At 40.5% G+C, this 72,089-nt stretch overlaps 4 protein-coding genes and 1 long non-coding RNA gene across 8 annotated transcripts in view; 4 read left to right on the top strand and 1 right to left on the bottom strand.

Moving 5' to 3' along the window:
- Positions 1–3,509, top strand: part of chst11 (carbohydrate (chondroitin 4) sulfotransferase 11) — a 68,475-nt gene extending 64,966 nt beyond the window's left edge. For all 3 annotated transcript variants that reach the window (XM_034578568.1, XM_034578567.1, XM_034578569.1), the window contains exons 3-4: positions 1–123; positions 1,023–3,509. The exon at positions 1–123 is cut by the window's left edge and continues 107 nt beyond it. In XM_034578568.1, coding sequence (XP_034434459.1) covers positions 1–123; positions 1,023–1,647 — 748 coding nt within the window. In that variant the 3' untranslated portion in view covers positions 1,648–3,509. The remainder of the gene's footprint in view (positions 124–1,022) is intronic.
- Positions 3,510–28,643: 25,134 nt separating this feature from the next.
- Positions 28,644–30,289, top strand: LOC117757417. The gene is made up of 2 exons (XR_004613109.1): positions 28,644–29,799; positions 29,833–30,289. It is a non-coding gene; the product is annotated as an uncharacterized LOC117757417 (long non-coding RNA).
- On the bottom strand, positions 29,057–61,035 carry slc41a2b (solute carrier family 41 member 2b). 2 transcript variants are annotated; one of them, XM_034578559.1, is made up of 11 exons: positions 60,926–61,035; positions 59,539–60,206; positions 58,495–58,602; positions 56,145–56,216; positions 54,923–55,067; positions 54,591–54,737; positions 49,684–49,831; positions 49,034–49,113; positions 41,486–41,617; positions 39,420–39,568; positions 29,057–30,651 (listed from the first exon to the last, which is right to left on the bottom strand). In XM_034578559.1, exons 2-11 carry the CDS (start codon positions 60,070–60,072, stop codon positions 30,466–30,468), a joined length of 1,701 nt encoding a protein of 566 aa, XP_034434450.1. In that variant the 5' UTR covers positions 60,073–60,206; positions 60,926–61,035; the 3' UTR covers positions 29,057–30,465. The 2 variants fall into 2 exon arrangements, with proteins under 2 accessions (XP_034434450.1, XP_034434449.1); XM_034578558.1 differs by lacking the exon at positions 60,926–61,035 and adding an exon at positions 60,594–60,785.
- Positions 61,036–61,390: 355 nt separating this feature from the next.
- c23h12orf45 (chromosome 23 C12orf45 homolog) lies at positions 61,391–65,000 on the top strand. Its single transcript, XM_034578570.1, has 4 exons — positions 61,391–61,546; positions 62,368–62,442; positions 62,580–62,713; positions 63,626–65,000. Exons 1-4 carry the CDS (start codon positions 61,486–61,488, stop codon positions 63,812–63,814), a joined length of 459 nt encoding a protein of 152 aa, XP_034434461.1. The 5' UTR covers positions 61,391–61,485; the 3' UTR covers positions 63,815–65,000.
- Positions 65,001–66,123: 1,123 nt separating this feature from the next.
- LOC117757718 lies at positions 66,124–69,716 on the top strand. Its single transcript, XM_034579097.1, has 3 exons — positions 66,124–66,295; positions 68,557–68,952; positions 69,664–69,716. Exons 1-3 carry the CDS (start codon positions 66,124–66,126, stop codon positions 69,714–69,716), a joined length of 621 nt encoding a protein of 206 aa, XP_034434988.1.
- The last annotated feature ends 2,373 nt before the right edge of the window (positions 69,717–72,089 follow it).

Genomic DNA, 72,089 nt, shown 5'->3' with positions numbered 1-72,089 from the left:
TGGAGACCTAAAACACCTTGTGGTGGATGAGGACCATGAGCTCATCTATTGCTATGTCCCCAAGGTGGCCTGTACCAACTGGAAACGGGTCATGATGGTGCTCACAGGTCGGGGCAAATACAGGTGAGTCTGGCACCTGTCACTCAGAGTAGCCTACTCGGGGCCATTTATTGAGCTTTTACTTTTACTGCTCTGTGATTGAAAATAATAATTTAAATAGCACTTCAAAACCAGAGATTCCAGAGGATATAGGAATATTCATCAAAAGTGAGGGAATAAGAGAAAGAAAAATGGCCCCAGAAATAAAACAATAAAAACGAAAACACAAATAAGCATTGTAAAAATATATTCAAAAGCCTTCAAACAGAACTGTGTTTCCAGAAGATATTTAAAAGAAGATATTGATTTGCAAGTATGGGTTAATCGGGCTCTAACACTAACAGCTCTGTCCCTTTTAGTCTGATATCCTGACATGTGAAGAGCAGGTTCCTGTTGAGGACCTCAGACTTACATGCAGGTTGATAAGAGGAAAGTATTTCAGAAACATAGATTGGGACCATGAAGTTCTTTAAAAGTCATTTGTAGAATCCTATAATGGATTCTGTGATAAACTGGTTGCCAATGTCGAGACATTAAGAGAAATGTAGCATGATCTTTTTTGGTAGTATAGTTTGGCTGCTGCAGTTTGAACTATTTGAAGTCTATGGATAGTTTACTGTAGATACATTACAGTAAACTAAAGATGAGGAAATGAAAGCATGTGTGATGGTTTCTCTATGTGAAGCTCAGACATGAAAAGATTTTAGCAATGAACCTTAAATGATGGAAATTGGACTGAGACAAAGACAAAAGACTTAGTGTCATTAGTAAAGGATTTTAATTCAATGTCCACATTGTTATGATCAAAGATAAGGATCTCATTTGTATCTGGATTTAACTATATATTAGTAATACAAGGACATGAATGCTTGTTTTTTGGTTTTGCCATTGTTCCTGACAGTATCCTGTGCCTCCTTCCACAGTGACCCAATGGATATCCCTTCAAACGAAGCTCATGTTCCATCCAACCTGAAGACACTGAACCAGTACAGCATTGCAGAGATCAACCACCGCCTCAAGAACTACCTGAAGTTCCTCTTCGTCCGCGAACCCTTTGAGAGGCTGGTCTCCGCATACCGTAACAAGTTCACCCTCAAGTACAACTCGTCCTTCCACAAGCGCTTTGGCACCCGTATAGTCCGTCGCTACCGAAAGAATGCCACACAGGAAGCCCTGCTCAACGGTGCTGATGTCAAGTTCAAAGAATTCACCGAGTACCTGGTGGACCCAGCCACGCAGCGTGATGGCCCACTCAACGAACACTGGCAGACGGTCTACCAGCTTTGCCACCCATGTCACATCCACTACGACTTGGTGGGCAAGTACGAGACACTGGAGGAAGATGCAAACTATGTGTTACGGTTGGTGGGTGTCAGCGACTCCCTCCACTTTCCAAGTTATGCCAAGTCCACCCGCACCACAGATGCCATGACGGCCCAGTTCTTCAGCAATATCAGCACTCAACAGCAGATCCAACTCAACCAGCTTTACAAGTTGGACTTCCTCATGTTCAACTACTCCACACCCAGCTACCTCCGGCTGGACTAACAGAGGACAGAGCTGGTACTCTGAGAATTGTTGCCTTGTTTAAGGAGAGGCAACACCATGAGGGAAGGGCAGAATTTTTTGGAAGCAACCTTGATTTTAAAAACTGTTGTTGTACCTTGCGGGTGTGGGGTCTGAAATGAACAAAGAAGGAAAAGAAGGAATTCATGCTCGTCTGGGCATAGGTTGGATGATGTCACTCTGGGTGATACAGAGAACACTGACTGGATTAGAATGTGGTCCAAATGGAGCAGACACATGAAAAGACTAAAATGAGAGGGTGAAGCAGGTCTTCAAGATGTTTTAAAGGGGGAACTTATCCTCAGAGGACAGACTTGAAGAGGGACTCCCCTGATGAAGGTCCCTACACATTTATATAAACTGCTGACAAATTAGGCTGCTTTCGATTGTGCAAAGTAAACAGCAGCCTTGCACGTGCCCCGACCCCAATGCATCGCAGGAGCTAAGCTTATCTCCCCCTCCTCTGATCAATAGAGCAACTCCGCCAAATTGTAAAAGACAATTCATGTCCTTTGCTGCGCTGCCAGCATGGTGTGTTAGCACCCATCACCCTTGCCCTCATTAAATTCATACATTTCAGAGGGAAACTGGCTCATCACCACCCCAAGGACGCCTTGTGATGGATGGCTACTGACTTAATTATCATGACCTCTACAACTGTAACTATGGTGGCATGGCTTTCAGCCATCAGTTTTGACCAATCAAGTTCTGTCACTGGTCTCTATCATTAAGATGTTGGCAAAAGGGACCCCTTGTGTTATGACGTCTGCTGCAACAGTGAAGTATGGCATTGTTTAATAAAACATTGCCTGAAACGACCCTGAACACTTTGAGCTACAGAATGTGGTTGGAAAGGGACAGGATGCGCTCACAGGACTGGATGGTCAAAGACACTCTGCGTGGGTGTAAAAGGGTTAAAGGTGCTGAATCTTCTAACCCCGCCCTCCCGCATCCCATCCAGGGTCAACACATCCAGAGCCACATCCACAAACCCCCTGTTCCAATGACCGAACATGTCTTTCTTTAAATTAAGATGATCCTTTTGTCTATATGCTTAGTTTTGTTTATATTGGAGCATTGCTGCGAGCAGCAATTACAAAAGATTATTTAATTTGCTTCGTTCATTTAAACTAAAAGAAAGAAATAATGTTTTGTTTTCCTGAGCTAATGAACATTGTAAAGTATTTTTAAAAGTTGAACTGTTATTAAGAGTTCTGTCATGTTAATTTCTTTTTTCACAACTTGCCTCTGGTGCCATTACGTTATCAGTGCATCACAGCACTTTCATCTCTGAAGGGTGGTGCGTTTTGACCAGTGGCTTTGTCTTTCTGTGTCTGAGATCATCAGAGATTCGTGGGTGATTTTCAATTTCCTGTTCGGCGCCATAATGGCTGTGAAAGCTTCAAAGATCCACACTCAGTTTTCAGTGCACATCATTGCCACCCAGCAAACCCATGGGACGATTACCCCATCCCCAACAAGACCAAGAGAGGTAGCTGCTGTTCTCAGTGTCCATATCAGTAATCTCCTGGCCACATCACCGAATCAGATAGTATCTCATACTGTAATGTGATTGATGTAAGCAATGCTAAGCAATGTCAAGGTTAATAACTGCACTCTCCATCATGCTGTGAATTGGATTAGGGCTGTTGTGTAAGCATTATACAGGAGGGAGCATGAGAGAGGAGCAGGGGAAACAGAGAACAGGTGACCTGTCTCACTCACAATGACAAGAGCAAAAGAGAGTCTTTTTGTTTTTTGCAAATGTTTTGTGAATTCTAAATCACTTCTCCTTCAAAGCAAAAGTAACATGTTTGAAAAAGCTGCATCACTTTGTTGTATTTGATGGAACCAGAGATTTTCTCTCCCTCTGTTTGTTGGACTGAGTTTAACCAAGCCCTAGTTTTAAAGGAATCTGAAGGGTATTTTTTATTAATTTATGTGTTATCCATCACTCCTGCTGGTAAATAACTTAAATAACAGTAAATAGCTCACAGAGTCAGTGTCGAGAAGTTGCTGATGAGCACAAGACCAAGAAGCCCCCCCCCCCCCAAAAAAAGCCCCAGGTTCCCTTAGTGAAAATTGGTTTATGGTAATCTGATTAATTGTAACTTTGTTTAGGAATATGGGCATATGCACTACTAAAGCCCAACATCAGTCGCTGTGATTTACACATCACATCTGAATGTGTGTCATACCCCCACTGCAGAGTTGACAGTAACTAGCACCTTCGCCTGTGGATTTTACCAATGAATCAGAAAGCCTATAGGTCCCTGTGCACTGGTCACTAACTGGCAGAGTTTATAGTCATGGAGAGGGAGGTCAAAATTCCAGAAAGCATTTTCATTGGACACAGAATGAGTAAATTCACCTGAGTGCAGGGTGAGTCATCAAACATTTAAACAAAGAGAAAAGGCAGATTTAGATGTAAAACATACAAGGATATTGGTTTTATAATAATACGATACTTATTAACTGTAGTATCATCTTCAGTGCAGCTTTGCAGTGTATTAACACAGTTTATACACTGTCAAGACCAAGAACATTTTACTTCTACTAAACTGATTGATTACTTAATAACCCATAATGCAATTCAAGGACAGATTAGCTCCCCAATAAGGTTTTATTTTGTGGTGACCCCAGGTTTTTAAGATTCAGTTGGTGGGTGAAATATCAGCATAACTCACACTTATTGTGGTGGATGCTTTAGCTTCAGACCTCCTCATGTAGTCATTAGTGTACATGTGTACATGCCTGTGTGTGGCTGGTGATGTGTCCTATTTTCCTGTTTTTACCCTCACCCCGACATCTGGCTCTTATAAAGTAGAAATGCTCCTGGCCTTGCCTGTAGCCCTGGGCCTGCAGAAACAAAGGCTGTATTCTCAGCACAGCTTCGTCACATTAGCACTTCTGCTGATGCTGATGCCACTCAGCATCTTACCCAGCAGTTGCAGGCAGAGGCAACACCTCTCCACTTTAACAAACCAAGTGAGCGCGAGCATAAACTGCTCATTTAGCCCCAGAATGGGAGACAAACGATACAAACGAAGGACCTCTTAACCTACAAACAAGTCACCACAGGGGCCTCTAATTTCTCCTCTTCAACCTCCCTTCAAAAGTGGCCTCCTGTATTTGAAAAAACAGAAGCAAGTCAGTGTCAATGATCCGTGGCGTCCCTGTGGGAAAAGGTCAGCCTGTTTAAACAAACCGAGGTGGTCTAAAATCCCCACAGAGAACTAAGTGAGCACTGAGGCCATGGCTGATTTCCTGCCTCAGATAGAGACACGCCAGCCCAGTTGGAGTGCTTTTGTCCTCATTCTTTACCCCAGTCTGCATAAATCCAATCATTTTCACTGCCCAGCTGTCTCATTCTGTTGGGAGTTATTATATTCAAGTCAAGCTGACAGCTTTATTTATGTTGTTTTTAAACGACGTCTATTATTAGACTGAAATATTAATTTGCTATTTTGCCGAGGACACAGGACATCCTCAAAAGACATCTGATTATGTTTTTCTCAAGGACGACTGGAAGATGTGTGCTTGTGTCTTTTTTTACAATTATCACAAATTGATCCATCTTTAGATAGACTAAAGCCTTGGGTCATACACGGTAGTTGTCAACAGCAGTTAAAGGAAAACTTATATGATGCTATCAAGCTATAGCCAGGAGCCACTGAAGCTAAACTGAATGCCTGTTAGCGGTAGCGTCATGTTTGTCATACAGACATCGGCGTGATATAAATCTGCTCTTCTCCCTCTCAGCAAGAAAGTACAAAATTGTACTCCCCCTGTCTTTATCGAGAAAAGGCTATTAAGAGTAAAAATGAGTAAATAAAGTTTCTCTAGTTTTTCAGGTTTCATTCTGGATCTTGTTTGGCACCAAAAACAGTATATACGAAAAGAAATATTATCGTGGTTCATATCATCGACACAGAAGGACAAAGCAGGAACTTCTGATCAGCTTCTCTCCGTCTGTTTCAGTTCTGACATATCTACAGTCGAAAAACAGTTTTTTGTACAGTCTAGACATAATGTTATTTACGCCGCTACTGTTTTTCAGCTGGTAGGTTTGGATATTATATAAATGAATTACTCTGGTTGCCTCAGACACGCACACACACACACACACACACACATTCACACTCTTGTCACTTACTTTATGAATGACAAAAATAAAAAGAATCGTCAGTGAATTTAGCTTGAAGGATAATTCTACTATATTACAATGTTAGTTGCTGAGGTCTGAGAGAACATCAGAAAATATCAGTGGAATAAATTTCAGTGAACCAGTGGAACAATGAGCAGTCTGAAAATCACACAGGTTATAAACAAGCCAATGGTTCATCCACTTTGTTTGGAGGAGGATACTCCAGAGGGGAGTGCGTCTGAAACATCAGTCATCCCAACATTCAAATTCAAATCAGTGTTTCCACAACTCAGCAACTACTGCAGTAGGCCAAAGGCTGAACCACAAAGTTAGTAACTTTACTAAAACTCTGAATCAATGACCACATGTCTGATACAACAACAAATCCAATGGATCCTTGTCTGATTCAGCCAGCTGGTAAAATAGCTGACCATACCAGTCTTTGCCTGCAGGATAAAGAATGGGGATGTCATATTTCTACCTAGTAAAATTCACGGGACTTGGTGACACACGACATACACCAGTGATTCAGTGACAGCAGTAAAAACACTACTTTGATATGAGTCTTCCTGAAGAACAATAACTGTGGCACATCCACCCATGAGGACCATGTGAGGCTGGATGAGGATTATCCTGCTGCGTCTGCAAACTGAACGAGCAACGTTTTTTGGAAACATCTGTCACTGTTTATAGACAGACCCCTGGCTTTTGACTTTAACCTTCCATATTATAGAAGCTTCTTCTAATGAACTGAGCCTTTTGAGACGATGGGATGTCGTCCACCTTTCGGTTTTTCTGACCACCTCTGTTTCCTGCCCCTTTTTTATTCTGTTGTTGCACTATTGCAACTTCTCCTGATCCCAACAATAAATTTACAAAGTACAATTATATTATTAATAGAAAGTACAATCAAAACAACAAATGTCAATCTAAGCAGTAAATCAGTAGAATTGTCCTTTAATCAAGCTGCTTTATCTGATTTCTACCAAGATGCTACAAGTTTATTGTTTACAGAGCAACTGTAAAGAACATGTCATGTCCTGCATATGCCCAGTGAAGGACGCTGATAAATCAGTGTGAGTGGAAGGCTCACAACGTGTTGAAAAATGAATACGTTGTCACATGTTAACAGAAGTTGTCGGACGAGTCCACATTAGCGTGGCCTCAGTGAGCCTGCCACGTTTCGTCTGGTACATCCTCTTTCACTGAGCAGAGGTCACACACCTCCAGATGGTGTGGATGTCGCACTGTAACTTGTGCAGTGTGTGCGTGACCTTATGAGAAAGGTGTTCAGGATCATTAGTGTCTGTTATTGAATTAATACCACAACAGCAGCATTTTTTCACCATTGTGTCTATCGGAGTTCCTTGTGTTGTACAATTGGAGCTCTGTGTGTGTGCGTCTGTGCTGTCCCCGCTCTGCCTTAGAGCAGTATTTATTTATTTATTCCACCCACACTCCTTCTTCGCTATCACCATGGCAACACACCTAAACTCTTTGTTTCCCCTTATTTCCTCCCGGGACAGTCGCCCATTTTCTCGCTGTCCCGGGAGCTGGTTGTGCTCAGTTCATTTTCAGGCCTACTCTCTGAAATCCTGAATAATTGAGTGTGTTCTGTGCGGGAGAGTGGTGTCGTCCCTGCAGCAGCACGTTCATCCTGTCTGATATTTTCACAATAAAATAACACTGAAACTCAACGGTGTCTCCCACTGCTTATTTCACGTGAGGACGTTAAAATGTGACCCAGACACAGAGATATCCATGCAGCCGTCACGCTTCTGTCAGAACACAAGATACTTTTGATGGATATTTACTGTGTACACGTACTAGAAAACATTACGTTAGTGTAAGCTAAGGCTGGAGAACAACTACTTTCCATATCTCAGTTATAATCCAGTGATTTGCTCACAGGCTATTCTGCCAGATGTTTCAATAGGACAGTCCATCTCTCTGCTGTCATCACTGTTTGTGCTGCTTCACTCCACTGCAGCACCGTCACAAGTTAAAGCCCGACCTACAGATATTTGGGAGAATCAGTGACTATTTGTAGAGTTTAACCCACATAAATTAACAGTGTCTGTTGATTTCTTGAATTAAAGTTAACTATGCTCACTTTTGTTTCATCTAAAGTGCCTAGGGTATATGTTTCCTAATTCACCCACCATACACCCTGGAGACAAGGACACCTCGAGACCAGACTCCGGGCAGTTCTAGGAAGAGCAGGGCAGAGACTTTGCTTCCCAGCTGCGTCATAGAAATGAAGCTAGCGTAAGTTCAGTCAGGAAGACCTAACCTGCATATTAATCAGCTGAAGTGGGTGTTCCTAAATATCCAATCAGGTCTGCCGCGGTCTCTTTCAGCCAATCATTCAGCACCTGTCAAACTTTAAAAATCCCTTCCCCTCTCTTCCGCAGTCAGCCGTCTTTCAGTGACGCGCATAACCCCTCCTCCACCCCAATCTCCTCCAGTCTCCAGTGGATCATGACAATGGATCGTGGATTACGGCGGCACCCGATCATGGTGGGAGCTGATCGCGGACTAAAAAAATCAACAAGACTGCCTGACAATATACTTATTACTCGTGGCATCCATTGCACTTCTGTCCGTCCTGGAAGAGGGATCCCTCGCATGCGGCTCTTCCTGAGGTTTCTATGTTTTTCCTGTCAAAAAGGTTTTTGTAGTTTTTCCTTACTCTTGTTGAGGGTTAAGGGCAGAGGATGTCACAATTGGCGAAGTCCAATAGGACAATTCTCACGAATATGGGCCATCCAAAACAATCGATTGACTGATGAACCACCACCAGTGTCTAGACCCCGGGGGGGTATTCCTGTTCAATGCTCTGCTCCACCCCCTTCTAATCCTGATGACATCTCACAGGGGTCTAAAATGCCAAAGACTGTAAACATTCACATTACTTCTGTGCGTTTGTCAAAATAAACATTGTTAAATTGAGAATCAAGTCTCTCCTGATTGAACCTACTTTACCCTGAGACGATGCAGTGGAGAAGGCCTACGAGAGCAAGATGCTGAGGGACGCTGAGCTCGCGGCTGATGTACAACAACGAGGCCTGGAAAGCAATAGTTCGACCGGTTGAAGTAACCTGCAGAGGGTTTGTATTCACATTAACATCAAGGCTACTCCGGGAGATGAGAGTGCGAGGAAAGTTCCACTGGCAAGCAGTTAAAGATCTCTCCAGAGCTGCTGAAAAGGGCAGTTAGTGGCTCTAAAAGAAGAAAAAAAGACTCCACCTGTGTCTAAACTGAGTAGATGGCACCTAGGGGGTCAGTCCTGGATGCCGGGGTTCACTGCTGGACCATCTGGAGTCGTTGTGGGCCTATCAGCGAAAGGTTGAGGAAAGACGGCACCCACTTGATAACCCGGAAAGGCACCATAACTCACTGTGTTTTGTCCAAAGGTTTGATGACTGCGCTATAAAATGTCCGGGTCTCATTTCCCAAAAGTATCTTATAGCGAAGATGATGGTTATGTCCTTCCTGTGTGTTTCCCCAAAGCACTGTAACTGAAGAGGGATGATTAATGTGTCCAGGCTGAGTCCCTGCTGCAGTGCAAGGTCCAGGTTTGAATCTAGCCCGGGCCATCCCTTCTCTCCCCTGCCTCTTCTGTCTATCTGTATCTATACAAATAAATCTAGAAACTATTTAAAAATCAAATCAATCAAAATCTGCAAGCATAACTATAAACCATTATAATTTTTGACTGTTGTATTTTTCATTTTTTATATTTTTGTAGTGTTATTTTTCATTTATAAAACTAGTAAAACTAGTAAAATTCAAATTATGAATCAAAACTGCAGCGACACACTGATTTGAGGACATGTTCTTTCAATTTTGAAACCAGCTGCTAGGATAATTTAAGTGTACCATGCTCAACTGACTTCCTTCACAATAATCATAAAGGGTAGCAAGCTAAACTTCTACCTTTAAACTAAGCTTTGTCTTTATGAACAATTCTAAATATAAAAATAATTCCATCTGTTGTTTACAACACTTCTGTGATTTCAATATTTCTAACGTACAAACCGTGCAGACAGGTAAATACATGCTTCCTTTTCCTCTTTCTTCAGCACCAAAAGCTCTTAACAGCATGTACATGCACATAGTCTTAATTGCTGTTTTGGGAAAGGTGTGTAGAAATATAAGAGTGTTCATAAAAATAATCATAAAAACCCCTTAACTTTTAAGATAGAACATTATTAGGAGGCAGGGACCAGGTTCTAACTACAACTCTCAGTTTAGTTAAAAAGAGAGAGCTAATGGTGATAGTGTTGAAAAAGCTGAATGTATTATAGGCTTGACAGAAAGCCAGCCCTCACCTAAACACTCTTGAGATTTTCCTGTTGTTGTAAACATGTCTGACCTGGACAATCTCCTGCTGTGTTCTTCATATGTGAAAGACAAAGTCCGGAAAATGTCCATAGTAAATAGTCTGTATTTATATAGCACTTTTCAAGTCTTGATGACCACTCAAATTCTATGTGCAGCACTTTCTCATAGAGAAAGTGTAATTTCGGGGGTTCAGTATCTTGCCCAAGGATACTTCAGCATGTGGAAGGGGAAGGCTTGAATGGAAATGTTGACCTTCTGGTCAGAGGACGACTGCTCTACCCCCTCAGCTTCAGTTCATGTCTGAAATAGGCTCTAGTTTGTTCACTATTAGCACATTTTTTATCAAGTTTAGCAGAGGGATAGTATCTTAGAATCTATCATTGCTCAGTACATATTGTTGTGCCACACTGCCAGCCCTTTGTTAGCAGGTTGAATTCTCCCTCTATTTTGTCCCTGAGCCTATTCTTCTCCCTGTGCCCGTCCCCACCATCATTGGCAGTAGGTATTTTGTAGGGGGATAATATCCCCTTTAAACCAAAATAAGAAAAATGCCATCCCCCAACTGCATAAATTACTAAATTACAACCTGCCGATTCTGACACCCCCCACTCAGCCATCCCCCATTCCCAAGGACAGAGAGTCCTGTGTGCAGGTGAGTGTCCTTTACTTGATGCTGCTAACTAAATCATGGGATCCGCAGATTATTTTTAAAAGATGAAACCAAGGATCATCGAGAAAAAAACACGAGGACATCGCTCTTTGGCTCACTCTCTCACCTCTCTCCCACACAAACTCACTGATCATCTGTTACAATCAGACTTACTGTCAGGGCAGGATTCAGCATGAACTAGATAAAGCTTTCACTGTGCGTATAAATGCAAACACACACACGGTTTGAAGATGAAATGAATAATGAATCATGAATGAGAACCATTAACATTCAATAAACAATTCTCCCTGTTTAAAAATGTATCTAAACACAGCACTAATCTAGAGATATCTCATTACAATGACAAAATATGACAACTTAAACCGACTATTCTCCGCTGACCGGTTATTGTCCCCCCTGGTAAAAATCAACAAATCAAAACTGGCTACAAGTCCCGAAGAGGGACCTGCAACAAAGGCAGCATCTGCCTGAAGGGCCTTTCTTCTTTTGGTCTTTCTTCACACCAGCTTGTGTTTTGGCACAGTGTTCTTGCTGATGCTGTTTGATTACAAAATAATTACACAAAATTCATTGTATGAACAGAGCCACACGCGTGTCAGTACGACCAGAGAAAAGTCTGCAGCTGTCCATGGACAAGACTGTGGAGACTGTCTGAACCTTTACTTCTACTCTATTTTTCTTTGTACTAATTTGACCCACTCTGCATATAATCTGATACGAAATGAAGCAAAGTATTCATGATAAACAGTCTATTGCTTTGTCCTGGAGCAGGAACTGGATCCATATGCAAAACTCAGTGCCACATAGTGGGACTGTATAATCTGAGGACAAGCAGGATGAAGACCAGAGTTCTTATATTGCACCGGGTGAAACCACACCCATGACCAAACCTGCTATACTAACTCACTTACGAGGTGAAGGAGACCAAAAACAGAGCAAAAAGAGATGGAGAGAGAGGAATAAACAAAGGGTTATATGATATACTTAAATTTTGTCTGGCTGGTGGTGTTCATCTTCACCTAATTAGAAATAACCATAATCACTGTACAACATTCATCTGAGTCAGACCTGATTCTTCTTCTTCTTTGTCTGGTTTATTTTGCAGGCGGCAACCAACACTGAAACTCACACACACTCATTCATCCCTGACATGGCTCACCAATGAGAATTAATTCAATCATTCATTTATTTATTCACACGCACACAGAGGGGGGAGGGGCGTCCAAGGTGCAGACCATGGCAGTAGATAAATGTAAGAGAAGGTGAAGGAGAATCCACATTTGAGAACAATATATGGTCAATGCACTGTTAGCTGTTTTCTAGTCTTGGTGATCACTCATAGCACTTCACAGTACATTCTTGGCTTCCACCCATTCACACATCCATTCATGCAGTGGATCTATGTGGAGCACTTCCTCTAGCTTGAACAGCTGTCAGGGGCAATTTGGGGTTCAGTATCTAAATCATTGTGGAGTCTTCATTACTTTCTCACCTGGTTCTCTTTCTGCCGACTCCATCCTGTCATCTCTCCCTCCTCCTCTCCCTGTCTATCATCCTCTATCCTTCTTTGTGCCGTCAACGAAACGGAGACAGTATAGTCAATAAGAGCTGTGGGCAAAACAGTCATGTAACATCATTTTGATCTGATTCTCATTTCCAGTGAGTGAGAGTTTATTCAAATGTTTCAATGCTTTGTCCAATAATTGTACTGTAAATATACCACAAGGCCCAACTCTATTAGAAAGAGAAACGTTGTGAGAACTGAAATAATAGTGTTCAGTTGATGATCAACCAATGATGACCCATTATTCTCTGTTGGATCAAATTCAGCAATTTTATTTGCCAACGTTCCAACTTACTTTGTTGTTACAACCTACTGTAGCGGAATGTATAACATAATTACCTTCATTCATAATGTTTTTTTCGAGGAGCTGAGATCAAATATAGGTGAGTATAAAATTGCATTGTATAAAATATTAATATTAACAAAATTTTGCCAACTAATAAGTAAGAGTGTTGATGAGTTTTTATTTATATTTAAGTATTTCCAACTGCAATTAGCCCTTGTGCTCTGCTGCTGGCTGTAGCTTCATGTTAGTATACGTATTGTGGTGTTTAAAGCGTCTGTAAACCCCAGCGCAGAGACAGAACACAAGGCGTCACACAGTACGAACAGTTCAAGGTGTTTATTGTCTGATCAAAGGTGACACGAGGATGAGAGGAGGAAGTGGAGAGCGAATGTTTCGCTCGCAGAGTCCAGGCAGCGAGGAGGGATGGCAGGAGAACCGGAGAGTGAATCCTGGAGGCACAAAGAGAAACACTGTGACTGAACACGAGTAAAGGGGAGAAACTCTAAATCCACTATTTAGAGTGGCCAAGAATGGGCGACTACCACTGTAGTCAAGCCAAGCCAAGTTGATGCCTTGAAATCATTGTAATTATTATTATTATATAATAACAATTATAATTCACTAATAGTCACTTGTTACGATGAACAGACAGAGAATTACCAGCTGAAGCAGACCAGAGCTTCACAGTAAGTTTCATCTCAGTGTCCTCTCTGCTGTAAACAGGAAATGAAACGACAGGGAGTGGTGTTGTTTTGAAGGGCTACTGAGAGCAACCACTTGCCTGTTCCCCCTCAACGCACACAAATTCAGATGCACACATAGCAAGCAGGGTTCCTCCTCCTGGCTGACCTTGTGGTCTAGACTGAAATGCACACTGCCCTTTCTACGGTCTACAACCACACACCCTGTCATTAGAGGGTAGCCAACAGCAACTAGTGTACGTGTGTGTGTGTGTGTGTGTGTGTGTGTGTGTGTGTGTGTGTGTGTGTGTGTGTGTGTGTGTGTGTGTGTGTGTGTGTGTGTGTGTGTGTGTTTCAGTGGAGGGCAAAAACAGCTTCATATTTAAACCAAGAAAGAGCTAAAAAAGAGGGAGGAATGTTGTCGCACGTCTCTTCTGAAAGTCCATACATAACATGTTTCTTTCTTCACAACACACCTAAAATAGATTAAGACAAGGCAGGCAAGACACATAAGCTGCCTCATATCCGTCATCTTCATTAAAGCTTTGTTTTTTTCCCATGAATATACAAAAGCCCTGATTCTATGTCATCCAATTTTAAGCTACATGTTGTTTTCGCCATCAGGCTTCGTCAAACTAGTGGCTCTATCAAAAATGCCATCCCACTGTGGTTCAATCTAAGCCTGAAGGGAAGAATTGAGCAGACTTATCTTAAAACTCCAGGACAAGGATTACAGGATAACTTCAGAAGTATTCAAATCTCTATTAAAACCTAGCCTGTCAGTGCTCACATTGGACTCCCACTGACCTTTCAGAATTCCATTCCTAATGTGCTTAAACAAAATTCAAACGACCTCTGTGCAAAAATGTATTCAAACGTTTATCTCAGCATTATGTGAGGTGCCAGCAGTGCAAGTCAAACCAAGTGGTGATCTGCAGTTAAGGGCTCTGTAGCATATCAATCCTCATCCTCAATTACTCATTAAGAGCAGTGAAGCTTCATATTTACTTCATAAACATTTTTCAATATAATTGTACACAGAATGAGGACTGCAGATTTTGCCTCTTATCACTTACATTGAAAGCACTTAAAGAAGGGTTCTCCTAACAAGAAGAAGAAACCAGAGTGATCATTTGAACCAGAATAACTTAAAAGACTTACAGGGCACACATTGATGTTGGTTACCACCCGCAAATAAACCAGACAAAGAAGAAGAAGAATCCGGTTTGACTCAGATAAATGTTGTACAGTCATTATGGTTATTTCTAAGTAGGTGAAGATGAACACCACCAGCCAGACAAAATTTAAGTATATCATATAACCCTTTGTTTATTCCTCTCTTTCCATTTCTTTTTGCTCTGTGTTTGGTCTCCTTCACCTCCTATTTGAAATATATCTCTATCTATTTAGCTGCCAAATGCTCCACTATGTTCGCCAGCTGCTCTCTGACTCTGTCTGTTGGCTGGAGGGTTAAGGAAATAGGTTCTCTTAAATCCAGAATAAAGAAATAAACCAACTAGAGGAATTCCAGGCTGCAACTCAGCCTAATCCCTATCCACAACCTGTTTGCAGCTTTGTCGTCTACTCCTTTCATCTCTGTTGGTCACATAACTTTAAAATTGCAAAGTGTAAAGATCAGATAAGGTTAACTCAAAATCGGACTGTTATCCTGTGTCCTCACGTACTCCTGCCATAACACTGACTGTATTGGGATGAGAAAAATTCTTCTGAACTGTGTAGGGGAATTTGAACACCAGTGTGAAGCATGAGCTGACGCGCTGTGGTAGAAAAAACACGATAAGATGATTTTAGTGTCTCTTTACAGATAACATAGCATTTAGTGAGGCTTCCAATTTAAGTTTCCCATGACTGGGATAAACAGCCTTTAGATCTGAATGTCAAAGGTCCAGGCTACTACTTTGCTCTCGAAATATGTAGCAATAGAAAAAATGATCAGTACTCAAGTGTGAGAAACCATATGCATATTTAGTCTATTTCTTGTTCATAAAGATCACACGTGTTGGCAGTAGTGAGTGGATCATCGGATGTGATGTCAATTCAACTGCTGATTTATGCAAATGATGACATTTAGCCCTGAGGACTAAATGAACAGAATCACGGTGGATCACTCTGCTCAGTTCAGAGGCATTTTAAATACTGTGGGTTAATGTTGCTGAGAGAATGTCATCTGTCAGCAAGCGGGAGAATTTATTGTGAAAAGTGGTTTTGTGGTGAGCGCGATTGGGCTTTAACGGGAGGATGCCCGTGTGCTTTAAGCAGAGTAAAGACGCTAAATCTCTACCAAACAGTACAACAGGTGAAGGTCAAAGGCGATGGTGTAACACGAGCAAAGTATTGTAACTAAAATGACTTCAAGTCATTTCAGTGGATTCACAGAGGTAAAATAAATCCAAGCAGATAATTAGGTGAACTTTGATATGCAAATGTGTGCCGCTGATCAGAAATAAACTACCATGACAGAGCTGACCTTTGAGGGAATAGTGGAAGGAGCTATCTGTAAACCATTTTTTATGCTCTGTTGGATTAACTGTTCGTCACGAGAAAGGAGTGGATGGAATTAACACTTTCCCTTGACTATGTGCTTTGTTTTCTTCTGACAGTGCATGTTGTCACTATACCACCAAGCTTCTGGCACCTCCTATTTCAACAGGTCTTACAAAAGATTCTGGTGTCCCACTTTTTGGTACTTTCCTTCAACTAGCAGTAGCTGGTGACAAAACTGCAAAAGTCCCACAGTACTGATATAAAGTTAGAACTCCCATAAACTCTTTACCGACAAACACAGCATTCAATGTGTACCTGTCCTGTGTACCTCACTCCCTGTTTCTGTCGACCAACTCACCTGGTTGGAGTGATGTAGAGGTTTAAACCAGGACCCCATCACATCACTGTTGATTGTGGTTACAAGTTCAAAGATACATAATTAGTTCAAACCATTGTTTTCCTGTTCTGAATTATTATTATTATTATGTATTTTTTTCAGTTACTAATTACTTCTACAAATTTCAAATATTCAAACAGAACTTTCAGCTCATTCAGGACATTTCAGCTTAAAGTTCTTTCAACTATTTATACTGAAATATACTTTTTCTGCTATTTTTGGATTTTATAATGGGTGTCTATGCAAGGCTTCTAGAGTGGCGACATCCAGGGTGTGATTTGTGAAAAAATTTGTGAGGGCATTCTTTATTCTCGAAAATGAATACTTGACCACAGTGGGCCTATGGTCTAAATTAAGACTCTTAACCGGTGTAATTAGTTTACTTTAAAGTTAACAATGTATTTCCAGGAATATATATATATTTTAATTGATTCATCAAATAATCACTATTTTCAGATTAACATGCCAGAATTAAGTCCTGCTTTCAGTAACGTGATATCATCAACATTTGATAGAACATATTCAAATTAAAACAGCACAACGAGCCAACACAAACTAGAGAGAAAGAGAGCAAGCTGAGTTAGGAGGGGCTGAATGACTGCGCATAGCGATTGGATAGAAAGTCAATCATCAATCAATCAAATTTTATTTATATAGCCCATATTCACAAATCACAATTTATCTCATAGGGCTTTAACAAGGTGGTAAATCATCTGCCCTTAACCTCAGAGAGAGCCACATGGGAGGGATCCCTCTCCCAGGACGGACAGAAGTGCAATAGATGTCACGTGTAAATGGAGAAAATCTAAAAGATAAGGGTATTTGCAGCATTGATTAGAATAAACACTTTGTAGCATAACTGAAGGTTAATGAATTGATGGATTATTGTCAGTAATGGTATCTGTGTGATATGTTATATGCTTATGTATGTAACATTATGTATGGTACATGGCACTGAATCCTCTTTCACACTCAATTAATATTCGATAGCGTCTCCCTCCTCCCTGCTCGGCCCAGTGGCAGTGTTGCCAATTTAGCGACTTTGTCACTAGATTTACCAACTTTTCACCTTCCCTAGCGACAAGCGTCAAATCTGGCGACTTTACTCTACTTTGGCATTCTACGTTATCGTTGTTGAGCAACAGCAAAATCACGTTCACTGATTTGTGAATGATGTCACGTTTCATGAATTTAATTGGACTTCCGTGTTGTCACAGCGGCTCACCTATGTAGAATGAGCCACTATGACTAGACGGACGTACATCTACAGATACCCCTTCAAAAAACACCCCTTCATCATCTCACCCGTTTTCCCCACCCACACTTCACAAGAAAAATAATCAACTAATACAGGTGAATCAAATTACCCGAACATGTTGGGCTTTCCCTCCGTACTCTGGCAATAAGGGCAATGACATTTGTCATTCATTCAATGGAAATTTAAAAGCTTGGATGAGAAAATTGTTGCATTTGTGGGTCTCTCTTCCATCTTGACAGTGATTCGCAAAGCAATCTGAGAAATTTTCAAAGCCCTTGGTTTGAAGTGTGGGTTTGAAAAAACTAAGTTTCAAGGGCTATATAGCCCTAACACTTGGCCCTTCCCCTTCATCTCATCAAGGATTGGGACATACAAGTATTCACAATATTCATATTTTGAAATTTTTACAGCTCACACTGTGAGAATTCCTTTGATCTTGGCATGTGACATCACATTCCTGTCTTGGCATTATAATTTCTGTTGATCTTGGCATGTCTTTATAGTTTTCCTTTGATTATGTTTACATTTCAGCTTAATTCAAGAAGCCACCCACCAGCTTGTCATTCACATTGTATTTTCTGCATGCAAAGCATTTTTCCAGTTATCTAAAAGAAATATCAGCTCCACTATTGTTTAACCATGTCTTATCATAACCTTACAAAAACACTCTTTGGGGACCCTTTCAATCCAAAGAAGGCTATTCCTTGTAGATCTTCCTCATCAAGCCGTTTTATGGTGAGTTTAGAAAACTCATGTTCCTTGGACACTGTTTTAACTGGGATAAATGATGAGAAAGTCCAAACTAACCCATCTGGAAGGCAGTCAACAGTTTCGATTAAATGTCAGGCATGAGTTGTACTCACAGAAAGCAAATGTTAGCCACCTAGCATTAGCTTAGTAGTGTATTGTGATTAACAATAGAGATGTACTGTGACTATTTGATGTTATCTTAAAATAACCATTCTGCAATTTTTGCACCGTCTTTTATACAGGACCTTAAAAAATCACTGAAGCAGCTGTTGTTTCCGAACTCATTCAGACCAAAGAAGACACCTCCACGCAGATATGCTTCCTTGTCCAGCCTTCATTTGGTGAGTTTAAAGGCCATAAGTTCTTCGGCAAACAGATACTATTTTAATTAGGAGCATCAATGAACAAATGAAGATCACATTCTTACATCTTGTTATTAGATCTGCACTGATCACTTAAAGAGTATAAGGGGGCGGCTGTGGCTGAGGGGTAGAGTGGTTGTCCTCCAACCAGAAGGTCGGCAGTTCGATTTCAGTCTTCCCCATCTGCATGCTGAAGTGTCCTTGGGCAAGATGCTGAACCCTGAATTGGCCTTCATAGAAAGAAAAAAAAGTGCTGCTAATAGATGCACTGTATGAATGTGTGTGTGTGTGTGAATGGGTGAATGGCAAACTGTAAAGTACTAAACTGTAAAGCGCTTTGAGTGGTCATCAAGACTAGAAAAGCGCTACACAAACCGCATTTTATATACATAGAGAAAACTAATTGGTTAAATGACTTGTGAGACAGCAGAGATGTAGATTGTGCAAAGGTGGTCAGATTGTGTTAGCTAATTTTCATTAGGTGCACATGCAGGCTTGCAAGATGAACTGTTGTATGTTGCCTTCTCATCTCTTTCAGTTGGATCAATCTATAATAGAAGCAGAGCTTGGCCTTGAATATGAACCTCTTGTGTTGAACATTGGAGTTCAGCGCTGGGAATTCAAAGAGGGAGAGTGGATAACAGGTACAAACTTTGATGACCCGATTTTAGACTTATGCAGACTCATTGTCTGTTTCTGATTGGCCAACGTTGTTTTTATTCTTTTTTCGTTTACTGAAAACAGAATCTCATATTCTGGCCGAGGAACAGCAGCTTCACAGAAGACATGTCCAACTGAAGAAGAGAAATATTGCCCTGGTACTCAAAGGTGAAATCCTCTTGGATCAGGTAAGCGTGAAGTAAGCTTTTACGTTACACTGATGCACTGAGCCGTTTTTCATTAGTAACAATGTCCCAGGGCTGATAGATATCACCCTCTAGTTCCAAGACAATGCTTGCATAGGTTTAGTACAGGTCTAACACTAAATGGCTTTCTTATAAATATTTTTGCTTACTACATTTGCAATTATTCACTTGGTTATCATTACATTTGTGGATGATGGTGGAAAGTAATTGTGTCATTGTAATTGTTGATGGTTGGTGTCTAAGTGAAGCAATGTAAAAAAAATGTCATCTATATTTTCGCTTCCAGTTGAGAGAGAAGACTCTAGAATACCACCTGATGACAAAAGGAGTGGTAGAGGTTCCACATATGAAGGTAAATATAGTGGCTATATAGTTTCAGTAACTCAAGAACTTCTAATCCACCTGCTAGGCAAGTATGAGTAGTACTCACAGCTAGCGAATGTTAGCCACCTAGCAATAGCTTAGTAGTGTTCTGTGAGTAACAATAAAAATATTCTGTGACTATGTGATGTTGTTATCTAAAAAATACTAATTCTACAATTGTTGAACCATCTTGTCTACAGAACCTTAACCAATCAGGAAAGAAGCCACTGTTTAGGAAGTCAGTCAGACCAAAGACGCTATCTGATCACAAATATTCTTCCCTTTCCTGCCTTCTTGAGGTGAGTTAAGAGAACTTAAGTTCTTTGCAGCGTTGCCAGATGGGAAATGTTATCAAATTATCATATTCTGAGGAAGATTATCGTACACGACCAGAATAGGGATGGGATCACAAGCATGATTTGTTTGAAAGACATCACGTGAGAAGAGATACGTAAACACAGACGTGATCCATATTTTGCTATCCAGATTACAACTGACAATACTCAAGCTGTCCTCTGGGTAAAGTAGAATTGGCTACAGTGTTTAACTGGAGTTTGCCTTTCACTCATGCACAAGACAGCAGGAGGTTCTCTGCACAGATGCTTTCACAACAGCAACAAATCCTCCGCATTATTCAGGCAAGAGGTGGGGCATCCGGGTGCAGCAGACAGAGACATCCTTATTTCTCGTTATTAGATCAACACTGATCACTCAAAGAATACATACCTGGTGAAAGCAAATTGGTTAAATAACAAAAGAGGTTGTGATTGCGCAAAAGTGGTTGGGCATTGTGTCAGCTGTTTTTCTTAAGGCGGCACACGCAGACTGAACTGTTGTTGATTGCCTTCTCATCTCTTTCAGTTGAATCGATCTGAAAGAGAAACAGAGGTGGGCCTTGAATGTGAACATCCTGTGCTGAACATTGGAGGTGAGATCTGGACATTTGAAGGACAGTGGAGAACAGGTAATACCTTTGACGACCTGACAACAGACTTATACAGAGTCAGTGTATGTTCCAAATTGGCCAATGTTGTATTAATTATATTTTCAATTTATAAAGCAGAATGTGACTGCAACTTGAAAGAAGAAATGCCCAACTGAATGAAGACAACAACCTCATGGTGAATGTCAATGAGCTTCAACTATGCTTTTACTTGACATTGATATGGCGATAGTTACAATTGCACAATTGTAATTGTTGGATTGTTGTTAAAGCTAGAAATAACTGATATCTAATCTTTTCCTTCCAGTTGACAGACACAACTCTAAAATACAACCTGATGGCGAAAGGAGTGGAAGAGGAACAATAGCACTCGGCTAAAATAATATTCTTACAAATTTTATTATCATTATTATTATTATTATTATATTATATGTTTAAATTGTGTTGCAAAGTGTAGGGCTGCAAAGATTACTCAACTCAAAGAACTTTATTGCAAAAAATCCTTGATTAAAAATATTTGCATTGAAGCTTTGTGTAATGGACCTGCTCTGTGGTCACTGTGTTTCCAATGGAACTTTATTACTGTCACACACTGTGCTTACCACACTTGCATATGTGGCATAATGAGACCTGAGTAGATGGCAGAGAAACAGAGAAACTAATGAGGAGCAGAGCCAAGAGACGAGCCACAGAAAGACACTGAACATGTTCAAAGTTTGGGACCATTTCAAATGAACAAAGGCAGAACATATTGTCTAGGAATCATTACTAAGTGACAGAGACATTACAGTATGCAGTATTGCAAACCTTTGGATTAAAACACAATTTATGTTTAGACAAGAGTAAAGGTAAGATTTATAATAGGGCTGTTTTGTTTTTCTTTGGCTGCTGGTTCAGTGAGTTTTGGTTGTAGCGAGATACCAAGAAAGATACCATTGGAATCTGTGGAGTCTGTCATATGATAGCTTGTGTTGTAGCATGGTCATAAATACCGGCTTTGTGTACATGTGTAGTTTGTGTGTTTGTTCGACAAAATGCCAGAATCTCGTACTATTTATCATCAGTAGAAGAAAATAAGAACAACCCCAGGTTCCCCTTCAGCACTGTAGCCAGGGTGATGGAGAGTTGTAGCTCGAATGAACCATTTATTCATTTAACTCTAAGCAGTAATGAAATCATGAGCTTCTTTACAAATAGAATTGTAACCATAGGGGGAAAAATTCACCACATTTTCTGCAACGAATTCTACAGATACACTGTCAGTTAGCCCTGTCGCACCAGATTTATATTTAAACCACGTTAATTCTACAGATCTTTCAGAACTGAATTAACTAATCTCTTGTTCTAAACTATCAACTTGTCTAGTAGACCCTATTTCAACTTTTATATCTATTTATATCTCTTTTAATTAGCTATTTACCATATATACATACATTTTATCTGCTCACCCCAACCAGTCGAGGCAGATGCCTGCCCATATTGAGTCTGGTTCCGTATAAGCTTTCATGTAATTATTGAGGGAGTTATTTTTTCTCTCCACAGTTGCTGAAGTGCTTGCTCAGTGTGGGAACTACTGGGTTTCTCTAGAATGTTTAAGGTCTCGACCTCACAATGTGCCTTGAGATAGTGTTTGTTATTATTTGGCACTATACAAATAAAACTGAATTGAAAAGTTGTTATTGGGAGCAGGGTCTGAAATGAATGCAAGTACCTTTCATTTCTTGGGATGTGCTCGAAGGTCGTGCCAAATACACACAAATAGGTAAAATGCACAACTAGTGTAGATATGTTCGGGAGCATGTTTGGTTTGCCTTGATAGACAGTTTTCTGGGAGACCTATTAATGGATTAAAAATGTGGCATTGTCCTTTAAGGTTCAGTGTGTAGAATTTAGTGACATCTAGTGGTGAAGTTGCATGTCACAGCTGAATACCCCCCACCTCACCCTCCCCTTCCAAACATGAAAGAGAACCCGTGGACGCCTTCAGTTGACATAAAAACTCAAAAGGTATTTTATTTGTCCAGTCTGGGCTACTGTAAAAAACATGGTGGCATCTGTATCGTGGACCCACTGCCGATGTAAATATAAAGTATTTAAATATAAAGGGTCCATTCTAGAGTAAAGAAAACAACAATTGCTACAATTTAGGTGATCACACACTAGTAAAATACATCTCTAGGATTATTTTATATTCCTAGAGATGAAGAGATGACCTCTGACCTCCCTGGAGGAAGGATGCCATTGCGCAATTCCTCCTTGGGGTTTAGCAAAAGGCATTATATAACCACTATTACCAATTATGTACTTCAATGTCGTGAAATGACACAAAAATCTTTTATTCATTGAATTCAATATTTGACCAAATGGCTACCATGTGCAACAAAGTCAGTGCAGCCACAGGATTCCTTGGTTATGATACTTGAATTTCTTTGTACAAATCACATTGCCAGACGGATGGCAGATGGATGCATGGATGGTTTAATACATGGATGTGCAGATATGTGAGAAGAACTGCTTCAGGAGCACACTGTGGGATATACATGCATGCACACATTCAGACACACATGCACATTACCTTGTTAACAAACTCTTGTTCTCTCATTATTCCTTTAATTTCCCCAAAGATTCTTTTCATGTTTTGTTATCAATTGATATTCCTACACTTGTGTATACTGTGTGATTTAGTTTCTCTTGGTTTAAGTAGCATTATTCTATAATATGTTACATTTAAAATGGAAGTGCTGCAGTTCCTACATTTCTCCAGTGAACTAAAATAATTCATTCTATATGAGAAAAGGACGTAATCAGAATTTTGCATTTTGTAAGAAATTTGAATTTGAAACTTTTCTAATCTTGCACGTTGTTGCCATATAGCAAAATACCCAAAAGTACCCAACTAAAAGCATTACTTGTACACTGTAACATTTGTTACACTGATGGACTAATATAGGAAACAGGCACACACCCAATACACTACAGCAACATATCTGCAATTATAAGCTGTTTGCTCGACTGTATATGAAGACTGAAGGTGGACAGCTACATTTCCAGCATGTATAATTACTCTGCAAGATATAATATTCAACATTTCACCTTAAGGCTGCACTGTTAATGCCACTTTTCCTGATGTGCTGGCTGGACTGAGGCAGTTTCCAGCTTGAGGCTGAGCCAGGGACACCACAAGCGCTGGATCTCATTGAACTTGTCATATGGATGGAGCCATGAAGTTTGGCTTCACCGTTAGTTTCTTCGGTTGCTGATGCACTGTGGCTCCTACATATCATAAAAACAGATTTTATTTGCGGATTATTGTGTGTGGAAGTATGACAACATGAATCTCTTCAAAAGTGGCCTACTTGAACTGCAACTAGAAGTTTGAAAAGTAATATAATATCTGCTACAGGAAGAGGGTCCAGGCCTCAATGGCTGCTACTTGCATTACATACTTGAATTTCCAACTGGCAGTGTCCCAGTTGTATAGTGGGTTATGTAAACACCAGATGTTTGAGAGGAAGAATCGTGGGATGGTACTGCTGCATCAATTTGGATTCATTGATGGTTCAGTTGTTTTCAGAGCAACAACAGTGCAGCCTTAAAGGGATAGTTCGCAGAAAAATGTAAATTTATTCATTATCCACCCACCACTTTGCTGATGGAGGGGTGGGTGAAGTGTTTGAGTCCACAACACACTTCTGTAGTCTCAGGGGGGAACAGCATGGCAGCCGAATTGAAGTCAAGGGTGGCCTCTCCTTCAGACGTAATAAAACAACAGAAAAAAACACGACATGCCTCCATACTGCTCTTGTGGTGTCATCCAAGAGCAAGCCACAGCGGATCACCATCTGCATGTCTGATTTGGCATAGGGTTTTTACACCAGATAAACAGCCACAGCTCTAAAGCCACTCTGAAGGATTTCTTTCATCCAGTGTCTCGCTGTCGTAGTGTCTAGACCTAGCAACTTTTCATGTTTTCGTATTTGGTTATTTGTTAAAAAGACGTTTGTGGTGTATTTTAAAGAATTAGCTGTTAGACGGAAATAGATTGCCTGAGAGAACAAGTCGACACTAACTATCTGTTTGTTTTGAAATCAAGCGATGACATGCTAGCTAGTCTTTGTCCCTCTGTGGTAATGGGCAATTAGTGTGTCTGCAGTGTTCACGGGGTGGCACACATGCAATTGTGAATGGCTTTCAGCATCATCCCACTGTTTCTGTCTGGATTTGGTGCCAAATAAGATTGATAACTGCCTAAATAAAGACAGACCGACCAGCGTTTCACTCCAGAGCCCTGAGCGCCCGCAACACGCTGAGTCATTCAACCTCAGCAACAGCACTATCGATCTTCCAGTGTTGAGAGAACAGTTACTGTCAGTGCAAATGACAGAGGACACTGTGGTGGGCGTGCAGAGGTCACCGTGTCGAAGCCAGGCCAGTTACCTGCGGTCTCTGGGCTTTTATGAGAAATTACAACATTTGGCTCAGTGAGATGTTGCCTGTGTGAGTGTGGTTTGTGTCTTGTTCAATCTCACAGAACAAATTGAACAGGACCGTTCAGTTTTTACCTGGCGAGTCATGAATGCATAAGTCCTTTGAGCTGAAACGTTTTCCCGTACAACAAGTTCCATTCTTGCTGTTTGCTTCCTTGTTGATACGAGTGAGGAGTCCAACCATCATTCCTTCTACAATTCGTAAGGCTTTTGCTCGTTCATTCACTCTCTTTCTTTGCCAGATTAAATTTGTGTTAAGATTATTTTAATAATTATAACATGCCTAAATCAGCCCAAATATTTTCAGGCTAACCATTCTCTTTAGCTGTGTTCAACTGTTTGGATCATGTGTGCACATATTGGATATACTTAGATAATTGGATAATTGGAAGTTTTTGTTTTTAATGAATAATCTGTGTTAAGAGACAAACTATACTTTGCTCACTACTTACAAACGCTTGGCTCTCCCTTATCAGCTTACTCATTCACTTGGTAACTACATTACTTCAGCCCCTGCTGTGTATGCAATTAACTTGAGTCGTATGGCTCACTTACCTCTGTGCAGGAAGACTTTCTGACAAAGGAGTTTATGAATTCTTTAGGCAAGGCACTTGTATTTATAAAGCACTTTATAAAGTTGTACTTACGCTTTCAAGCCAAACTTTCCAACATCTTGCAACTCAAGCCAAAATAAATACACAAATAAAGATCCTAATGCTTTGTTATAGTCCGGTAGATATAATATGTAATGTCTTCCAACCTATATTTAAAATAGTTATAGTCTAATGTAAAATCTTTTCAGTAACGTGAGTGAAATACTTAAGAGCAACCCCAGCTGCTCTTCTGAGTCATCTGGTCCTTTAACTCTTGGCAATAATGGCTTCATGAGCTTCTTCACCCACCTCCACCAGATTGAAGTTTGAGAAGATGCACACTGAGGCATAGAACCGAGAGCCTACACTGGCAGCAGGGGTGTAGAAGTCACCATGTTATGTGAAATCTACCATTCATCAGTAAAACCATATATATAACAACATAATGATTTGATTGTTGCCAGGGTCACGACCACAAACCTTTGCTTCATAGTTCCAATGAATGTGCTTGTTTTCAATGTGGCCCACTGTTCGACAGCACCTTACCTTGACTGTTAACACCCACAGGCCTCTGGAGAAATCTGTTTCCAATTATGCCGTGTGTGAAGCATCTATTGTTTTCATGAAAAGTCTAGGGAGCTGCCGGGGGGGAATCATAATCTGGCTGCGAGCTACTGCCAGACCTCCCAGTGGCCCCCTCTGTCTGGAGGCTCCACATTAACACACAGCTAACAGAAGGATGACTGACGGAAGGGGGGGGGGGGGTTTAGGTTTCACAGGTGCTCTGCTCCCGTCTGGGTCGCTGCTGCAGAGACGAACCCTGAAACTTCCCAGCTCGATTTATCCAGCTAGTACTGCCTCCTACTGAACGAGTTAAAACCGAACTGTCTGAACTCAGAGAGAGGCATGTTGAGAACCACAGCACATTCGCACACACCAACTGAATTTTTATCAATCATAGCTTCTCCCTTTAATAATAGAAGAGTGCAGTCTGATGGGAGTCTGGCATGTGTTGTTCGGCTCTGTGATAACGAGGAGGTTTAGATGTTTTTATTTGATACAAAGAACACAACTGCTTCTCTCAGCCAGTGAGAAACTCTATTCGCTTGAATAATGTATAGTCGAGCGGCTGCCTTCAGCCTTGATCACATGAAAGGTGAGAAAATCCATTTGACAATGCTGAAGTCCTGAGGAGTGTTGGAATGCACAGTGTTCAAAGAATCCAGAAATCCATCACTTATACATCCCAGGAAGTGAGACCACTTTCTTCTGTCCCTTTTGCCTCTAAAACTGTGTCTTCCTCTTTCCAAGAAAAACACACCTTGTGACATCTGCCTTTAAAGTTGCTTCTCATTCTCCTGCTATTGTGGCTGTTTCCACGAGAACCCACACAACAGCAGAGCGTGTCTGTGCTTTTATCAGTTTGTGCCTGTTTCTTAATCAGCTCATAGAGGGTGGAGGAAGAGTGTCAGCATAAGGAAGACTGAATGAGTTCCTCCAATGCACCTCAACATTTTTACATCCTTAGAATTGCATTTTCCTTCTTCTTTTTTTTTTACAGTTAACCCATCTGTTATATTTCCTGTCATTTGTTTTTTAGTCTGTAGTCTAAATGATGCTATGTGTCTGCTGTTGTGGAAAGACACTGATGCATGATGGAGCTAGTCCTGGGTATTGGACTTCCTGGAGACCCCAAAGGTCTAAAAGATTATATTTTTAATCCTTGGGTGAACAAGATATACTGGGACAAAGAATATTTTTGTTAATCATCTTTTCGAACTTAAAGTGACAGTTCACCAAGAAAATGACAATTCACTCATTATCTACTCACCACTATGCTAATGGAGGGGGGGTCACTCTGTGGATTTTTATTGGGTAGAATTAATTTAACAGAGTTTGGTCTGCAATTGTTGTGTGCTGTTCCACGCAAATGTAATTAAAGATTTTTTGAGTAGACAAATTGATCAAATCATTTTATAACACAACTGAGAGAGGTCGTCGGGGGGTTTAAACTCCCCTGTCTCAGTTTGAGCCAAACTGGCTTTAGAATTTATTTTTAGAAACTTGTCTGTTTGTATTATGAATGCATAGCTTGAGTTGATATGCTTCAGCAACATTGTATTGGAATGCAGTCAAACCAATGAAGCTACTCGGATTGTGAACAGTGATATAGTGTCTGTGTGTCGATGCTAGACAATAGGTTGCTTTCATTGAAAGTCTGACAGCAGAATATCCCTCTTGTGAATTTGTAACCATAGTAATAACATGGTGTTCACATAGTTATACTTGATAGAAAATTATGCTTTCAAGGGGGAGATCATCTTAATTTCCTCTAGGGGACTGACTTGGATTTCATTTTTGTTTGCATGTGTGCAACAAGAGGTCTTGTCCTTGATTGAGTATTTTTCGTTGCTTAAAGATGGTCTTATTGAAGTATATCAATCCCCAACATACAGGTATCAGCCAATGAAATATCCCTAATATGTGACTGCTGCGCAGAATTGCATGTTTTCCAAGCTCTGAGGTTAAGTGAAGCCGATGAGCATTCCCATCATGTTGTCATGGAGACCATCTGAGGACATAAATAATTTTAGATCATAGAGAACAGGCTTTCTTGCACAGAGGGGAATGAAGGTTTTGACTTCCCTCTTGGCTCAATATTTAAGCTTTCATCTGCTGGACTCAGGGGGTGGGCGCCTTTCTCTTTCGATTCAGCATCAGCTCAACCCTCCAAGAAAAATAACCTGAAATGAGTTGCTTTTCAATTGAAGGATATTTATTTTTGACATTGGCTCATGTGAGCAAAAAAAACAAAACAAAACAAAGATTCATTCCCAAGGGAAAAAAACATCAACTTTAAACAAATGTCTATTGCCCAAGAGAATGTAGACACTTAAATTTATATATGTACTTTCAAGCCAGAAATTAAAATGGAATGAAATCCGTTAAAAATAGGATAGTCATTGTCATACAAGTGGAAGTGAGTACAAAAGGATCATATTGTCATTTCACTGTATTACAATGTTTTAGAAAGAAAATTACAATAAAGACAGAGAGAAATACTTTGTCCATCAGTGAATCTGAAGAGGCACGTATTGGAGTTAAACAGCGCCACTGACCATGTTCACACACACACACACGTGGGCTGCTGAATTACCACAATATGAATGTGGTTTGATTTTAAGAGTTTATATTCAAGTCAGAAGATTACTGAAGTCATTCCTCCTGTAGCTTCAGGGAGTAATTTAATAATCAGGCTGCTTCATCCAGATCAAATTCTGAAATAAACCCCATTCTGAAATAAGTCGGAATTGTGTTGTTTCATCAGCTTATGTGTATAACATTAAGCTGTTATAAATAGAAATTAGATTCAACTGACTAAAATCTCTTAATTACTTGTGTAAACACATGTAGACACTACACACACATTTAAATAGCATGTGACTTGTGTACGAACATGTTTTACATGAGTCAGACAGGTGTGTTAACATTTACAGAATATGACAGGGAGCTGAGAATGCAAAGAATAAACGCTGTAAAAGACACACATAACGCACATGTCTCTGAATGATTGATTGATCATTTGAGTTATTGATTCATTCTTGGATCATTAACCAAGACCTCATCCCCTTAGTACTTATCGTAAACCTTGTTCGGAAGCTTGTATAGCGGTCTGTGGAGAAAGGTTTCTTTTTGGGAAGAGAGAACTATATGGAATGTAAACATCTTTAAATCAAATCTTCCATGACTGGCTTTCACAGTGACTACAGCTTTGCTGTGAGGATGTGCAAGGCTTTTGTTAATATCATCTTTAACGTCACCCCACAGACACCTAACTACAGCTGCTAAGATATGATTGGACAACTATTGTTTGGGGGAGAATTTTAGCTAATTCACAACAACTGGCTGCCATCTGGTTTGGTGTACTGTTGGCTGTCAGGCTGCAAAGATTCTTTTGAACTTCAACTTAATGAGATTTCCCTCGTTTTAATTTTATCTTTAAGATGTATTTTATTCGGTGCCTGTTCCCATGTAAACACTATTTACTAGATTGAAACTGAAATTAAGTCATTTTACTTGATGGTCCCCAGAGGCAGGTTAGAAATGTGGGGAAAAAATGTAAAGAAAACATCTGCAAATAAATAAGAACAGACTCTACTTCTCTTCTCTTAAACTCCACACATTCTGTGACACTGTGGTAGTCCATCCAAATATTTTTAGAAAAAGACCTCTGGCTTATACTTACACATCAACTAGGTTTCCTCAGCTGGTGTCCGCCTGGTCCTCTAAACAAAACCAGCAATATAATATGCATGTGCTTTGGTGCAAATGACAAAGATCTGAATTGCTACAGAAAAAAGTCTATACTTTTGAAATTTAACATCTTTAGGGTGTAGAAAAAAAAAGCCAGGAGCAGAAAATAGTTTCTGAACCATTGTGTGGTTTAAGTGAAGTTTCATCCATTATGGGAAGCGGAGGAATGTGCTGGCCAGTGACAGAGAGCACCCACATTCCCACAAGGCTTAAAAGGCATGAGAGGTCAGCTGGCAGGTGGTAGGGTTTCTGTCATGTCGCTGTTGCCTCAGTCGCCCACGTCGCTGTCCTGGTCTCCTATGAGCCACAGGAAGTGGAAGCTGAGCGCCAGCAGGGCAGTGCCCAACAGGTCACCAAGAGCGGTCAGGTAAGGGATGGAAAAACTGTCTGGGTCTTTGCCATTCCGCCACATGGAGTGCACCATCCAGTCTGAAATACACAACAACAGCAACACCTGAAAGAGAGAGAAGGAAGCATGGGTCAACACAAAGCAGGAACAAAAATATCCATTTAAAGCTTTTGATTATCTGAGCTTAAGGACCAGTTTGACATAGTTAGTGCTCACATTTAGATGACGCTCTCTTGTCTGTATGGTAAATATAATGGAGCAAAAAATCTGTATGAAGGGGGGGTCGTTCAGCAGTGCAAGCATAGAGTTGCTGCGTAATGACTCGTGCACTGTATTTCTCAGAGGAAGAGTGCATATTGATTGAGTGGATACAAAGAGCTTTAAGAAACTTAAACTGTGAAATGTAAAACTGAGGCAGCCAACAAAGCGAGGGAGTCTTTTGGGTAAAGCATTGATGACCAAGTAAATGAATAAGAAGTACAAGCACTCACAAGTTCTCTAGAATCTTAATTTGTAATATGATTGACACGTATGTGAATGTAAAACATGTCAAAACAACGAGTTTAATAGAATTTACACATGCAAAGAATTTCTGAAACTGGCTCTCGTTACTATATTGAATCAAAAACTTTGCGCTAAAGCACAGGGGCACTTAGATTGTACATACGTGATGCTGTTGTAACTCGATTGTATGTGTATGATGCTGTTGTGTTTGGTACTCGCTTCATTCTAACAATCATTTCAGCTGCAACCACAATGGAAAGTTCACCTGCAGTGTATCAGGATGAAATATGAAAACATTCATTCAAGTGATAGGCCTATGTGTTAATAGTTATTAACATCACAGTGTTTCTCAATTGTTAGATCACACTTAATAAAACTGGATCCACTTGATCTTCATCACAGCAGAAGTTTTCTCTCACAAATGTTCTCACACGTTTTCATTGGGTTCACACATTTTTTAGACCCCTTTCAAAACAGTTAACGGATCTCATACAAACTTCTCGCTTCCATATGGATCTGTAATTCTCCTGTGTGAAGCTACTTTGCACAAATCTTCACTCCGTGATCAGTCTTTTTCTAAAAAGTGTCACCTCTGTGCTGCTCTTTGCAAACATGGAACAAAGGGGCCAGAGGCCTGTCAGTTGTACAAAAAGTACAAAATCCATATTAATTTTCCATACATGTCTGATGCTTACTGTAGGTCTTACATCTCAAAGACAGTTCATAGGCCTAAATACGATAATGTGAACTTTATAATAAAATGTAGTGTTCTGACTGTATTTCAACAGAGCATCTATACCCCTGTAATTGGACAGGATTCATTCACAAGGCAAACATGTGCTTTGTTAGGTCACAGTGACCTTGAGGTTTGACCACCAAATCCTATTCAGGTCATCCTTGATAGACTCAACTGATCAGTGAATGATTGTGCTAGATGTGATGAAATTCCCTTTTGGACATTCCTGATATATTGTGTTCAAAACAACGCAAGTTCATGCGACCTTGGCCTTTTGACCTTTAACCACCAAAATGTTCTCAGTTCATCCTTCAGTCAAAGTTAAGGTTTGTACCAAATTTGAAGACATCCCGTCAAGCTGATCTTAAAATATCACGTTTAAGAAAAACATAAATGTACTTTGTGAGGCCACCATGACCTTGACTTTCGGCTACTAGAATCAAGTGAGTTAATCCTTGTGCCAAATGTGAAAGGATTCCTTGATGGTGTTCCAGAGATATCGCCTTCACAAGGTTAAAATGTGCTTTGTGAGGTCAGCAGGACCTTTGACGACCAAAACCTAGCCAGGTTATCGAGTACAAGTGAAAATTCCATCAAGGCTTTCGTCAGATATCGCCTTCAAGGGAATGGGACGTACGTAAACATAATTCCCTCGGCCACTGGCTATCGCCCGCATTGGAGGCATAAAAATATATGTCCATCCTTCATCTACAAGGTATTATCATATCAATTATTTCGATTGCCGAGTTTAAAATACTGTATGCGGTTCACATGCCTGTCTTAAGTATAGTTCCCTATCATCTTAACAACTTAAGCAGATGATATGATGTTACAGCTTGAACTCTAGTGTGATGTTTTTGGCAAAATGTCTTCAACTATACTATATAAAAGCAAGATGGAGAAAGTAAAAAGATTGTATTATCAAATGCCACATAGAATGGTATCAACACTGGAAGTTAAGTGGATACAGAGAGGAGAAGGAGTAATGGAGCAGCAAACCAACAGACGAGTTCAGATAATGTTATTCATGATTCAACTTTCCACGCACGGAATGAACATGGGAAGAAGAGAGGTCTATTAACTGATAAGGATGAGTGTAATTTAAGGGGAAATGAGTTATCCAGAGTTGGGATGCAAACATTATAAAAACAAAAAAAGTGTTGCATTCAGAAGATTCTGACAGGCTGAGAATACAGGCAAGGATGATGGTATCAAGGAGAAGTGATTATGACAATATATCATTTGCTGTGGAGAAAAGCACACTGACAGAAACACACTAACTTGTGATAGACCTGTCTTTGAATTTGAGTTATTGCTCTGTGGTGGATTTTCTCTGCCGGATGCAATCCAGTTAACAGCACATCCTCCTTTCCTCTCCAATAATGTAGCGTCATCACACCATCACACATTGGTAAAAAACAAGCTGTCGAACTCGACTATTCATGTGTCTTCTTCACCTTGTCTGTGATTCACGATGACAGAGTGGCAATTGTTGCTTTTGTATCATCACCTGCATCATAACTGTCAACTGCAATCATCATGTTACAGTACACACGTTTGCTTTTTCCTCAGATAAAACACACAGGAAGGGAAAAAGAGACTTGTGTGCAACGTTTCAGACTGTCAAATCTTCAAGGGGCCAGATAATAATAATAATGATAATTATGAATGTTATGTCACAGTGCCTTTCTGACACCAAAGGACACCTTCCAATATGCCAGAAATAAATACATAAATAATTAACCCAAGTGTTAAAATTGCATTTAGAGACACAACCATATGTGACCATAATATATAAGAGTAAAGAAGTAAAATAAAAGGTTCAAATCAGGTTCAAGAGGCAAAGACACCTAACAGTACATACGTGGACACTAGTGACTAAAAGTAAAACCAAAGGTTAAAAACTAATCAGTGAGGGATACATGTTAAGTAGGGTGGACTGATCTAAACAGTTGTGTTTTGAGTTGTAATTTGAGTTGTGGGGAGTTTAAATTCAGGGACAGAGAGAAGAGGAGCAGAGGAAGAGCGCAGGGTACAGGAAGAGTCTAGGATGGATTAAGTCTAACGGGTATGAAGGGGAAACAGGTTATGGAGGGTTTTAAAGATGAGCAGTAGAATTGTTTCATGTATCCTTTGTTGGAATTGAAGCCAGTAAAGACAACTTGCCAGACATGCCTCTCTGTGCTTTAGATTGTTTTGTGATTGTAATGTACGAGGAATTCGTGAAGTTTACATTAATCTACCAAAAAAATGTCAAATTGCTTGACATGGTAGGATTGTTCAACATGTGAATGACTCACACTAGGTTTACAGATGCTATCCCGTATTTTGGTTTACAAAAAATAGTTAGTGAGGGTTTTTGTTTAACTTTCTAGTTACCATTTTCTTTGGTTATTAGTTAACTGTAAGGTCTCATCCTTGTACCATGCTGTATTACCCTGCTGCATGTCCTCCCACCTCACCCGCCTGCTGACCTGCGATCACTTTACACGTTAACAATAAACACCAACACTAATTGTAAGTTATTAGGACACGAACAGTACTTTAAGATAACCTTGTGTTTGATTCGCTCTATAGAGTTTATAAGACACGTATTTAAACGCGTAGAAGTCCAAGATTTCTCTCGCACGCAGTTCACCTGCCACGCACAGCCAGGACATCAGGGTTAAGGTGACCGGAACAATCCAGATTCATGATGTGACTTCATCGATTAATAACTAAATAAATGTGATTTTCAGTTTGTGTGTAAATAGCAAGGGGGGACTGCCAGCCCCCGCTGCAAAAAATAAATCCTAGAGCAAGCCCTGTATATAAATACATAAATCCAAGAGGGGCATCTTGGGTGAACCCGAACCCGGCAGACAGCCAAAACCCATTGCATTTCATTTTTTAAATAATGTATTTTTGCAGATCAATGGGTAAAAATTCAATGCAAAATGCAATTTTGCAAGTGTGTAAAAAGTGAAGGCCACAGTATATACAGTTAATCACCTTTTGGTCTGTTTGGCATACTCATGCATTTTTCAAACACAACCACTGTTTGAAGCTTTTTCTCTAAGACACACAGTTCCATCTTCTGTTTGCTCAGATTTACTTTTCTAACCCCCTCTCTGCCTAAATTATATATGGAAGCATACACAACCCTGTGCTCAAGGAGAACAAGTGGTATTGCTTAATGTCAGTCTTTTGCTACTTTGGTGCACTGTAGGTATATGCATCATCGCAACGTAATTGAATTTAGCTGTACTCTTCTAAATAACTGCTCACTGAAATGCTTGATTTGCAGAGGGTTACAGGATATTTCATTTTGTTGATTTGTATTTTATATTGTATATTAACTTCTAGGACAAGTCCTGAATAAAAAACCCACACATCAGCGAGCGCATGTTTATTCACTCTTGCAGATGGTTCTGGACCCACTCCTACTTTTTCACATTTGCACTTTTGTTTGGTACTTTGGTACTGTTTTGTACTTGTTCTTATGATTAACTTTAGATTTGTGTAAAGTCATCTACCACTGTATGATAACATACACTTGGTGAATTTTACTATAGTATATTTAGATTTAACAACATTCCTTCCGTTTTCTGCTCACTGACTTTGCTGTACGTTTTGCAGAGATAACAGCCTGCTACAGTAAATTTTTACTTTGAATTGAATGACCGTATGAAATTCCACCATGTTACCGACAGCAATAATGTGTCGAGCACAGTAGGTAAAGACAAAAGTGCATTGTAAGGTGTGTATATGTTGAATAAATGGATATGAGTTCGGGTTAACCGTTTCTTTCAGTTGGATATTTGAAATGCAGGTCATGTGTGGTATTCAAAAAAATATTTATTGGGGTTATAGCAGGCCACTTAATAAAATACATCTTTACTGATGAAGTGATTATAGTTTTAGGTATGCAGTGAGACACTGGGGTCTTTAAAGAGCTGTGAGGCCATAAACAGACTCCACATTTAAGTATCTAAACTAAGCTTTGTTCCCTCTAATCCAGTGCTGAAACAATGTGAAAGGCTTTTCTTTCTGCCAGCTGAGGGGTTAGGGGCAATTGTGATTTGTGAATATGGGCTGTACAAATAAAATTTGATTGATCAATTGATTAATATCCAAAATATCTCTCTTGACGTTTGGAATATCTATGTATTAAAGTTCCTTGTGAAAGTGCTGTAGTGAAAGTGATGGTAAATTACCATGGAGGCGGATCACCCCACACCCTCATTTTGTACCCACACATTTTTTGAGCTTCTGTGTTCATTTGAGTTTACTGTAGACAAGATGATAAGAGTAGCAGAATTTTTGGTAAGCAATTTAGAGCCTGTGTTGAAGTATAGGTGAAGAGGCTCATTGAACGTCCAAAGTACACTTTGCTCTTAATCCTCAAACATCCACACATTTTTATCCCGGAGAAAAAGATACACAGGATCACACTACAAGATACACACAGATCCAGAGGTGAGAAATTGATATGTAACACTTTGTGGAGGGCTTGCTTTGACAGGACGTTTGTCCCTTCTGTCATAGCAGCCTTGGGGAGCTCCCACCCGGATTTAAAATGTCAAGATTCAGGAGGTTTTTAAATGATTTCCAAAGGAATTGCTGTGATTACTGGACTTGATTGTGGGGGTGACATTTGTCTTTTGTAGACTTTGACCTGTGCATTTGACAGTTTTGACACATGAATGAATGGTAGAAATCTGTCCTTTACGTAAAATGTGAACATTTTGTCCAATTGGAAATCAAGCTAAGCTCACTCACCTTTAGCAAAGCTTTAGCAAGAGTGACAGAATAGGAGATAGTTATGAGTCGTAACAAGTGTGTAAATGTGTCCATACATTGCACAAGGGATCAACACATACACACTCAGATCATAACTAAAGTTTTCTCAGGACACTTCTCATATAGAGCGGCTCTATACACCAACTCTTTATAATATTGTTTACAGACACCCACCACAAATGGAGGAATCTGTCTCTCTGTCTGTCTGTCCTTCCTGTCTGTCTGTGTGTGTATTGCCGGAAGGAAGTATAGTGTTGACTTTTAAGTTTCTGGGATTATCAGTTCGTATGCTGCACATAAAAGCGCTGTATGAATGGGTGTGTGAATGGGTGGATGTAGTGTAAAGCTCTTTGAGTGTTCACCAAGACTATTAAAGCGCTATACAAATACATAATATCTGTATAGTTTTCATGTGCGATAACAACGTGCAGGCTTCAAAAGCAAGATTTTGGGACAATAAAGACCTGTTTTGTGCTGAACCTAAATAAATAGAAAAAAAGGGCATTTTTCCTCTATATATATATATATATATATATATATATATATATATATAGATAAAGTCTAGCATTTATCCATGCTTATAAAAATCAGGCTCAGAGTTATATAGCATGAGAAAAACCTTCAGTTGGTATTGAACTTATATATTATGTGCAGCACTTAGCCTGATAATTAGTGTCTGATATCCAATCTGGCTGTGCAAATACACTAATGGTAAAGCAAATGAAATTCTATGAGTCATTTCTGCAATATCAGTAAATGAGTATGGCATAATAGGTTTGTTGCTGCGAGTTGTTCATTCAAAGCCGATTTCAAGCAATTTCCCCATGATTTCACAGTCCCGTCAGATCAACAAAGAAGCTCATGAATTATTTTGACATGCAATGGCTTGTCTGCCTTTTGGTATAACACCGTTTGCAAACCCTGTATTCAAACACTAAAATTAAAACACTGAAAGGAACATGGTGTTTAATGCACTCAGAAGCAATCTCTTCTCACTAATTACGCATTTTAAGTGAAAGAGTCTGGATCCGAAAAAGATCAACCGTAACAACCCCATGGGCCTGTGTCCCCCGTACGATGGGACTATCTGCGACTGACACACCCCTACAGCAGCTGTACTGGCAACAGACTTAACTGACTTAGAAAGGTGCAACTCTTCCTCTGCCTGGGAATAATGTTTCATGTCTCCATTAAAGACTTAGGAGCAAAGCCAGAACCAAACTCACACAAATGTACACCAATTAAATTCTTGAAATTCCAGACAGATCATGGTACACCTGGAAAAATTAACAGCACTCATTCATTATTCAACTCGCTCCTTTGTAATTATCTTGACTGCAGCCAAAATAAAAATGAACAAAAGTCAGATTCCTTTGGGAATTTCTGGAAACCACGCTCAAAGAAGTCAAAGGATAAACAACCCTGCATCATCTCCTGCACTACAAGTGTTAAAAAGGAAGCATGGGTCCAAAGGTTCATCTGTCATAGGGACTTCCTACTGACAAGAAATTAATATTTGCCCCTGTAAAATAATCAAAATCAACTGTGCACTAACATCTAGCTTGTAGGGGTGCACAAATGAACTTATTGCAAAAGTTCACAGGGCAAGCTTTTATTATGTAGTTACAGACATGGTGATTCTGTGATGCTCTATACAGAGAACAGGGACTACTACAAACAGTTCTTATAATAGCTTGTCTCCTATGCAAGTAAGCATTTATAGCATTGTAAGATGCAGAATTTTACTGCACAACAGCCTTTAGCAAACACAACGGGGTCAGCAATGCTTGTAATTGATTAGCCATGTTGTGTTCTACACTGGTAGCCGAGGCTAATGCAGGTTGTTTTCCTCCCGGAAGGGGGTTATCTGAGAGGAGCCTGCCGAATCAGCGAAGGTGAACTAGAAGGAAAGTCCCGAGGTGGTGCAAATTCCAGGACTAAACTCATACACTCTAAATTGCATAACCCCCAAAAAACAGCCTTCATCCCAGACAATTGTAGTTGGATTAACAGCGCCCTCTTGTTTTCCATGGAGAACTCTAACATATCAGTGTTGAGCAGGTGGCTTGTAGTTGTAATGTGGCGTTAGACTTGAGTGCAACTATAATACCTCGTCACTGCATGGGAATCATACATGAGAACGCACAGCCAGCCAATAGACCAGACATTAGCCCAAGCAAGACATTATTTTTATTAATTTGTCATTGTCGAAATTACACTATAAATCGAATTTAAACACGCCAGCATTGCATTAAGGTTTCCAGAAGGCTAATGCTGGATGAGGGTGTGGTCATAAAGATTTGCAACATAGTTTGTTGTAATTTCTGTAAATGATCAATTAATGCAGAAAACCATGTGTCTGTTAACACAGGGTTAACAGACCTCTACTTGCCATTGTTTTATGGAAATAGATATTTACACAGCCAGCAGACACAGTTACAGTATCATTTATTAGTGTGTGCGCTGAAAACAGCCTGCTGGAAACAAGACTGATGACAGTGATGAATCTGAACCAAACTAAGGGACTGAGGACCAGACAACCACAACACTGAGCTCAAAGATGCTGCAAAGTTACTTAGAGCTGAGGTGAACTGGAGGGTTGGGTGATAATTCTAAAATATGGATTAGTGCAGCTTTAAACAAGTCTAAGTACTTGGGTCTGCTATTTTTTTTGTTTTGAGGTAAAAATCAATCAAATAAATCTCTTTCAAGCAGCATTAATGCTATATTAAGATTCTGGGCTGTGAAAAAGGCCCTTGAGCTTTGATACTTTTATGTGGAATGATAACAGACAATTTTCGAAACATAAAGCTTCTCACTGGCATAACAGTAACAGTCGCCAGGTGCTTACCTGCAGCATAGCAGCAGCCAGGTAGACAGACATAAAGATGGGTGTCAGAGTCGTGTGGCCACTCTTCATCAGGTGGATCGTGTAGAGGAAGATTAGGTGCCCGGGAATCACCAAGAGAATGAGCACTTGGGCAGACCTGTGATTGGCTCCTGAAAACATAAAATACAAAGGATGGACGGTTAATGTTGCATCTGAGAGAGGCAAGAGAGTCTAATATCGTTGGAGCATTCTCTATAAAAGACACGATTGAATAGCTTGGTGACAAATCTGCCACCCACCGTCCTCAGGATTCAGAGTCCTGCTGGGTTTTTTTATCCACTTCTAACAAGGAAATAATTAATACCTGACAGGGCAGGAGGAGACAGCAATTAACAGCCTGGTAGGACAGAGAAAGAGCAGATGCTAACCAGCAAAAGAGCTCAAAAGCACAGTTTCAAAGTTAAGTTGGAAGTTTATTAATTTAAAGCCTGATTATAATCTTGACAGCATGACCAAACCCACTTTTATCATACTTACTTCTGTAAGCCAATTAGTTCATCAGCAGACAGCAGAGTATTAATAGCTAAATTAAGGCCTAAACATACTTCACACCTATCATATCAACTCTTGTTGAGGGTTAAGGGCAGAGGATGTCACACCTTGTTGAAGCCCTGTGAGACAAATTGTGATTTGTGAATATGGGCTATACAGATCAAATTTGATTGATTGATATCAGAGTTGGAAAATGACTTCATTCCTCAATTCTCCATGGCATGAATCCCATTAGATGACGGACTAGTGTTTGTTTCTATATTTCCATAACTAAGACAAGACGATGATGAGCATAAACATCATTAAATACAAATTGTGACTATATCAACAAGCTGACAAAAACGGTAATTAATGGTAGTTTCAACAATAAAACCCTTAAAATAATTTGTATGTTTTTATTGACCAGAGAGGAAGAGATTTAATTAGACAAATGATATTTCCAATCAATCATCTGAATGTCATCCTTTTTCTGGAGATTCTGCACAAAAGCAGTGCAAAATACACTGACAAATGGATCCACTTATCCACTTCAACTCTATGGCTGCAGATTGGATAACATGCAGTGAAGGTAAAGGGATGTGACACCGACAAAACGTGTTGACATTTGGACCCAATTCAAATTTATTGCTGCCAAGAGAAAAAGTGAGTGTGAAGCTACAAAATCACAGGGAAGAAAAGCACAAACCCGAGGACACACCTTAGAACACCACACAGAAGCTGAGGTAACCTTCTATTAAGATGTTAAATAACATTATAGCTGCTTTCACACATTTACTGAACTCCGCAAACCCTCCGTATTTTCTCAGGAGGAGGTGCATGTGTGAACGCAAAAGTCAGAGTGAGAGGATCCAGATTATCTGCAGACTCTCTCCGCCCAGCCTCCTTGTATAAAGTCTGTATAAAATCAGGATAATTCTATGTGAGAACACAGCGCTGGATTCGCAGCGAGCGAGTGGGAGGGTTAATGACACTTCTAACACACGACAGATGCTAAATGAAAAAAACAAACAAAGACAAAACAAATATCTCCCGGTGAAAAGGCGGTGACACACACACGTAGAAGACACAGACGTCAAGAGACTTTGTGGCGCTAAGAGCTGACGACAGTGTCTGTGTGTTGTCAAGAAAATCATGTGATCTACACACTGGCTTCATAACTTCATGTCTCTGTCTGCTGAACCCAGCGGCACCACCTCTCCCCTGAATAATGCGGAGGATTAGATGTTGTTGTGCACGCGTCTGTGAGAACCTCCCGCTGTGTTGTGCATGTGTGAAAAGCAAACTCTGCATCCAATTCTCTGGACTTTACCCACAGGTCATGTCTGAAAACGGCTTGTGTTTGAACTATTGAAGGAAGTAGTCTAATATTATCTATTAGCATCTCACAACAAACTGCTACATTGCAGATGGAGATTTCATCCCCATTAGTAGCCCAGTCAGCTACATAGCTAATGTTTAACTTAATACACATTTGTTTGATTTGAATGAAGTGCTTGGTGGGTTTACATAGTGAGTATATATGCACATGTACTGACCTGTTCCCCAAAATGTTCGGCATGGGTAGTAGCAACCCTTGGCCTCGTCAGGAACCTCCCCAGGGGCACAGTGGAAATGCAGGTGGGTGGAGATCCTGCTGGACTGAATTGCCACCAGGTTACCCCCGATACCTGGACATGACAGAGAAGTTACATACAGCAAGTTAAAAGCACTGCATTGATTTCATCATTAATTAATCTGATGATTGTTCTGATGAGAATTCCACAAATGTCTGTATGTGGAACACATATCTCATGAACCGTTCATCTAATCGGTTTCACACTTTGCAGGTCTATTATTAATTGCCCAAGAAAGTGCAGTGCTGAGTTTGGTGCAATTTGTAGTCGTTAATTCTCATATTTTGACGACATTTCAAACACGACAGAAGCAAAACTGAAGAAAAAAAAGCAAAGAAAAAATATCTCAGGATGAAAAAGCGGTGTCACACATGTAGAGGACACTGACGAGGATGTCAAGAGAGCCTCTAAGTTTTGTGAATATGTGACTTTGGTTCATTTTCTAGATTTGTGGCTAGGGTTTTATTTATTTATTTATTTTGACATATAGCTAGCATGTTAGTGTTGTTTCACTTACAATGATAAATGGTTATATTTTAATAACAACAGGTGGAGCACAGTAGGTGCACAGACTGAATCAAAGAGAGTAAAGGGGCTACTAAAAATCCATATAAATCAGAGGATGTCGTGATTAATACATACACGCTCAGCCAATCACATCACTTGGGTCATCACTCTTAACCAACTAAGCCAATCACAATAATGCTTCGTCAGGAAATCAGTGTTATCTGGATGAGGTGGTTGAAGACACAGCAGCTCAAATCTGCAGCCAGATACAATTGGTGTGGATTTCATTGACTTTATATAATGATATATTAATATATAATACAAACAGTGTTTGTATGACCATATCAATCTGATCCCTGGTCACTTCGTATCTTGTGACACCATCAAACTTCACATGAACAAAACATGAAATGTTACATTTGCTGGAAAAGATGCTTTGACACAGAGGATCGTCGAGCTCCTGTAATCTGACGTCTCCATGAAAACATCAGAACACTACATCTCAACAGATCAGTCTGATGCGTGTAATATCACATGGTGTTACCAGCATCATTGGAACCTGATTCAGTGAAGGTAACACTGAAGGACAGTTGTGTGAAAAGTCACTGTGCTCTGATGTGGCCCTCCTCCAATCAGTGGCTGCACATTTATCAACATGCGTGTCCTGCTGCCTTCAGACAGCTGCAGGAATTGAATGACCTCGAGGAGAAACTTTGCATACTGTGCAAAGCTGCTGTGGATGAAAGAGTCCCTCATGAAATTGCTTATTTCCATTTGATGTATTACTGTGTTACTGCTGAAATTGCACTCCGTGTCTTCAGTTAGTTCTTGTTGATAAACTCACCACAAACCCAGTGCAAAGTCTGAGAAACTTCTTCCACCAAAATGCCAGCTCTCTTCTGAGCTCATTCAAATGAATCTCCCATCTGTTTACACTTCTCCCCACCAAATAAACACTGTGCACTCTGCATTTGCTACTAAAATATGCCACAGATGCCCAGAGTCAATTTTAAAGTCAGGAAATCACCAAACTGTGGGAGCGCTGTTTGTTGTGTCACGACAAAGATAGTACAATAATAACAGTTATTATTTTCATTAGACTTTCTTTCCTCCCTAATAACTAGATACTTTTGAGTTTCAGTTTTCAGACTGCTTCAACTTTGCTTTGTATTGAGTGGTCTCTAACGTGAACCAGTGCCGCACTGTTTTTACTGCCGGTAGCTCTGTTACTGGAGGGCTATGGGAACGTTGACTGTTGGTAATTTGGTCAAAGCCTTTCCTTCACAAACAATAAAAAACAAAATAAATCAATAACTAGATTTTTCTTCAAAAGCGAAAAGATCAAATGATTTTCCTTGTTTAAGGAGCCATTGCTGTTCTATTTTCACCTGTGATCTATTTTAAACATCACGCAGATGGGCAGTCATGCGAATGTGGGATACCATCTGTACTGACAAAAGACAGGGCTGCTTTACATTTACAAGCTGCAGCTATCACACCTTCCCTTCAGCAAGTAACACACGCACCAACTTCCTGTGTCTTTCATCCTTGTAGCCAGTCTGGTGACTCAGCCCTGCGGGAGAGCTATCCTACTTGCCGATAAACAACACACTAGTAGAAAGATGGGTATAGAGCAGTTTGGAAGTGTGCTTTTGTCTGTAAAAAAAAAAAAAGGTCTGAGTGAGTGGACCTGAGCCACACTACAAAAGAGGTTTCTTTATTCAGAATCATAGAAAATGTTTCATTCAAATCTTGCTGTGCAGAGGGTGAAAATATAGTCCACGTGTGGTTGGCTTTGAGCCAGTAAAATGGTTGTGTAGTGTAAGCAGGGTTTGGGTTATGTGCCTCAGACCCCCGCCCCCCCCTGTCTGCCAAACAGGCCAGTTATTGTGGGGCGCTTATTAAATTAGAAACTCCCCCCACCTCAGGCTGGCGTCCACTTATTTCAATCTATTGTAGCTCTTTGTCTGCCTATTGACACTTTATTAGGGCATTACAAGGGTTCCCACTGGGAGCATAACTTTGTAATGAGCCTATATACTGGCTCTGCTCTGTCTGACCTCGTCCTCTCACCTCACACTCCTGCCCTCACAATGTCAGGGGTCCGCCAAGCACAAGTGTGTCTAGAGTAGCTAAATACAGTGGTTGATGATACCAAACCTGTACAGTGCTTTGAGTGGTCATCAAGACTAGAAAAGTGCTATACAGACCATTTATATAAATACAGACCAAATACCAAACCTGGCAACCTCACTGTGACTACAACCCTTCAAGAAGGCTGCACACAATCTCTTCAGATTTTCTCTCCGTCAGTCCCCTAGTATAAAGTCTGCTGAATATCTGTAGGGGCCCATGTGAGAAAACAGCAGGAGATCCTCTGCAGGATTCCCTACGAGCGAGAGGGCATGTTGATGATGCAACATGCAAAAGATGCAAAAAGGAAAAAAATATCTGATGAAAAGGCAGAGCCACACACGCTATGTTAAGATAGCTTTTGATGATAAGGACCCACACCAGTGTCGATGTGCTGTAAAGAGAAACATGTGATCTCCGCAGAGGGATTTATACTGTATGCTACGCCCTGTCTCTGCCTACTGCACCACCCCTCAGCTAAACACTTGCTGTGTTGTTGTGAGTGCGTCTGAGCAGAGAATCTCCTGCTGCGTTGTGCATGTATGAAAGGCAAACTCCGGAGAAAGTCCAGACCCAGTTCTACAGACATCCTCCATCTGAAAACTGCTTAATATTTCACTTTTTTATCTCCAATTTGCCATAATTATCGCTTACTCCCAGCATGACCATCTCATTTTCATGCTCTGATATACAATTTAGAGTGATATGGATTATTATCACCCGAAAGAAATGCAATTTGTGTGTTTGAATATTAATATTAATATTTTGCTCTTATTTTAATGTCAAATTGTAAAGGGGGCAAGAGCATGGAGGGTGTTCTTACAACCTCAGCAGGGGGCAGAGGTAGAGTGAAGGAGGTTTGGGGGCACTCTGGCTTATTCAGGTCACCGGGTCTGACAGGAGGAATGAGGATAAGGAGATGAGGATGCAGCAAGGCTACATCGGGAACAGCAGGGGGTCTGTGCTCCTCTCAGCCGAGCCGCTCAGCCCTGAGGGAGGAGGAGGCCGTCGTCTGTCTGCCACCTCATCTTGTCCTGCTCCTCTACAGGCCTAATTTTATTGTGTTTATTTGAACAGCTCTGACACGAGGCTGTGACACGATAAAAGAAGATAAAATATAATAAAAGAATAACCTGGAAAGAAACAAGGTAGAGAAACCTCATCTCTAAACAAATAACCGTGGGGGAAGAGGAAAGGGCAAATATGCCAAGATGAAAAGCAAAAGATTAAAAGACTCCGCTGGAGGAAAAATACAGAACAAGACGCATAACATAACATAATATCAGTTCAGATCGATGGCCTTAATAAGGACACCTGAAATTGCAATAAAAGCACTAACACCATCTCTGAGGTGATATACTGTAGCTAATGAAATGGGCAGAATAAGAACAAGTATGACAGGAAATTAACTGGCCTACACGTTCTTGATTCCAGAAAACCTTTTAAGACCTTATCTATTAATATAATTTCATCAGCCGTAGAAAGCCTCCATTGCCAGAGAATTGGATGAAAAAGCTCTGTGTTAAAATGAAAATAATGGAGGTCACAGTGGTAAAAAAAAAAGAAAACTTTCTCCCACTTCATTTAACCTTTCCTCTCTTATCAAGGTCTACACATCTCCTTTCTAATCCCACATCCACACAACATCACCTCACCATCTCTGTTCTGCCTGCCCTTTGTTCCCTTGTAGGTTTTATTAGGACATGACCCACCTCGCCTTTCTGTTGACCAAGCTTAGAATGTCGTAAATCAGAGATGGAGTGAAAGTTCGGGCAGATACTGCGCCCACAAAATAAAATGTAATCAACCTGACAAGCAAGCATACACTTGACTCCCCAGATGTTTTGTGTCCAGGATTCGTCTCAACAGAAAACCTATTAAGAGTCTTACTCCATCTGATTAAATGTCGCCCATTAATGAAATATAATTAAAATCTCTTCTGAGCCCTATTAGCCTTGGCTGAGCCTGTTAGTGGGAGATGGAAGCGTGGAGGAAATGGAGAAGGACCAGTTTTATGAAGTGGAGACAGATGAACTGCAGCAAACTGCCTAATTGGTAACCTGTAGGTACCTGGAGGTCTGTTTTTAAGTAACGCTCATTCATCAAGGGACTGTTGACTAGGCACACTTGCTTCTTCAGGTTTCACTTTCACATACATTCACACCTGGGAGCTGCACAGCACAATACAAATAGACTTTGTAGTGTGTCATCCATCTTGTATAAACACCTTTTCTATTTGTTTTTCTTGGAGGGTTTAAACCTGCATTAATTACAAAACTGAGAAGGATAAACCACACACACACACAATAACAGTTTCTCTGAAATGTCCAGGCTTAACAGCTTGTTGTTGTCCAACAAGTGAAACCAAACTATGATGCATCACTGCTGCTCATTAGGCAAACTTTCAACTAACCACTCCAGTTAACTATGTGTCTTTTCTCAGCACAAATATTTAGGATCAGATTTAACGACAAATATAACAACAATAAACACTATAGGCCCAATCTTACGCCTGATGTAAAGCACCGTCGAGCGCAATGCAAGAGTATCTCTTTGTTTCAGACCAGCAAGTTGTCATTTTCCCGTCCAGTGCCCACTTTGTTTCAATAGAAATGCACTTCTGCCTGTCTGAGCACGGATGTATTGCTCAGTAACATTGTTGATTCATTGCTGTCTTGAGGCAGTGGAAAGACAGCATTTCACACCTAAAATACACCCACGATTAATTAAGAGACTAAGGATTATTTACTGATTATCGTTTTGATGTTCATCTTCAACACAAAATATGTCACTAGCATGTTTAATTATATCAAGGCCATCCGTTACAGTGAGTATTCTGCTTTTTTTCCCTCTCCATTAAATCACCTACTTTAAGTCTGAGCAGTCATTGCTAACAAATCCACACCACTTGCAAATGACACAGCTGCAGAATTGATTCAATATTGAACCCGAACATGATCATTAAAGTGACATTGTTTGACTGTAGTTATGAAATTCTTCATTACAGGTGCAAAAATCATGTTATGAATTACAAATTAAGAAACTCCTGCATAGTCCAAAAAACATTTCAATCAATGTAACGAAGAATGTGAAGTCATGGACAAAATGTACAGATCCACCAATCAGTGAGTCAATCCTCTCAGATATTCTTTCACCACAAACAAATACAACTGCTTGAATCTGCCACTATGAGTCACAAATACGTTTTTTTTGTCACAAGCTCCAAGTTCCACGTGTTCTCACTTTTGCACCAAATAGTGAGAGGGGAAGCCAGATTTGTGTATCTGCAGAGCCTGGGGCATGAGTTCTTTATTTTCTTTGAGTTTTAATGGTGGTTGGAAAACCACCTTATGCATCCAGTGTTTCCCTCATCATCATCTCAAACTAGAAATTACTTTCTACAAGTAAAAATTCCATTGTCACAGGTGCTCCGTTGTTTTGCAGCAAATATGCCTTCATACAGGTTAGAAGGATTATGCAAAAACTACTGAACCGATTTCCTTGAACTTTTGGGAGGAGTGGGGAATAACTCACGATTACAACCCATTCGATTTTGGTGCATATACGGATTGGGGGCAAATCCATTTAACATTGTGAGATAGGACTTTCTCAGAGATTATTCATGGATCTTGATGGGGGGGAAAAATCAGGCATGTTTATGGGACTGCTTCTTTCTGAGCATGTGCAATTTAGTGCAGATTAAAATAAAAATTCAGATCTAGTGAATTTCAATGTGGTTTCATAAGGGGACTGTTGGGCCTTGGCGGTACAATGCACTCTGAGTATACACTCAGTAGTATACACTCAGTCTAGTTACAAAACTTGCTTCTTCTTCAAAGTTGATTTTCTGGGGCCAATCACTAAGTAAGCATGACACCAACACTAAAAAACTATCAATTCTAAATTATTCTGCTTAGTTGTGAGATTCATTAATATTGGTCTCACTAACTTTTCCTTTTACAGTGGTGGGAAGATAGATTAAATTGGTGGTAGGCTGAAACATTTTCCCATGATCAAAAATTCACATTCTTACTTTAACACGTTGATCAGTAGACATTTAAACAAAAGAACCCTTTATGCTGAGCTTCATAGCAAATACCCTCCTCCAAATATTACATTTATGGATGTTTTGTTGACTTTGTGACATTTCAGTCCAATATGCTGAATGAAACTAATCACTGAGCTATCATGTGTATACATGTCATTAGTCTTTCTGTTTTTGGCTGATGCCTGTGGTAACAGGGAACGTAACAAAAGATTTGATAATGGATTTGTTGACTGTGGAGTGTAACAAATCTGGAACTGGATCCATAATGCAACCAGGATTCTCTACTGAGCTCTCCTATCATCGCCTGAACGCAGAGCACTGTGTAAATCTGTACTCTTACTTTAAAAACCAATGCGGACAATTTGTAAACCATACTCTTATATCTATAATCAGTAAATATAGATTTGAAAAACCATGCACATGGATTAGAAACTGTGGGGAAAAGTTGTGGGCTGAAAAAAAATCATCGATAATGATCATATTCTCTGCAGCACAGTTCATACTCTTTAGCACTTTAGCTATGGAGCTTGTATGTGTGTAAGAGATAATGGGAGTACATGATTCTAGTTGGATACGAATGTGGAATCCGGAACACAACACAACCCTGTAACGTTGACTCGTGTGAGTCCTGTGACTTTAATAAGCTAATAGGCTTTGGTCTAGTCTTTGACCAATCTCTTCTTGTTGGTTCGTGCCAAAGGGGCAAGCAATTGCAAATCGAACAGCGAGACCTCAAAGCCTTTCAGAGTGAAGGGGGAACAAGTGCCAATTCTGTGACTCACCGTTGATGACCGGGGTGTACACCACGATGCCAGCCAAATTCGGGTCAGATACTGTTTTGTCCAGGATGAGACCTCCAATGCTGCAGAACACAAAATGATTATCTCATTAACTGGTGTTACTGTGTCTGTGTGAGAGACGGATGGAGGGAGACAAAAAGAGGGCATGGAAAAAGAAACCGAACATTGTCTTTATGTAAATGTGTTCCTCAATGGATTGGTTTGCATCTCTACACAAGAGGACACTAAAATGTTTCAGCAGCTGCATTGAATGAGAGACAAAAGGTGCAATGGAGGATATTTCCGTTGCTTTCAGCTGATGTGTCCGGACACAATTTATGTTTTTTCCTCTCCCCTCTATTAAAGCCTGAGAAATATGGTGTCACCTGCACTGAGTGTTGAGAGAAAGGTGCTAGAGGGAGTGAGTGTGAGTGAGCGAGCAAGACAATCATTCCCTGCCTGCTGGCTGTATCTGTAAGGCTGCCAGGCTCAAGGGGACCGGGGGTGTATGGGCTGCAATTTGTTTAAGAGATGAGTCATCAAGCAAACCAGACATCGGGAGTCACAGACGCAGATTAGATTTTCCTTCCCCTTTCAAAACTAAACACTCACAAAACACAGGTCCAAAGACAAACACACACACACACACACACCTGCTGATGACCATGGCAGTGATGACTGGCTCCCATCCGGAGTGGAGCAGGGTGCGGCTGGCTGGGTGCTTGGAGGAGATGACGATCCACAGAGGAGTGAGACACATGAAGAAGGCGCAGACCAGTGACGACACATACGGATAGGAATCTGGGGAAGGAAAGAAGCGTTAACTTTTCCTGTTCCATTTTTACTTTTTGGGTGGAGGTTTTGTAGCCTGTTCAGGAAATTGTAAGGAAACCATATTTGTGCTGTGTCACTAATGGTATCCAAATTATATGTTTTCAATACTTGAGACATTGGTCCACTCTAAGTTCCATTATTTAAAAACTATTCACACGCTCCTCTATACCAACCCACAGCTCAGTGCAAAACAAATCCACAGCTGAGGATCAACTCTGGGACAAGGACCCTGACAACAGAAAACTTCATCATGATCCAAAAAACACTAAGGACTTGTAGCATTACATTATGAATCACTGTTATATTTGAAGCAGCTTTTCTCTTTTAGTTTCATGATTAAACTAAGATTCTATTGAAACAACAACAGGACTACTTCTTTACTGCTTGGGTTGTGCTTTAATGAGAAGGGGTATTAACATTTGTCTCAGATGGTCCAAACAACAATTTGTCTCATAGGGCTTAACAAGGTGCAACATCCTCTGTCCTTAACCCCAACAAGAGTAAGGACAAACTACCAAAAAAAAATATATAAATATATATATATATATATATATATATATATATTAACAGGGGAAAAGACATAGAAAGAGAGCCACATGTGAGTGTGTAGATCACTCTCCCAGGATGGTCGGAAGTTCAATATATATATATTTATATACACACACACATGTGTATTTGCATGTGGAGCAGGGAAGTGAGATCTGATCACTAGTGGTCAATGGAGACATATTCTAATGCATCGTGTAAACTGATACTGAGAGCTGCTCTGGAGCAGGTTCAATTCAAGGAAAGAGATCAAAATCTGTCAACCACCAATCAGATCACAGGAAAATAGTCATCAAACTACAGGATCCTGACAGGGACAAAAGAGTTTAGGCTACTGTAATGTGAGAAATAAGGACCAGACCTTAATATGTAAAATGCCTTTAGATATTGTATGTCGGAATTTGGTGCTACAAATTTTTATTTATTTACAAATTATTTCTTTATAGATGAGTGGGATAATTTTTTGTTGCAGACTTTTTATGTGCCCAGTCTGGTTTTAAAAAAGAGCATAAAAAAAACGTTAAGTTTATCACATTAAATAAATACATTAATTCAACAAAAATCCTTTGATTCTGACATAATACCAGACAGTGCTGATGCTTTTACTTTCTTAGTCTATCTGTAAATCCGGACAATATGACGAGAAATAAAAAATTAGGCCTTTAGATAGTTTGTTTACCATCAGACAAAAAAGAAAAATAATCAGCAATACCACATAAATAAAAATTACCTCTAAGGTCGAAATTTATATCTACTTTTTCTTTGAGTCATGTGATCATCATTTAGGTTTTACTTTGTTGAAAGTTGCTTTAACTGACCCGGCTGGGCAGATATCAGTGTTTCTTCTCATATCATAAACGTCATTCATAGCTGTGACGATGTCCCTCATAATCAATGACTCTGCCTCTGTCTTATGAACGCGCTCATAGCTGGATAAGAAAACCCTGAGTTAACTGAGACAGTTTATAATCTACTTTGTAGCCCAGGTTATCAGGATGGCCAATGTTAGTTTAAGTGAAGCCGAATAACGAAAACATGGGTATGTTGAATTTGCTGCGTAGTACAGGCCCCAGGTGTAACACAAAACAAACACAAATTAAATGTGTAAAAAGCATGCACTACAGTTACTTTTATGGGAAAGCAACAGATTGTAACTTAGAGGGTTGAGGTTGAATTTTAGCAAGAAAACACCTGAACATTTTTCAATGGAGGAAGAAAGTGGGGCAAAGGGGGAAAAACACACAACACAGGAAAGGTTTGTCTAACTTTCTCTCTACTACCATGCTTCTTTGTTCATACTACAATATAATTCAAAACAGCTATTTTGAAAGAGTAATTAGGGTAAAGCACCTGCTTTGGGCCACCCCGAGATGTTTCCAGCACAATCCTGTTCCTGGCACTAAATTACTGTCATTAGGAAACAGTCCCAGATTTATTATCTTGTTGGTCTCATAGCTGCAGAGCAGAAAGGGCCTGGTGTTCAGTTTGGGGTATAATGGGCTCGAGCAGACTTTAAGTCCTAAAATTAAAATTGGAGTCAGAGGCACACATTTGGGAAGAGGCTGCCAAATATCTCCTTTAGCTGGGAAATGACAAGATGCTTATGAAGGAAGAAATGATGGTCTCAATAATGATAAGTAGTTCTATGCTTTATGGTGACAGAAGTGCACACAAAACCCAGCATGAGTTTGCAAATGTAAAATTACCAGTGAGAGGAGTAAGGTGTTTCTCGGCTTAAGGGAGTTAACCATGAATCCACAACAAGCCTGTCAGGGCTTTTCTAACTGAGATATTCTTTGTGGTATCGAGGCCAGAAACACAAAATTATATTTTACTGGGATGCTGCTAAGCAGCTTAAGAGCCGGACAGTTCCCTCAAGAGGCGGTGGAGACCAAACAGAGCTAAAAGAGAAGAAACACTGGACTTGTGTGTGTGTGTGTGTGTCTGCAGGATGTGTAACCAAACAGCTATTAGCTGGTACATTAGGGAAAACAACTTAATAAGGTACAGCTTCTTCTACTTCCCCGAAATGGCCAAACAAATCTATTTAAAACTCGTGTGTGTGTGATGCCATGTTGTTGTTTTTTACCCCTCTTTATTCAAGAGCATGGTCTTTCAGTTTGAGACCAGGACTTATTGATTTCACTTTCAGATGTTGTAATGCTCTGACCCAAAACACTACACTCACACTCAAACATAACCTGCTTGTGGTTCGATTTTCTTTGCTCCAGCTCCAGCTCTTGTCGTCGTGCTCACGCTGCTTCTGTGCACGTGTGAAATGCCTGCTCTCAGATTTTTTGTTCTACCCTCAGATCTTTTTTGTGCAACAAATCTGTCAAAATTCCACAACCAACGGCCAATTTAATTCGTCGTCACTACACATGACATTCCATTGATTGGGGAATTACAACACACTAGTTGCACAAAAAAAGATCGAATCCACACAATACTGTGAATGTTCACAAGCACTGGCTCTATTTCTTGGTATTTGTTCTCCATGTCAGGCTTCCATTACTCCTGCTTCCAGCCATTGAGGAGCCCTCTCACTGAAGCACTCTGTAACAATCCTGTGCATTAGAAGCGCTCTATAAATAAACTCCTCTGGACCCCACTTGGCTCCTACAGCTGCTACGTCTCGCCGGCGTCTCATCCTGACTCAGGTGGTGTAAGGTCTTAGCTGCATACATAATCATGTGATCTAAAATCACTGTAAATGAGAGTACAGTGACCATTAGTTCCTATTTAGCTACAGAGTGTCAGACTGACTGGGCTCCAGAACAACAGAGCCACTGTCCAGACAATGACAGAGCCAGTGATTCTCACTGCACTGCCCTGAAAGTGTGTTTAATACATTGCGCTCACAGCACTCAACTGTTCTTTTCATAGTGGTGAACATCTCTGCCGTACAGTTAAACTAGTACTAGACATTTCCAGGAAAAAACTCCTGCCAGTGTTCCCAGTATTAAGTCATACAAGTCTGTACCCAAGTCTGGGTGTGACATGAAACTGTGGCGACTTAAATTCTGTCAAAAGGAGGAGAAAAGATGGTCTGTGCTGCAGAGTGAGGCAGGAGGGACCTCTGCTGGCTGACTCTGGGAAGTGTATCATACACAACAACACACAAACTACACATCTCGTCTTATACTAACTGAACTTTGACCAATCTGATACCATTGTAAAAACATTTATGATTTCACATGGTTTGAGGGTGTGTCACTTCATACCAAAACCTAACATCGGAAACTAAATCATGTATCATTACAGCATCAACATCGTAGCATTACCTATAAACAAAATTGGGCTCATCAGTCATGCCAAATTCTGAGGCAATGGTTCCAAAACTAGAGTGAGAACCCCTGGTGGGGGTCATGAGATCCTGAAGGGGGAGTTTTAAGATGATATCTAAACATCAGATACAATTTTAAGAAATGTATTTTAGCTCTAATTATTACATGGATAAAAAAAATATATAATTTTAAGAGGAAAATGTGTGATAATGACAGATTAACAACAGCATTCAGGTGCAGCAGGACAGGCTATTATTGAATATTGAGTGTTACTGAGTATTAAACCCCATGACTAGGGTGTCACACTGTGTCACGCTCACTACAAACAGTTTTCAAATCAAGTTCAGCATTTACACAAAGAAATATGAACATAATATTTCCCATAGACCCCTCTACTTCTATGTGACCCAGATCTGATTGCAGAGATCACATGGAATCTGATCGTTTCAAATCAGATTTGGGCCACTTTCATGTGTGGTTCTAAATCAGATACAAATCTATTTTTTTAAATTACCTCAGTCTGAACAGCCACGTGACCCGTATCAGAATTCAATGCGTCTTTTAGGACACTCTAGATCAACATTCCTCATCATTTTGTGCAAGTGAGGGGGCGGGCGGGAGTCACCCAGAGGAAACAAACATGGGAGACAGCTGCGACAGAGGTTGTCAGTGGCTTGACCTAGTGGAAAACATCTTGGACAGTTTCATTGTCAGTGGCTTTGAAGTCTGTCATGCACCACAGAGAGTGTTTAGCAGTTTTCATCTCAACACCAGCGACAGCACCCCAGAGAGGAGGAGGTGACGGGCTATGATGAAAACCTGCAGACTGTTGATGTAGTCATGTATTTGTGTGACTGCAGCAGTCTTTTGAAAGGCAGTAGTTATTCACTTACCCAGGCACTTGTAGAGGCCCTGACTTATCCAGGCCAGGATAGCCAAGGTTATGAGATCACCAAAACTGGCAGCAATAGGTGTGGCTACATTGTCTGGGTTGATGCCCGTCTTTTTGGAACCCACAATCACACCCACCATGATGAAACCTGAACAAGACATGGGAACGGTGAAGCACTTTACTAATGGTGATTAAATTACTGGTAACTTTCAGATGTTGTACAGTCTCTGTGGGTGTTTTTTAACCATAACTTCTATGTGACATCTGTTACAGTGGCTGGAGGGAGGACAGAAGTGACCCAGCTTCTGTGTAACTGTCAGTGTGAGTGTTTACCCTGCAGCAGGGACGCGATGAAGGCTGTGGCCACGCTGCTAGAGCACAGCAGCACAGCGTGGCTCATCTGGAACTTCCCCTCTGGGATCCAACCAAGCACCACAGCTGCTACAGCTGCCAGGAAACCCACCACAGTGGCCTGAACCTGGAGCACAGAGGGAAGGAGCATTGTCTACTGTGCACTTTCAGTGGTTAAAGAAAACAAGAATTACCACATTTGTGAAAGCACGCAAATGGTACTTAGGAGGATTAGTGATAACAACACCTCCAGATATACACAGTGAATCATTTATGACATAACACCTCCTAGTGACATGTTGTGTAACATATCAATCACACAGCTCATAAAAACACTGATGTTGCATGTGGATATGTTGTGTTTATCAGTGTGTGTGGGTAGATACCACACAAACAGTCAGAGTGAAATCCCACCTGGTTACACCAATTGCCATCAGCAGAAACTAAGCTGTTGTCAGACATGAAACTACGGAGAGTTGAGTCTGGACTCTCTCCAGAGTTTGCTTTTCACACATGAACAACACAGCAGGAGATTTTTTCCGCTCGTACGCATTCATGACAGCACAGAAATCTCTGTAGTGTTCTGGTGAGGGGTGGTGCAGCAGGCAGAAGCAGGAGGTTTCAAATAAATTCCACTGCAGACATCACATGTTTTTGTTTACAGCACATCGACGCCAGTGTGGGCTCTTATCACCAAAAAATCTCTTGACATCTTCTTCAGTGTCTTCTACGTGTATAGCACTGCTTTTTCATCCTGAGATATTAGTTTTGTTTACTTTTCTTTTTTTTCGTCCATCTCCTGCTGTGTTCATACATCGGCTCCTCTAGAGTTTCTGCAGACTTTTGTAGCAGGGGACTGAAAAGTCAGCAGAAAGTCCTGAGGCTCTCAATAGGACATTTGCGTTCACACATACAGCCCCTCAGGAGATGGTCTCGAGGATCTCGGGAGTTCAGTGTGTGTGTTCCTGTACTTATATCTAACTAGCATAGAGTGAGACAATTTGGGGAAAGTGAGGACAGTTTGACCGGTCCAAACTTTTTCAATGAGCGGTTTGAGGGTTAAGACTTAGTATTAGGGTTAGGGTTAGAATTAGTCTTTAGGTTAGGTTAGGGGCTGGGGAATGCATTATGTCAATGAGTGTCCTCACAGCTATAGAGAGACACGTGTGTGCGTGTGTGCGTGTGTGTGTGTGTGTTTTATTACCTGTTTCAGTGCCAGGTTACCTATGATTAGATTCCACTTCTCTATTGGAGAATCCATCTTGCCAACATTCACCTGTGTGGGGAGTAAAGACAATATAATAAAAACCAATAAAACTGAGTAACAGTCCGTTTTTCCACAACTCAAACCACAACAGCAATAAAAGGTAAGGCACACAAAAGTAGCAGTAAACTACATCACAAAAACCTGCATATACAAAGAAAATCACCTAATTTTAATATGAGCCCCCAAATATGTTACAGCCACAGCCTCAAAATTTCACTCAACTCAACAGGACACAACGCTAGAGTTACGGTAAAAGCAAAAATAAAAGTATTGACAGTAAAACATATTGTTAAATTAAACTATGGGACTGTGAAGGCCTCGCCAAAAATAACAAAAAAAACATGGGAAGACCTAACCACGCCGTGGACCGTCATACCCAGAAACTTCCCCCTGACCACCAGAATGTTTTTAATATATATTTTGATTATAGATTCTATAAAGCTCTGGGATAATAATAATCAATTATATTTATACAGAACCTTTCATACATAAAATGCTGCTCAAATTGCTTTAAAATAAAATCAAACACATGAAATAAGAACACGTTAGCAATAAAACAAAGACTTAGGAAAAACAAAAAAACATAAAACTAGCAAAAAGGTATAAAAATAAGTTTACAAAATATATATTATAATATAATAATAATAATAATAATAATAATAATAATAATAATAATAATACAGACAATGGTGTAAAAAGCTTAGAGATACCCTGACTTTTGACTCCAAATACACTGAATACCCACCCTGCCACCTTTGTTAGACTTACACCACTACATTATGACTCCCCACCCCACCAGTCTGTAATACAGCTTCCTGTTTGTGGTCTCCACGCCCAAGCTAAGATGGTCTTGATGACATCACCAGTTGTTTTCTCAGACTTGACAAAGCTCCTCCTGAGCTATAGAGGATGGTGAATAACTTTTACTTCCACTGACATGTAAATTAATTCATTCTATTTAATATTCCCTGACAGATCAGACAGGAGCAGGTTAAGATTAACAATTTATCATCCCACCCTCTGCCCTCAGGTTCTCCACAGGGGTAGCCCCCCCCCCTGGCTCTTCTACCTCGACACCAACCACATGACATCACAGCTCAGTCACCAATCTCAAATATGCAGACGACACAAACATAGTCAGATTTATCACCAACAAGGAAGATCAATACTGTGGGATGTTGCCCATACAGTCACCTGGTGGCAGGTCAACGTGTGTCAACAATTTGTTGACTTGAGCACAAGTGAACAAATAATCAAAGATCACCACCAAAATCGCACCATCACACGTGCACAAAAACAACCTCTGACCCCTCCCATTCACCTCACCACCTGTTCCAACTATCCATCAAATCATCCTGTTACAAAAACATGTTTCCCCACAACCATAGGGAGAGTGAACTCTATGCAACAATCATGATCTACATGCGCTTTAAATAATCTGCACTGTTAAACATCTCATGTCATTGTGTAGTGTGACCACTGTTTATGTCATTTTTCATGTTGACGTGACCTTTTCCTTATTGTACCGGGGAAAATCTATTTGGTTTTGTGGTCATTAATAAATTATTATGATCAATGTCTGTCTGAGGTCTAAAAGCCACAGAAATAAGCAGACTGTCAAACTGTGACCCTGGTGATGATCTGATAAACCTGCATATTACTTCTTAGTTAGTGTGGTCTCTGAGGAGTTGAAAACAAAACTCATCTAAACCAAACACTAGAACTCATTTCAGAATGGATCATATTTTTAACTGTGTCGTCACTGTTGAAATAGAGCTGACAGGTGCACTCTTCAAGATTGTAATTCACTCAAATTGAGACATTGGGTGCTCTTGTCAATATATTTGAGCCACTATGTTCAGATTTTGACATCTCATATAACAACAATATATATCAAGAATTTCAGAAAAATTAAAGAAATATACGTCTTGAGTCACTGCAGAAGACAGATGGATTGCAGCTAATTAAAACAAGAAGAGAGTTAAAACATTACATCACCTACAGAGAGAACAATAGACTCGTCGGGAATTGCAGCTATCTCGAATCAGCTGGAGCTAGCTTAAAGTGCATTATGAGAACATATAGGAGAACAGCTTCTAAATCACAGTACTACATCACATTATACACAAGTGTATTTCCACTGTACGTTTACTGATTATAGCATATATAGCATATACTGAGATTAACTTCCTTATACTTATGCATAGAAAAATACTTTGTAATAGTGTGTAACTCTGACTATGCGGGTGTGTGTGTTTGTGTGTTTGTGTGTTTGTTTGTGTCTCACCGCTGTGGACAGCCTGGAGGCCAGAGTCATCTCCAGGTTTCCCTTGAGGCCGAGTAGAGCAGGTACAAGGATGAAGATCTCTGTGATATACCGGAACGCATCCCAGTGCTGTGGACGAAAATGACACGACCTTTTAATGACTCCACTCTCAGTTAAACTTATTTAGCACTGAAATGCTGAGATATCATTTGGATAAAGCAAATTCCTTGTTTGCATGAGTAACTGAAATCAACGGAGTGAAGAGACTGGTTTGTCACTGTTGTCAGTAGCTTGGCTGTAATTCAAGTCTTTCACAATTGTTTACATACTAAAATTAGAACTTGAAATGCAACTACTGAACCTCATGTACAAAATCCCTTAACCAATCTGTAACACTAGAAGCACAACTCCTGCATTACAATCTCTTTTTTAAAGGAGAAAAACACAGTTTCTGCAAACTGATACATACAGTTCTCTACATTAGGTGCAAGATTCTAGATTAAAATCTCTGATGTGGCCGTCTTTCCATGTAATTCTGTGGAGGGGTGGGGCACCTTCGTGCTGTAAGGCCACAGTGGTGCCACCTGACAGGTTTGTGTCACAATCAATAACTTTATTGGACACAACCACAGAGCTGAAAGCAAGGGCAAAAGTCTGATCAGTGAGAAAGAAGGGAACTGTAAACAACAGGACATATCCCAAAAAATATAGTACACACGATTACCCAAATCATTTGTTTACAAGTTTTAAGTTCCACTTTTGCAATGACATTTTTTTTTTCTGCTGCTGTGGATTTAATTCCCTCTCAAATTCTTTGTTTTGTTTAATTATACTGACACACAATCTGAATGGATAGAACGCCATCAAGGACATTTCACAGCCCGACTACACAGTGTTTGCTCCACTGACCCCTGGGAGATACAGGAGACTCTGCTGCAACACAAACAGACTGAGGAACAGGTTTCCACTGCTACTTCTCCCTCTCTATTTGTCTACTTCTGGTTAGATGACGACTACTTTACATTGTATTTCTGTTTGAACAGTAGTTGAACAGTCTTGACATACCTGCACAATATCCAGCACCATCCCGGCTGATACAGTTCCAAATCCAGCGAGAAGGAAGGGCAACAGGATCTGCAGTGCCATAGCCAGTGGAGACTCCTTGGGCATTATATGCCTAGCAGATCCCTGTCCTGCCTTCTCCTCCTCTTCCTCCTCCTCGTCTGCCTCTTCTCCTGAGAGCCTCCTCTCAGCCAGCATGGGCTCTGTTTCAGAGAAGCCTCCATCTCCACAGTCAGATAGGGTCACAGAGGACCGAGAGGCCCGGTCCAGGTGCCGCCGGCTCTCGATGTGAGATGTCTCTTGTCTGTAGCCGTTCTGGAGCGAGCTGGCCTCAGGTTTGACTCCTAGGTCCACCATGGACAGCCGCTCGTCCTGCAGCTTAGTGTAGCCAGTAGGGACCATGGTCTGGAACAGAGAGGCGATCCGCCCGGGGGACACAGATTTCAGGGAGAGAGCACTCCACGCACTGCTCATACGAACCGTCAGGCTAGAGCCCAGGGACTCTCCTATAGCTCCCCCGAGGCTCTGGATACTCATGTTGTGATCTGGGACTGCGGTGTCTCATCTCCTGTCATCCAGTCGAAGGGGGGGGTAGCAAGTTGTACACTATCTTTTTGACGTGGCTAAGGTGCATCGTCCATGTCACGGACTGTCTTCAGGGACTCCACAGTCTGCAGAAAGAACAATGAGAGACAACAGATAGGAGAAGCTGATAGGAGAACCGGACAACAACATCCAATGAGCATTTGAGAATAAGTTAATGGAGCACAGACAGGGGCTGGTGCTGTTCACTGTCACTTTGTTTACTTCACTGTCACTTTGCCTCCGTGGACCGCTCTTCTCTCTCATGCGTTATCAGCACGAACCAACAACTATCGGTACATTTCCCCTGAGCACGAAAACACACGAGTTGTGGACATGCTACCTATCACAGCTATGTTAGCTTGCTGTGTAAACACATAACAGCAGGAGGATCGGCCGGGGAGCTAAAGCTAAAGAAGCTCGTTCTTGTAGTCGTCACTTGGTTTGGTTTCTTTCCCCCCCCCCCCGAAAGTTACCTTGGTGCTGCGGAGATGTTCAATCCAGGAGATGTGCGGTGAGACTTGTTCCAACACAGACACACAGACACACACAGACAGACAGACACTTCGCCGCGTCAGAGAAAACACTGCCACCAAAGATCGTCTACGTCGGCTTGATGAATGTTTGGAAATAGTGGCTGAGGCTTTATTCCGTTTTAATAATTCCTGGTTTCATTCACTTTATGTTCTTGACGATTATATATTTATATATATATATAAAACGTTAAAAACGACTAGTTTAGCTCAGCCATTAAACAGTAAGTAAATCAAATAAGCAATTTGCTTTAAATAGACAAAGATGAACTCACGGTGTAAAACAATCTCGTGCAGCTGCGTTCGGTGAACGGACCAATGTGATTTCATGTTGACAAAACAGGTAGGAGTGAGACCTCTTCTCTCTGTCTACCCAGCTGACCCGGAACTAAACACAAAGATTTTTTTCCTGACAACTTTATTGACGTGTACCATAGACTGTATATGAAAGACGTGTACACAGCTACAGTCCAAACTAAAGAAGGCATCGAACAGGGAACAGCTCTTCAGAATCAGATACAAAATGCCTATCGATCGGAGTAAACAACAAACCGAAGACTATATATCATAAAACTAATCCAGTGAACTTGATCTAGTCCCGTCTGGAACTGCTCGTTGGTTTCTCATCAACACAGACATATGGAGGCTTTTAACAAGCCTTCTACGTTTCATTATACCTTTTATTATTCTCTACCACCAACGTCACGAGTTCTTCCCCAACGATAGAGGGCGCCATATAAACCACAGCCTGTGTAGATGTAAACGTCTCTCTCCTCTCACCCGGATGTTGCTCTTCTCAGCAACACGTTGATGAAAGCCCACGAACAACTTGAAAATGGAGCTGAACGCGGAGAAGACGAGTTCACGGGCGCTGCTGTCATGTGGTAGTGGAGCAGGTGTGTATACACTGAACAGTTCGCAGCTAGTTACATGGTCTTAGTGAGGGAGTGGGGTTAGAGCCATGTGTTTTTCTGATAGGAACAATAATACAGCTAGCTTTCTCTCTCTCTCTCTCTCTCTCTCTCTCACTCTCTCACTCTTCTTGAAGGATGTGCTTCAGTCCTCTCTCTCTCTGTGTTTATGTCTCTCTGTCTCTCTCCCTCTCTGTCTCTCTGTCTCTCGCTCTGTCACACACACCCACTATTTTTTAATGAACAGTTATAAAGTACTTTAAGTCTCTCTCTCGCGCTCTCCATCACACATACAGTACACACTTTCACTCCCTCACTCTTCTTGAAGCGGGTGCTCTCTCTCTCTCTCTCTCTCTCTCTCTCTCTCTCTCTCTCTCTCTCGCGCACACTCACTTTTCAAAGTAATAGTTAAAAGTGCTTTAAGTCAATCGTTCTCTCGCTGTCTGTCTGTCTCACTCTCTCTCCCTCACTCTTCGAGGGATGTGTCCTCTCTCTCTCTCTCTCTCTCTCTCTCTCTCTCTCTCTCTCTCATATCAACCGACTCAACCAAGTCCAGGTGACCTGTTTTTTGCACTTGGATAAAATTACATCTTGCAAGATTTTGTTGCAGAGTGCGCCCATTATTAACATCATGTGTTCAAAGCATTGAACTGGTTCAAGGTTTCTTCAACATCTCATATCATGGTCACTTTGTAACTGTGTGCTTCCTGTCTGAACTTATTTTGCCACTGTTGAGAAATATGTCAGTTAAATGGATTGTTATTGGTTTTGCCGAGATGTAATGAACTTGTTGCTTGTTCTGTCAGGTCTCAGTGAGACTCTTCTCCTCAAGCCAAAGGCTGACAGGTCCCTGCAGACAGAGAGAGTCCCAAGAAGCAGTGGTGAGACCTAATATCCATTCACTTCATGATGAAATCTTATTCATTAGTTCTTTTACATTATGTACTTGTAGGAAAACCAAGAAGAAAAAACAGTTTGAGATGTTCAGGTGTGTGTGTTTTATTTTGGTGTGTATCAGTGTTGGAGCGGCTGCACAGCTTCCTGCCTCAGATGGCTGCAGCTAACGAGAAGCTGAAGCAGCAGATGGAGGAGGCTCCTGCTGGACACTTTAACATAGAGTGCGTGGAGGAGGCACAGAGAGTCATCGAGATGGTAAGTCTCCATCTTATGGAAGAGCCTTATTTAAAGCTTCCAAAAACAACAGACACAAGCGTTTCTTTTTTACAAGATTCTACAGATGTTGGTCTCCCCTCATTGTTTTGAGGCGAATGCACACATGTGGATATATCGTCAATCAGCGTTTGTTGGGCTGACGGTGGCTGATTGGAAAAATTTTGCATATCGCCTAACCTAACACCAGGGACTTAAAGGAAAATGTAACAGAATTGTAAAAAAAGTCAGATTGTATATCTGAGTGAAGTGATATCTATGTACCAAAAAGCTGTCAGAGGCCTGTCTTGTTTTTTATGTGTTGATACAAGAAATTTTAATTCGTAATGAACCCTACCACCCAGCCCCCACCTTAAAGTCACCTCCATCATCAGCAATGGGTTTTATCTATCTACTAATTCCACAAACGTCTGTCTGTATGTGAAACGCATTTCGAGAAACCTTCGGCTTCACACTTGTGGCATGTGTATTGTAAATTGCCCAAGAAAGTGCAGTGCAGAGTTTAGTGTGAGCTAAATTACAGAGCTTTTATTTTGAAAAGTAGAAAAACCCACTAGTTAAGTCCATCATTCTAACTTGCATATAAACCACACAAGGGAACAGCAATAAAGCAAACTCGGTTTCATTCCATAAAAACATTGACAATCAAGCATTACTACAGACCAAGCAAAAAGGCAAGTTTAGAACACACACTGCACTAGTCCTTTTAAAACCTTCACCACGTCCATCAGATTCTCAGCCCATAAGGTTTTTGACACTTTTGGTCCCACTATCTAAACCATTGCAAATATCCCCCTCTATTTGCTGTTTTCCTTTGTATCTTAAGAATGCAGATATCAGAAATACTTCTAAAAGTGCATTAACTGAGTTGGGATTTCTTCTTCTTGTTCTCAGGATGTAGCACTGGTGGAGCTCAGTGGGTCAGACGCTGACTCTGAGGATGAAGAAGATTTGTTGAACTCTGAGGAGGAATCGGACTCTGATGATGAGCAGGAGATCACAGAGGAGAACCTTAAACTACCTGGAGACAAAAGCAAGAAGAAGAAAGCTATCATCCAGGTTCTGGACCAGCAGGGGGCATAAACAAGTCAGCCGCACAGATTCTTGACTTCATATCGAGTTTATTTCCCCCCTGAGGAGATGTGGGTGTGACAGAAGCTTTGCCCCAGGAGTCAGGGTTTTTTAAGCTTCCCAGACACAGACAGTAAACAAAACTCTTTCTTGGAAGCAGACATGAGTCATCGCTCTGTGAGCGACAGTAAATGTTATTTTGAAAGAATGAGGTCACAGTTTCAATATTGCCTTTTCATCATCACGTCTGGTCATCAGCTGATCATGCAACCTTTAATTAAGTGTTTAGGTGTGACACTGGGGATCATCTGTGTGTACAAATTCATTTCAGGCACAGTAACGATTTTCTAAAGGTCACTACGAAAAAGGTGAAAATAAAGCCTGTATAAATATTCTGATGAATTTATCCTCAATTTGAAATGATTTTTTTACTTTTCGTACTTAAATAACATGTACACTGGTTGAATTTATCTGATGAGTCATAAAGTTTTAACTGCTCACGATGTTGAAGACTATACTCTGTGGCAAATTTTTATTTGGGCCACTTTTCTAATACAGAGTAGGAGCCCTCTGTCTCTCTGAACAGCATGAATTCTGGGTGACACGGAAAACATTTGTCAGAGATTCTGCTCCACGTCCCGAATGTGTTCCACTGGATTTACATCTGATAACAGGAGAGCTCACTGAAGTTCTCTGAATATGTGTTGGTGGAAGCAGCTTGAGCTGTTTGTTTTGTGACATGGATCATTATCATGCTGGAAGGAGGCACATGGTAATGTGAAGTCTGTGCCACAATCCCCCTCTCTGATTGTTCATAATCCCATCACAGTCCAGCACTGATGTCTTGTTGGAGTTGGTGATGTGGTCCTGGTGGTCTCTCTCTGTGAGAGCTTGGTCTTGGTACTGAGCTCACAAAAATAGGAGAGAGGTCTGAACTTTGCCACTCTGATAGAGAGGTTATGGTTTCCCTGTGCTGAACCCCGGTTTCTGTTATTCAGATCATTCTGAATTAAATGTTATATAAATGTAGTGAAAAAAATAATAGAAAGTCCTGTCTATATTATATTATGCCATACAATACTGTCTTTAGTATGCTAAACATTATTATGCTAAACAATGCAGCACAAAATGATCATAAATCGAATAAACACTTCTGAGTTTTGACACAAACTGTGTGTGTTTGTCAAGTAAAACGACACTACTTGCCTTTTGTGCTTTGTTGTAGACCAGTCTCAGTGGAATTTTTGCATAAGAAAAACCCCATGATTTTTCGTTGTCAGGTCTCTTAGGAAAAACAGCAGGCAATATTTACTGTGACATTTTAAAGTTCAGAACTATGGTTCAGAAGAGACAAGGATTTGGCTAAAAGTATAGTTGTTTTTTTTACATTCTCTTGTTTCACACTCCAGTCCTGTTGGTAGCGGTAATGCCCCTTTTAAGGTGTTTTCCAACCGCCAATAAACACTAAATGTGTATGCTGTTGAGATGTTTGCCATGGTGATGGCATTAGAGTGGGATGAGCAAAGTAGCTGCAATAAAATAGTTATATGCAGTGACTCTGCATCAGCCCTCACAAGTATCAAAACGGGAGAAGCAAAAAACCATCAAGATTTATTGTTTGAAATAATATTTACAGTTACAAGAATGGGGAAACAAAGAAGCTAGCTCATTTAGGCATTTTAGGGAATGAGAGAGCGGATAAATTGGCAAAGGAGGCAGCTAAGAGAGAAGCTGTTGATGTTAACATTAAGTTATCAAAGTCAGAGGGCAGGGTCATAGTGTAGAAGAAAGTAATTTAACAGTGGCAGCAGAACTGGGATACGGAGCCCAAAGGAAGGCATCTACATTCAGTACAGAGCAGTGTTAATCAGTTAAGAAGCAGGGAAAAGTGGGCACAGTAATTTGAACGACACACTACACATTAGTGGGAAACACCCAACTGGATTGTGTGAATATTGTCAGGAGGAGGAAACAGTAAAACACATACTCATGTCATGTGGGAAATTCGTACAGGAGAGACAAATAATGAGGGCTTATCTAAAGGGAATAGAACGGGCTGAGGGCAGTGTAAGGAAGATTTTAGAGTGTACAGTTTGTGCACAAGGGAGGAAATGCATTTTTTTATTATGACTGGACTGGACAAGCGGCTATAAGATAACGGTATTATAAGAATGGAACCTGAAGGTGGCAGTAATGCAACATTCTGGATGCCAACTGCCGTAAAACAACAAAGAAGAAGAAGAAGAAGACTAAACACTAAATAAGCAGCAGAAGAAGAAGAGGACGACGACGACAAACACAACAGTGGTGATGAAGTAACAATGTCTTCAGTTCAGGGTTTGAGAGAGTTTGTCAGTGAGCGACTAACTTCTGCTGCTGAAGAAATATTCAGAGTCTTTGAACAAACTGTCGTCGAGTACGAGAAAGAGATCGTTCGTCAGCGCAGGTTGTTGGATATCGTTTGGAAACCTGAGATAAAGCTTCACAGGACAAGTGAGTACAAACACAGTGGTCTTCATGAAACTAACACAGGAACACGACTCTCAGGATCCTAACCAGGGTGTCACCTGCACATGAATGGAAAACTTAAGGGGAAGAATTATTTCGGTAGTTCCACATTCCCTTGGAATTCCATGACAAGGTCAATGACATAAGACTCTGACAGGATTAATGTTGTTGAGATATTCAAGCTACAAAATATGTATTGAGATGTTAAAAATGTGGAACCTTTTTTTTGTTTTTGTTTTTATTATCGGTCCCACTTTATCAAACATGATTGATAATGTGGGACGGCATGCTTTGGGTAATCTGGGACGGTTATTTAAATTCTCTAAATTGGGAAATATGCATTTAGGGACTTTTGGTTGGAGGAATCTATTCAAAGTCTCCAGGACTGCAACATCTGTACAGACTGGCATTTTCTTCAGGATGTGTGTGATGTTCTGGACGATCTCACAGAGACCGTGTCGTCTTACATCACGTTCTGTGAGGACCTAGTCATTCCCACGCAAACAGATTTTCATCTACCCTGATAATAAACCATAGGATTCCAAATCTGTCAAAACAATTAACCTGCACAGTACACGTTTTGTTCAAGGGGCTATGGCTCGGTACACAAAGCTGCAAAAACAAGCTAAAAAGGAACTTCAGCTTGCTAAACATAGCTAAAGTTTAGAAATTGTTTAGTGCCAATAACTTGCGTCCTGCATGGGATGGGATCTCCCTCAATAATAAGTCCGACTATGATCTTTGCAATGAACTGAACACTTTAGAATCACTTTAATGTCCAGGATTTTAGTAAGGAGCAGTTCATCTTCAGGGATGTGGCTCCTGGGCAGAATTGTGTTCATGTGGATAAGGGCATGGTCCTGAGGATGTTCTGGGGTGTGAAGGAGAAGAAAAGTCCCAGGCCCTGATGGCATTAGCAGCCACATTCTCAAGAACTGTGCTGCAAAGCTGGCTGATATATTCTGTTGTTTTAGTTTTTATCTTCAAGTGGTCACTCTAACTCCACAGGGTCCCTCACCAATGGAAAGACTCCATTATTGTTCCTGTGCCAAAGTTAAAGGTCCGAAGCTGTTAAATGACTATAGGCCTTTAGCGCCTACCTCTCTCGTCATGAAATCGCTTGAGAAGATCATTTGGACCCGCTCCAATTTGCCTATAGGTAACGCAGGGGTGTTGACGACGCCACATACACCTTATTGAACATGATTCTGGCACGCTCAAACAAGCCGCACAATCCTCTCATCTCTTATTTTTTTATATACCAAGTTATGTCAAAGCCTGTATATGGGGCAGCATATTTTAAAGTTTGCTGATGATTCTGTTATTTTGTCTCTTTGTAACCTCTGATGACCCTGATCATGGCCCTGTAGCGAAAGATTTTATTGACTGGTGTAAGTCATCCTATTTACAGTAGATATTAATGTCGCCAAAATCAAGATGTTTATAGATTTCAGGAAGAATTAGAAAGTCATCTCTCCTGTGGGGATTAATGGTTAGGCTGTGGAAGTTATACACACGTCAAAATATCTTGGGACTGTAACTGATGACAAGCTGACCTTTGAGCATCATGTGGACACTGTTTGTAGGAAAGCTCATCAGCGCAGACAGGTAGATTTTAGTTTTGCGGACATGTTTAGATAAATAAAATATATACTCTAAACTTTAACACCCTTTTCCTTTATGTTAAAAACTGTTTCTTCGAATCAATATTCTAAATACAGTTATTTTGTTGTTAGGACATCAGGGTTAAAGTGACCGGAACGATCTGGAGACATGATCCGACATCATAGATATTATATTGCCAGATGTCCTTTTTTCCATCATCAAATTAGTGACCCAGTTATGTGTCCCCTTGTTCCTCCAGAGCTCCCGCAGCAACATGTATGTAGGCAGAAGAAGGAAGTTCTCACTGACCAGCAGCTCTGTGACCAGGAGACAAACCCTAGTCTGGACCAAGAGGACCCACAGACACCAACTGCTGCTGCTGAAGAAATACCCAGAGTCACTCAGAATATTATTCTTGAGTTCAATGAAGACATTAATTATCAGCGCAGACTACTGGATCTTGTTTGGAAACCTGAGATAAAACTACACAGGACAGGTGTGTAAAAGCAGAAGGGTCAAATGAAAACTAACACAGGAGCAGGACTCGAATGAAGTTCAAAGTGTTTTTATAGTATCCTTTATTGACTCTTACTCCCTCATCACATTAATGCCCTATTTCTTGTGTGCATTTGTTCCTTTAGAGCTCCCACAGCAACATATCTGTAAGGAGGAGGAGGTTCTCAGTGACCAGGAAAATAACTCCAGTCTGGACCAAGGGGACCCAGAGCCTCCACAGATTGAAATGGAGGAGAGACTCTACACCAGTCAGGAGGGAGAGCAGCCTGTACTGAAGCAGAAGAGCGATGCCGTTATGTTTACTCCTACGAATGAGGAGATCGACCACAGTGGAGAAGAACCAAAGAGTGACCAGCTCCTCTCTCATAACTCTCCTGTAGCTGAGAGCCAAGATCAGAGAGGAAGCAATGATGTGGACCCGGGATCAACTAGAGATGTAGAGTCAAAGAGAGAGAAGAGATGTCACGAAAACACAAGTCACAGTGACAATGTAGACAACTCTTCCCCAACAAAGAGTCACTGTAACACTCACACAAGTAAAAAGTCTTTAACATATGAAACTTTTCAAAGAGCTTTTCAGTGTGAATCCAAATTGAATATGCATCTTAGGAACCAAACAGGTGAGAGGCCCTATTCTTGTATCACCTGCAGGAAAAGATTCTGTCATATAAAACACTTGCAACAGCACATAAGAATCCACATGGATGAGAAGCCATATTTATGTGAAACATGTGGGAAAAGTTTCAAGACTACAATAGCGATGCTGGTCCACACAAGAACCCACACAGATGAGAAGTCAAACACCTGCAACACCTGTGGGAAAAAATTTAGGCACAAGTCATCATTGAGAGTTCACAAAAGAACCCACACAGGTGAGAAGCCACATTTGTGCAAAATATGTGGCAAATGTTTCCTACGTCGGGGTTCCCTGACTTTTCACATGATGACTCACACAGGTGAGAAACCATATTCTTGCAAGGACTGTGGGAAAGCTTTTAGACAGAGTGGTGCCTTAAACATGCACATTAGAACCCACACAGGTGAGAAGCCGTACAGCTGCAAGACTTGTGGGAAAACTTTCACTCAATCATCATCCTTGCAAAGGCACATTAGAAATCATACAGATTAAAATGGTAAGAAGTCTGTATTTATATAGCCCTTTTCTATTCTTGATGAATAGTTTTGCAATCTACCCTTTCACACAGTGCTTCTCTGTGCTCACATCATTGCAGTGATCGCACCACCGTCCTTCTCTGGTCAGAGGACGACTCGCTTTACCTCCTGAGCCACTGTACAGTCCCAGTAGCCACCACAGCACCCCCCCTGAAAAAATAAAAATAATAATAAAATCATTAGTGGTGTTTTTATTGTGACGCTCTCCACATCAATACACTAAGAATGAAATAACCTTCATGTCAAATTACCTATCTTTGGAGAATAATTATGTTAATTGTACAAGAAACCCATGGTGTGAAACCACATCACTGCAACAACTTTGTCATTTATGGTGTCAAATGTGCTCACATACAGTACAGCAGCATATTGTGTTTGTAAAATCTGTCGGACAGGATTCAGTTGTAGTGGTTCATGAACACCCATATTTTTAATACACTTCTATTTAAGAGGGTGGTTTTGTAAAAAATGTTACATAAATAAGCTTCTGTCACAGCAATTCATTAATGAATATATTTCTTTCAGTGCTGGTTATTCAGACCAATGTCTCACATTGATGGAATTGAATATATTTGGAAATGTTTGCAATTGACTGAAGTGCACTATAGAGGTTTTAGCTTCAAGGAGATCATCTTCAGACAACCTTTGTCCTAATGTGACTATATATTTGTGCATCTCCAAATTCACATTGGTTAGTTGGTAGCTCGTAAGGTAGTTGTTGAACTATTGTTTTCATGTTTGTTGGCATATTGAGGTCATCTAGATATTGCAATTCCTCCATAGCATTGCAAAGCTCCCATATAAACAATGCATAAAGGCTTGTAGCCAGATAATTTCTTCTGCCTTAACAGTGGGCCATTCAATGATTTTGTCCATATTGGCAGTGGCGTGTCATTTCTAAAATGGTCTCAGAGAAGGTCTTAGGCCACAGCATAACATCTCTCTGCTGTATAAGCAGCTTTGTAACAGACTGTAGACATCTCAGGTATTTAAGGATCGCTTTATGTATTGCCTGCTGACCACCAGGATTATGTTTCACTAGATATTTGTCACTTGAAGCATGTCTGTTGAACTACATTTTTATTTTCACATTTGTCAGATTCCATTGTTTTCTCCACTGTTGTCTGAGTATTGGCCAACTGAGATGAATCATTTGTTGTGGGTTGTATCTTTAGCATGAGTATTGAGTGCTGTTTTTTATTTTGGAAAATCAGATTCCGTTCCATCCGAATACACATGAGACACTGCCATGACATGAGGCATGTCGTACTGCTAATTTTGCTGTGGATGCTGCAATTTCTGTTTCAATTTCAAGTTGTTCCTTTCTCCATCTTACTTGCTCCGCTTGCTCCTCCAAAGTAGGTTTTCTTTTTCAACCTGAGCATTTACTGGCAGTATTGGATTCAACTTTTCGAAAATACTGTCTTGAGGATCCTCTTTGACCTTGTCATTATTAATTTGTTGTCTGCGTGAAGGCAACTGTCAACGTTTGTCAGTCATTTGTTTTCAACTTTTTTTCACCATGTTTCCTATAAATAACTGTACCTGTGTTCTCCATTCAGGTCTGTATATTTACAGGTACACAACAGATTCTGGGCTTAAAATCACATGTATTTCTGATTCCAATCAAACTGTTGTTTTCACAGAATAAAATTCTGACTTTTGAACTCACATTTGCATCGAACAGTTTACTAAGGAAAGGCTAGTGTTTTATTTTGTTAGCGGAACAACGTTGAAGTGGAAGTATGTCACTTCTTTGCGGAAGTGAACACTGGAAGCGTTATCAGTGTGGATGTGTGGAAGCAGCGGGAAGATGATGATAAATCACAAACACATCAGTGGTGAAGAAGCAACAATGTCTTCAGTTCAGGGTTTGAGAGAGTTTGTCAGTGAGCGACTAACTTCTGCTGCTGAAGAAATATTCAGAGTCTTTGAACAAACTGTCGTCGAGTACGAGAAAGAGATCGTTCGTCAGCGCAGGTTGTTGGATATCGTTTGGAAACCTGAGATAAAGCTTCACAGGACAAGTGAGTACAAACACAGTGGTCTTCATGAAACTAACACAGGAGCTCATTTACTCACAGATTGGGGTTTTCCACCATCACATCGATCATTGAGATTAAAAGTGTCTGATCGTGTGTGTCCCAGTGATCCGCTGTTTACAACCTAAGAGATGATGCAAACTTTATTGATCCCACGCGAGGTAGACGAGACAATAAAAAGGTGACTGGAAAATAAAAAACAGGGAATATGTACAAAGTACACACCTTCCACAACTTTAAATGTTTTTGTAGCGTGGCAATAATCTATATAGTTATAAATTCTCCATAGTATACTAAATAGCAGTATATCATATAGTGTATATACAACATACCTATATACATATTTATGTTTATATGTGTATGTGTATATATGTTAAAATTCCCAATAGTGTACAATATGGTATGAGTATAAAGTGTGTGTGTGTGAATTTTCACAATAAGAG

This window comes from Hippoglossus hippoglossus, chromosome 23 (assembly GCF_009819705.1).
Source record: "Hippoglossus hippoglossus isolate fHipHip1 chromosome 23, fHipHip1.pri, whole genome shotgun sequence".
In the NCBI taxonomy this organism is placed as follows: domain Eukaryota; kingdom Metazoa; phylum Chordata; class Actinopteri; order Pleuronectiformes; family Pleuronectidae; genus Hippoglossus; species Hippoglossus hippoglossus.
This window is presented reverse-complemented; position numbering and strand designations above follow the sequence as displayed.

What these genes read in the sequence shown, in the direction of transcription:
- slc41a2b (XM_034578559.1), bottom strand. Translation starts at nt 60,072, where the DNA reads ATGAGTATCCAGAGCCTCGGGGGAGCTATAGGAGAGTCCCTGGGCTCT. An exon ending in TGGTGCTGGATATTGTGCAG is followed by an intron (nt 58,603 to 59,538) that starts GTATGTCAAGAC and finishes TTTCGTCCACAG; the next exon opens with CACTGGGATGCGTTCCGGTA. An exon ending in GTAACCTGGCACTGAAACAG is followed by an intron (nt 55,068 to 56,144) that starts GTAATAAAACAC and finishes TCTGTGCTCCAG; the next exon opens with GTTCAGGCCACTGTGGTGGG.
- LOC117757718 (XM_034579097.1), top strand. Translation starts at nt 66,124, where the DNA reads ATGTCTTCAGTTCAGGGTTTGAGAGAGTTTGTCAGTGAGCGACTAACT. An exon ending in GATAAAGCTTCACAGGACAA is followed by an intron (nt 66,296 to 68,556) that starts GTGAGTACAAAC and finishes TTGTTCCTTTAG; the next exon opens with AGCTCCCACAGCAACATATC. An exon ending in TTCCCCAACAAAGAGTCACT is followed by an intron (nt 68,953 to 69,663) that starts GTAACACTCACA and finishes ACATCATTGCAG; the next exon opens with TGATCGCACCACCGTCCTTC.
- c23h12orf45 (XM_034578570.1), top strand. Translation starts at nt 61,486, where the DNA reads ATGGAGCTGAACGCGGAGAAGACGAGTTCACGGGCGCTGCTGTCATGT. An exon ending in GTCATGTGGTAGTGGAGCAG is followed by an intron (nt 61,547 to 62,367) that starts GTGTGTATACAC and finishes TTGTTCTGTCAG; the next exon opens with GTCTCAGTGAGACTCTTCTC. An exon ending in CACAGAGAGTCATCGAGATG is followed by an intron (nt 62,714 to 63,625) that starts GTAAGTCTCCAT and finishes TCTTGTTCTCAG; the next exon opens with GATGTAGCACTGGTGGAGCT.